Consider the following 53,816-nt stretch of genomic DNA (forward strand, 5'->3'; position numbering starts at 1 on the left):
GTGGGCTCCACTTGAACATGGTTTGGATAAAATACATGTCTCATGGTGGGGTCCATTCAAGTGGGCCACACAACCTTATTATCATCACACATAAAAAAAAACAAATAAAGAGGGGGAGAGAGAGATAGAGAGTGAGACCCGCGTGATGGAGGGACCCCGACACTATGGGCCCTCCTCGCAACCAAACATACATCAAGTGGGTCCGTTACACGTGGGCCCATTAAATCGAAATCAACGGTGGAGATCCTTTCTCCACCAAAATAGACGGTCTAGATGACCCTATGCATGCAAGGAAGGTAAACATCATGATGGGGTCCATGGAGAATGGCCCCATCATGGAATGATCATGATGATCCAAGTGGGCCATCGGCCACATCTTAGGGTCCAAGTGAGATCCAAACCATTGATCAGTTGGCCTCACTTGGCCCATCTTAAAAACATCAAAAACTACCCTATCAAAGCACCCACTTGATCTTCTTGCTCCCTTGGCTCCCTTAGCTCATTGTGCTTCCTCTTGATGGAGGAAGATGAGAAATGGATGGTTGAGATGAGAGATCTAAGGATGAAAAGGTGGGCCACACTTGCATTTTCTTACCATGGGAGGGCTTGAAGAGGTCTAACGTATGAGATTTTTGTTGCTTGGGAAAGTTAAAAATGAGAGAGAGACTTGTAAGGGAGAGAGAGAGAGGGAGTGATGGGTGATGGATAAAAGTTGTAAGAGAAGGTATGGGCTTGTGTAAGAAATTTTTGACTTTGGGGCTTACCTGGGAAATGGGTAAAAGGTGATGTGTACTTGACATGATGGGATTGATGGGATTGATTGATTGATGTGACACCTTGTAGAGATTCCCTCGGAATTTGCACGCGCGGCGTTTTCCTCGGATCGAACGCTGACCCCCATCTCCCGACCAGGGCATCGCATTAGCGCGCGAGTCGTGGCATCGGAACCGCGGCGACGGCGCGGTCGCTAAGGTATAAGTCTTGGGTTGAGTTGACTCGGGTTGACGGCATGAGAATCCAGGTCGCGTGCAAATACCGGTTAAGGGTCGAAGGTTACCGAAATTCGACCGGGAAGACCACGGAAGCCTATGAAATGGTACGGTCAGGATACGGGGCTTACATGGACGGTTTGGATATAACACAGACCTCATGATGGGACCCATAAAAGCACAAAAAAAAACATATAGGCAGCCACCGCAGTGCCGTAGAAGTCTGGCAAATTTTATATTTTTTTTGGGGGAGAACTTTTTCTCCTTTACATTTTTCTCTAATACGTATTCATATAAATATGTATATATAAGCACATAAAATTTTTTTTTCTCTTTTAATTCATTTCTTTGTCTATTTATTCAACAAGCATATCTCCTAAACTAGAATGATTTACTTAATGTACCACATATGATTTTGGGGTAGGAGAAGCTAATTTAGCTAACAAACCTAGTTATTTTCCAAGATTCCATCGGGTTGATGGTTGAAAATCCATTTCATTCACTTTGTGCTCAATTTCAATCACTTCGCGGTCAAACAAGAAGTTCAGCAGGGTAAAAATGAAATTGAGTGAGGCAAACATGAAATTGAGTGAGGCAAATTAGAAATTGAGTGGGGAAAACATGATATTGAGCGGGGCAAGCTAGAAATTCAGCGGGGCAAGCATGAGGTCAAACTAGAAATTGAGCGGGGCAAACTGAAAATTAAGCGGGGCAAACATGAAATTCAGCGGGGCAAATATAAAATTGAGCAGGGCAAACTGAAAATTAAGCGGGGCAAACTAGAAATTGAGCGAGGCAAACCGAAAATTGAGCGGGGCAAACTAAAAATTGAGCGGAGCAAACTAAAAATTGAAGAATAAGACACATACCAGAACATAAATTCCTGTCCCTGAAAATCCTAACATTTTGATTAAAATGACTCAATATATGATGTATCAAAAAAGACAAGTATCAAAATGTAGTTGATATTTATCCGTACCTCCTAACCTCCTCAAGCATCTTGCAGCATTTTGTTGTGCATTGTGTCCACATTAAGCATCAATAATTATTTTAAGTAATTTAGTTTTTCATTGAGAGGAGCTATCTAAAGTACATAATACTCACCATTAGAGTCTAGGGTTCCTAAATACACAATGTGTCATCAGAAAACAATATTTTAACAACGGATTTTCCAAATGTCATCAGACCTTCAAATGCATAGGACTCATTATATCAATGCACAGATAAATTGAATTGTAAACATTCGCAAGATAATGACGTTTCCTAGAAGTAATGTTGAGGAACCAACATTCAAACCACAGTTATATTTCTTTCAAGTCATATTGAAAAACTGCGGCATTACAATTGGATCCCATACACTCAATTTATAGTTTGCCCCACTCAATTTTCAATTTGCCCCGCTGAATGCAAACGATTGCACAAGTAGAGAGAATGCAAATGATTTGCTACGTCTTGTCTTATAAGTGAAAAGCCACCCAATTTTTAAGAGAATATTAGGTGCACCCCAGCCTCACTCAGAGTGATGCAGCCCTTACCATGAGACATTTTCACAAAGACCTGAACTGCAACTTCAAAAACTCATTGTTTTACAAACAAAGACAATGATTTTACAGGTGTTTTATCAAACACCTTCTAAGTAACATAACCCCCCCCTGAAATTTAAGCTTCCACCGCTGAATTTCTAGTTTGCCCCGCTCAATTTCATGTTTGCCTCGCTCAATTTCATTTTTGCCTCGTTGAATTTCTAGTTTGACCGCAAAGCGATTGAAATTGACCACGAAGTGAATGAAATGGATTTTCAACCATTGACCCGATGGAATCTTGGAAAATAAATAGGTTGGTTGGCTAAATTAGCTTCTCCTACCCCAAAATCATATGTAGTACGTTAAGTAAATCATTATAGTTTAAGAGATAAACTTGCTAAATAAATAAACAAAGAAATGAATTACAAGATAGAAAAATATTTTTATATACTTATATATACATATTTACATAATTATGCATTATAGAAAAATGTAAGAGGTAAAAAGTTCTCCTTGTAAAAAAAAAAAATACAAAAATCTGCCAAACTGCTACCGCGGTAAATTTTTTTTTTGCTGTGTTGCTTTTATGGGTCCCATCATGAGGTCTATGTTATATCCAAATCGTCCATCTATTTGGCGAGCTCATATTAAGGCTTGAGACGAAAAATAAGATAGATCTAACTATCAAGTGGACCACACTGTAAAAGGCAGTGGGGAATTGAACGTCTACCATTGAAACCCTTTTAGGGGTTACAAAAGTTTTGGATCATTATGAAATTTGTTTTCCTCTTCATCCAAGTCTTTGTGACCCTATGAATGAACTTAGATGGGGAGGATTTCTCATAAACATCATAGTGGGCCCCCAAAATTTTTTTAATGGTTGACGGTCATTCAACACTGTTTCCCGTAATGTGGTACACTTGAGATTTGGATATACCTCATTTTTGGTCTCATACCATAAAATGACCTGAAAAAATATATGAACCGCATGGATGAAAAGCATACATCATGGTGGGGTCCACAGATCACCGGCCATCCACCATTGGCAGGTGGCAGGGGGAGTACCCAATACGTTTCCGTGAAAGGAGGGGTATTTTCGTCCCGATTCTCGCTGTCAGTGCGTGTAGGTCTAAGTTTGGAAATTAAGTTTGTATTGCCCCGAAAAACCATTGGATAAGAGCTGGGGTCCACTGTCGCAAATTTCTCTTATGTCATCCAATTGTGCCCCCACTGTAACGTGTGGACCGGGCATGTGAATTTGGATGTCTGCTCTCACGATTAGCCACGTAGCATCTGCACGGCTCTGTTTTAAAGCGATCGGTACGATCACCAAAGGGGTGGGCCAGTTCGTGGTGGACCCTGGCGGCTCTTGGTCAGAGAGGAGTAGAGTGAATTCACTATTATGAATCATGAAAATTGAAGAAAAAGAAACATAGAAAAAAGAGAGGCTATTATTCCCATACGCCCTTTCGGCCATGGCGATTGCCTGCGGCCGCCGGCGTTCTTCGCCAGCTTTTCCAAGCGCCCTCTCTGCGGGCTTATTCACGCGCATCACAGGCATCACACCAGCCACGTGTATGAAGCATCCAGTCGTCCGAGGTGCAGCCTAGCAGGAAGCTGACCGGGTGCAATAATCAGACCCGTCGGCATAGAAAGGCCACACATGCTGACGAATCTGCTAGATGTCTACATTCAAAGTACCTGCGGTGTGGCCCTCCTGATGTGGACTCATACTCAGTGTGAGGCCAACCTTATGTACGGCTAAGATGTCTTGCACATGTCTTAGGTGAGCAGTAACCACGCGTTATAAAGTCGCAAATGGAGAGTGTCCGTGTGAGGAGCTACCAAGCAAACGCCGCAAACCAAAAGAGAAGGGAATCCTCGCAGCGCGTACAATAAGAACGCTCACGCGCTTACCATCTTGTCCGTGTGAATCTATTTCGTCCATCAGGTGAGGTCCTCGGTTCTAGATCCTGAAGCCAAAATGGATCTAAATTCAGGAATCAGGTCAGGGAGCGATGGGGATTGGATGCCGCGTATGGTGTCAATGTGGCGGCTATTTTTTATCAAAACCGTTCATCAAGTTTGGATAACTTGGAAGAAGGGAGTATACAAAAAAATAATCCTGATACAAAAGTAAGGTGGGCCATACTGCTTGAACTTAAGAGGTATTAGTCGTATCAGTCTTTTATCGGGCTGATATTTTGCATCTACGGTGAAAACAAGGGTTTTCACCTGACGAGCAGAGTTGATTTTACACATGCAACTTGGTGAGCCCACAGAGCCTGGATTTCACATGTACAACTTGGTGGGGCCCACAGAGCTTGGTGTTTTACGCGCTGCGCAAAACAGGTGTTGAGGACGATTCCAGCTCAGTTGGCTCCGGGAATTAGAGGAAATAACAAGGGTATTTTGGTAATCTTACCCACAAATGGGATGAGCATTTTTTACATTATTACTTTTTCGACGCGTTTGTCGGGGGCAGCGCGAAGCAACAAAAGCAAGGAAAAGAGGGAGAGAGGGCGAGAGAGAGAGAGAAGAGCTCAGGATCGAGAAAAAAAAAGATAAAAAACCCTAAAACTCTCTCTCCCAGATCACTCCTCAAAAACCTCTCTTCCAAGAATTCAAGATGGTCAGTATCGCTGACAACTCTCAAACTTCAAATCTTCATTTCAGAACTGTTTTATCTGATTTCTTGAAATCACGCAATTTCGATTTTCTTTGATAAAAATTTTGAGTGTTTTTTTTTAGGGTTTTGATGATTTCTAGAGTAATATTGATGTTCTTATTTTATAATTTCGGAGTCGAATTATCAGTTTCGATCCGATTATCTTAACTCCGAAATTCCGCTTCGGATTGCATGTAAGGGTATCGTTTTTCGTGGTATGGCTGTATTTTCCTGTTCTAGAGGTTAGATAATCGCAAACGTGCATTGTAGGCAAGCGTGTCTACTTGCCAACACACATGCTAAAATGACATGCAGGTTGTGGAACACCCAAGCCATCTATCTGGTAGGGACTACCATGTGGATGAACTGGCCAGTTTTGGATGAAGATCGAATCTGATCAACTCGTCTAAGGATCCGTTGCTGATATAAACTTTCAATGAATACGGGCATCACCCGAATCCATCATTTCAGTCATTTCCTTTATTCTTATTTTTTTTCTTCTTCTTACTTATGGGAGTATCAATTAGTTTACACATTTCTATTCCAAACCTCTTCAACACAGTTCCATATACGACTCTTGCAACAGTGTTGATAAAGAGCCAACCTTGAGCTTTTATAGGTGGAAGTGAGGTCCCTCACTTGACAGGTAGTTCGAGGGATCGAGGTGGGTTAAAAGGAAAATTAAAAAAAAACAGAGTTAATAAAGAGTTTGGTTGATTGTGTGTGACTTTTTTTTATCGCAGTAAATATTTGGCTTCACCCAAATCCTTCAATTCAAAATGACCACTTAACCAATTCCTAACCCCGGATATTGCATCAATATCATTTTCAGCAATTAAAATGTCGTCTACATATAATGATAAAAACACAAAACTGCTTCCACAGTTGTTAACATATAAATTTTTATATCTTTCATTTGAGACAAAACCAATCATTATAGTACCCTTGTGGAGTTTCGTATGCTACTTACGGTCTAGAAGATTGCTTTACCCATACAGGGATTTCATGAGCCTATAAACCTTGTGATCACAATCTTTACTAAGAAATCCCCATCTAATTTACCATTCAAGAATCATGTCTTGACATCCATCTTGTGCAATCCAAGGTCAAAGAAAGCAACCACAGATGCCAAAATCGTAACAAATTGGAGTTTCACTATAGGAGTCTCTTCGAAGTCTACACCATCCCTTTTTTTGAAAGGTAGTCTACACCATCCCTTTAGGTATATAACCTTTTGTCACTGGGTGGGCTTTTTATGCTTGTCCATGGTTCCCTCCTGCCTTAACCTTTTTTTTTTTTTGGAACTCATTTAAATCCCATAGCTTTAAGATCTTTTAGAAAATTGACCAATAATAGATCTTTCAGAAAATTGACCAATAATCATGCTTTATCTTTGCTATAAAATCAATTTATTCTTTTGTAACTTTTAACCATTTCTTAAAACTCGTTTGACTGGATTGCTTTTGAATATGATGAAGGGTCGAACTTGTCATTAGTTTTTGATACAAACCCATGGTCATCTTGGTATTTGGATATGAATGAGTTCTTAAACTCTTCCTATGTTCATCATCTATAGGTTGAGAATGTTCTGGAGCGATATCATGCTCATTTTTAGTGTGATAATAGCTACTAGTAGCCTTTTTTTTCTTCTCCTTAAGAGCTTTAGAAGAATTCTACCATACATGGCTTGTCCCTAGGGTTTCCTAGGGATCCTTTGAAAAATACGCTAGGTCAAGTGCTTTCGTAGGATGATAGTTCAGAGGCATGTTACGTAAATGGCTTGAAAATTTGTAGTCGCGATCAGTGTTTTCAATGTCTATAAAATTAGTTGGTATTATCTCTGTCTCACGAGGCCAATGCTATGGGGGAACTTAAAAAATTCCCTTCTATAGGAATGTGTTTGCTACTGCATTTGGGCAACTCCTTTTGAGTTGTTATGGAAGAAATCACTTTTGATAAAAAAGTGGGAGTGGGCTGAAACCCATTTGGTAAGATTTTTGTGATTACAGTAGTTTTTAATTGTTTCTTTTGCTTAGTTTCGATAAAAGTAAGTCATTAATCCACGTTTATGCACTTTTTGCATATGAATCTTGGTTTTTTTTAATGATGATATTTGAATTTAGTGAAAATTTGAAAATTCGGTGATTGTAAACTAATAGACTATTAGATAGTGCTTCATTGTAATCAATTTATGTGATAGTCTATTACATCATGCCTGTAGGAATTTTATGCTCATTGCAGATCCCTAGCTTGGATAAAAGGAGGGCTGTGTCATGTTGCAGCTGACATTAAACTTATGCCATAACTTCCAATGTGAATCTGAACAATAAGGGAACATGGAATAATTTGGGGAAGATCCGAAAATCTTCTATTTTCACCTATTTAAATTGCAAGTATGGTGTAAAAAATTCACATGACACTACTTGTAAGACGAGTTACGTAAAATTTCTTGATTTTTTAAATAATGTTTTTAATTAAAATAATGAAAGAAATAAAAATTCATTTTGAAAAATTTTGATCACCCAAAATTTGGTGATGTATGTGTTTATTGATGAGTGTAAGTTGATCTACATATCAGCTACACTCTCTATCCAACCGTAGGCCCGCATCATCCGCATATAATCTCCATTATGCAACACCCATGGATGGGCGTACTCATCTAGTTTGGGAGGATGGGTGCTGGCAAACTTGAGAGTACCTGAGTTGGTATTATTCTATCATGACCTGGACATGGTACTGTCAGTTAGGGCTGTTAACGGACGGGCTGAGTTCTGTCCAACCTAGGCTAAAGCCCGGTCCTGGCCCATGATAGGCCGAAAGATGCAGGCTCGAGCTCGGCTCGTGATGACTGTACACAGCCGAGCCCAAGTGCAGCCTGAGCCCAACCACTCACATTTGTGCAAAATCTGGGCTGTTCATTAAGCGCGCCCCATCATGCATGATTCAACAAAAATACCCTTGATGAGTGGACCACTCTGATTTATGAGGCCAGGGATCTATACAGTCGGTCTCAACTGTTGGACAGTTTGGACATGTGTGCTGGCATGCTGTGAGCGGAGCTGTCTGCCTGACATCCTTTTTTATTATATTTTTGAGAAGCTGATTGTATAATTTGGAAGTCAGAGTTCTTTGTTGAAACCACAATCTAATATAATTTTGGATCAATTTTTATTCATCTATTGGGGAATTGCTTTACTTTTTTGGTTACCTGTCTGCAGAAAATGATGCCTATGAGTACACAAACTCCTATGCACACATTTTGTTCTCGGGAAATTTAGACTTCCTGTGTTCAGCGCATAAGTTTCCTTATCCGGTGTGCTGCACTCGAACCATACACATGGAAAAATGGTCCATGAACCCCAGGTCATCCATCTGGTAGGTCCCACCATCACTCAGCTCCAATTGAAAAATCTCACCAATCAGATGTCTTAACTGTACAGGACTCCAGGCGGTGACCTCCAAATGGATGGCAGAAAGAATATTGGTATTTGTCAGCATTGAACTGGAAAAGTCCCCTGTTGGATGTGTAATGTCGTCCAATCTGTGTGATTTGTGAAAAGTGGTCCATCCTGGGTGCACCCAACCAATGAATGGTCTGGATCATGGACTGTTGTGCCACGTTCAATTTGACCCTGGTGCACCAGAAAAGGAAAATCGTGTGCTGTCTGATTGGATTGCCCAGTTTTTGTAGAAGAAACTACCTGTTTCAGCGTTGACCACGAAAAGCAAGTGCTGCTTTTAAGGTTTTCTTTTATATAATATGGTGTGACATGTGCTTGAATCTGCTGTACCTTGATCTCTAATATGATGCAAAATGCATTAACTGACTGTTATTTGATTGGCAGCATAAATTGGGTAGAGGGCACCGAGAGAAAGTTCAGCAGTTCATGGCAATAACGGGAACAAGGTGAACTCCCTATTTGGACTTGGATTTATTTCTTGATAACTTTTATATCTTAAAACTGCATCATTTGCTTATCGCTCAATGATCTGGTTGAACTCATCGCACAATTTGATATGGGTATAGACTTATACGGATATAGAAACCTAGTGGCATGCTTGTTAACAAATCCTATTGTTGATTTTTTTTTTTCCCTTTATTTTTTCTTGCCATTTTGCAGTTTTTTTTTGAATCTTTGCAGCTCCTCTTTTCATCATCACCATCACCATTGTCATCTTAGCTTCTCTTGGCAATTTGGGTTGGCTTTTAGATTGGCAAGAGTTTTATGATGGGTACCCACCTGACATCCACTAACCTCTTCTTGCTGGGCTCATAGCATTGGTTTTGGCAGATGTTCACATTGACCCCACTGATCCACTCACACGCCCATAAGGTCCCAACAATTATACACTCTCCAAAGGGCAAGAAAGCTGAGTAGGGTCATGGAGGGGCAGTTGCCTGGCAAAGTGCTAAGCTTGAAGCACCAAACACATTATGCTTGGGTAGTTGGCTGCACAAAATAGCGCAATGCTTTTTCACTGCCAGTTGATCCGTTAGATTAGTTGCTACATCCTCCTTCCTTGGTGGATACTCAACTTCCATGACCACCCTCTTGCTGTCTTAATCAACCAACAGCCTTTTGTGGGTTCTAGGTTGGCAGAATTGGGCAATGTAATCCCTCTTTAGGTTTATCCCTCATAACCTAATTCTTTGCAATCCCTTTTTTGTTGCTTATGTAAAAATATTTCTATAACATCGAACTTTAAATGTTTGCATGTATACCTTTGGTCTACACTTCATATGCTTGAAGTCAAGTGTTGCAATTGCTCATTTGGATCACACCAGATCCGCTGTATCAATCTCCAAGCAATTCAATCACCAACCACAAGAAATGCTACTCTCATTGTGCATGTAATTCAAGTATCAAACACTTGCTGTATCTACGAAACAAATCATCCAATTCCTATTAGTAATATTGTTGTCTCAAGTAAATGAATAATTCTTGGTTGCTCCTTCTTATGTAGGGTGTTTGGGAATCTGAAGGATTTAAAATTAGTTGGACTAAATAAAATATGGACTGCAATTATCTTATGGAGTGCAATTTTAGTAACATCAGGGGTGGAAACGAGAATCAGTTAAGAATTAAGATTGCTGACCAAGAAGTTTACCAAGATGATCACTTCTGATATCGTGGGTTGATGATTCATGAGAGTGGAGAGATTGAGAAGGATGTTGCCCAAAGAATTGAGTGGGGTGGTGGAAATGGAGATGTGCCCTTGTAGTTTATGTGATCATGTACCACTCAAATTGAAAGAGAAATTTTATAGGATAACTATAAGACTAGTCATGCATTATGGCACGGAATGTTGAGCAGTTAAGGAACAACACGTTCATAGGATTAGTGTAGTGATTGTTCGGGATATTCCCAATATTATTATCGATAGTATCCCCAATATTATTTGTATCTCTAGCTCGGCGATATATTGCTGAGTATAGCCAATATATTGATATCGCCAATGTATCGTCAATATTCTTGACTATGTAAATTCCAGGTGTTGCTTGTATCACGATTATATCAGCAATATTTCGATTATATTGGCAATGTATCGATATCGCCAAAAAATTGTTTAGTAAAAAAAATTTCATTTCAAATTTTTTTATGGGCGCATGGTTGTATGATGAAATGCATATTTGTATGTGTATATGGATGGATGGATAGATGGATCATGGATGGTTAGATGGATGGATGCATGCATGCATGGATGGTTAGATAGATGGATGTGTGTGTGTGTGTGCACGTATGCATGGATGGATGGATCATGCATGTGTGTTTTTATGTATGTATGTGCATGCATGGATGGATGGATAGATGGATCCATCATTTCCCCCATGCTTCTCCAATGTTTCCTGAGTTAACGCTACATGCTTTTAGGCCCCATTAAAGGGAAACTTATTATTTGATTCGTAAATATACAAATATGTATATTTTCGCTATTATTTGATTCTTAAATATGCAAAGATGTGTATTTTAGCATCTCCTGAAATATCATTGAAAAATTCCACCATTTTCCCCATGTTTCTCTAATGCTTTCCCGAGTCAACATCACATGCTTTTAGACCCCCATTAAAGAGAAACTTATTATGTATGCGGTTTTTTTTTTTTTTTTTTTGCAATTATTTGATTCCTTAATGTGCAAATATGTGTATTTTAGCATATCTTGAAGTTTCATTGAGAAATTCCACCATTTCCTCGTGTTTCCCTAATGTTTCCCTCAGTTGGCGATACATTTTCAGGTATCAACGATATTGCTGGCAATGTCGATACATGTTTCTGTATCCTCAACCAGCGATTCATGTAACGATACTAATACTACGAACACTGAGTGTAGCTGAAATGAGGATGTTGAGATGGATGAGTGGCAAGATAAGGGTAGAATTAGAAATGAATGCATTCAAGGGAACTTAGGAGTAGCATCATAAGATGAGGAAAGTGGAGTTGAGATGGTTTGGTCATGTGCAGTGATGACCAAGAACTGTGCCTGTTAGGAGGGAGTTGGTGCAAGTTGAAGGCTCTAAAAAGGCAAGGAGAAGGCCAAGAAGGATGTGGGTGGAGGTAGTAAGAAAATACTTGATGGCCTGGTCTAACTGAAGTTATGGTCTTTGATCCAATGGAATGACGGAACATGATCCATGTAGCCAACCCCAATCAATTGAGATGAGGCTTAGATGATGATTTGTCTTAATGGTGTTAAACATGCTTGCATAAATATACTAACTAACAGATCATGGTATGCATTTCTCTAGATGTTATGTGTATATGAACACATATTTGTGCATTTATGTTACTTATCATTTTAGTCATTCCCCTTATATGCATTGGGTACCTGGATGCTTGCTTATGTGCAATTTTAGCATTTGATGCCCTTACATATTACATACTGTTATATGTGCAGTGAGAAGGTTGCTCTTCAGGCATTGAAGGCCAGTGATTGGCATCTGGAAGGGGCTTTTGATATATTCTACAGCCAGCCACAGATTAGAGCAGTGACTGATTCTCGGCATCTTGAGGAGCTTTATCGTAGATATAAAGGTGAGCCTACTCACTCAGTTACTAATAAAGAAAAGCTACTTCACCTTTAATTTCTGATTTCTCGATGTTACTAGAACCAAAATCATAACACAATCATTGGTGGTCACTACTAAGTCGCTGCCTTCGTTGTTTTGTTCTTGACTTGAAGTGCATATGTGTACTACTCAAAGAGCCAGAACAAACTGAAATCTAGATCATAGAGATCAATTATGCCCAAAAGCTAACTTTTTTCCAATAGTGTTCTTAAAAACTTTGACATGTGTACTCAAAGCCCAAATTCATTACTTTGAGGAAGAAATGTTAAAAAGGGTACGATTCAAGAGGCATGCATTTTGAGGAATATCCTTTGGAAATTTTGTAAATCAGGATACTTGATATTTTGGGACTATTTACATTTCTGTTGTGGTAAGTTGGCTCCTTCTGTAAAGTTACTTAATCTAAACAGGAAGGTAAATGAGAAAAGTCATGTAGGGAAGATGGGTGACTTTGCAGTTCTAACATAGACAGGATTCAGGTTTCTTGACAAAATAGAGTACAATTGCACACTTTATGTTTTTTCTATTACTTTCGATTTGCATTATTATTGATTGGAACATGTTCTTAAGGATGATTTGCAATATCTTCTATGTACCATTTTTCATTCCTTACATTTCAGATTCTAATAGAACTGTTGAATTTGTGCAGACCCTTACGTCGATATGATCATGGCCGATGGCATCACCCTTCTTTGCAATGATCTGCAGGTATCTTCTATTCTCCGATCAAGTGTTTGTAACTGCTCTTTTTCTTAAGAGTTCTCTCATAAAGATTTGGGATTTTTACCTGAAAATTCCTCAGAGTTCATGATATTCCAAAAATGTCCTTTCGACATTTCATATTTACCAAACATTCTTGGAACTGTACAGACAGTGGATGAAAAATCTAGTATACCTTACAATGATTTACACATAACTGAAAACCTTACCGTTGCGGAAGGGAATTAGGACTACAAAAACGGGACGCCGTAGGGATCCTTGCTTGATGTGTTTCCTAAATCCAATCCAATCACCACTTGCTAACCCAATTTTAAGCGCAGGGTTCAAAAACCGGTCCCATTCCAATCAATGTTGTTAAATAGCATATGTGATCGTGTGCGATTGCATATGCCTGTGCGCATATGTGATGGCACAATCGCATATGCGGTCGCCCATTTTTTATAATTTTTTAAAAAACATTTTTCAAAAAATTAACAAAAAAATCAGAAAAATAGGGATAAATTAAGAAAAAAGTGAATAAATTATCCTGTCATTGGCCCTTGAAATACATTTAATTTAAGTAAAATAAAATCAATTACATAATGAATTAAATATTAAGTCATCATTCATCAACAATTCTGCATTATACAATATGGTTAACTTAACATTTAAGTAACAAATATGAAATATCAACATTCAACGTTCAACACTACATATACATCAACAATCAACATCAATACACTTAGTAAACAAAATGAAGAAGTTATTTATTTATTATTCATCTAATCATATACTATATACATTGATGTAGTTGCCATTGTGACATATCACTACCAGGTCCACCACCACTACCACCACCATCATCATCATTATTCGAGTTATCTCCTTCTTCCACATACACTTCTTCTTCCATTTCTTCATCATCTATACGTACTAATACTTCATCAACATCCAATGGTAGATGATTTTCAGCTTGATCATCATTATCATCATCTCCTCAATCTCTTTAACGAGTTGACGGCTACTACTCGCCCCCCGGCTCTCCCCATCCTTCACCTTCGAGTGGTACTACCTTCACCAGGTGTCGATCTGTATGCGACATCTTTAACTTGTGCCCATGTCAGGTCCTCTCTAGCAAATATCGGGTCCTTGGTCTCTACAAGCCACTTGTTATCTGTATCCAACTCATCTAAGCAGATAGGGTCAAAGAAACCGAGCTTTTCTTTCCTAGTTTGGAATCGTTCTCGCAATTTTTGATTGTATTGAACGAAAAACAAGTTGTTGAGCTTTTTTTACTTAAGGCGATTCCTTTTCTTGGTATGAATCTGCAAGAAACAAAGCGCATTTGACATTAGCTATTTAGGTAATTAATTTAACTTAGGCCTTGTATTAAAAAATTGAAGTTTACAATTACTAAACAGTCTAAACTTACTGCCTCGAACGTGCTCCAATTGCGCTCGCAACCATTGGCAGAACACGTGAGTCCAAGAATCCTCATAGCCAGCTTCTTTAGAGCTGGATCCTTCCTGTTCGGGTCTACTCCATAGGCAGCCTACCAGTCAACTGAGAAAAATAGTTTAAGTAGGTTAAAGACGCTTTGTAGAAAAACTATTTGTAAGATACTAAGACTGACATTCATAGTAGTACTTACTGGGTAATTTCATTGTCCGATGCCTTATTATGATATCTCTTGAGAATATCCCCTCACTTTTTGCATAGAAGTCCAGCAAAATTGAGATCTTGTCCTGTTCTCCTCTATCTGGAATCATTCTTTTCAAGACATAAATAAATCCAACCATATGCATAGTTAGTGCTTTTGCTGGATCAACAAAAGCGAATAAACAGGCTGGGTTAAGGATGTAAGCAGCTGAATACAATGGAGATGACATTTGGCTGCCCCATATTCTATCTATAATATTTAAAATTGGCTTGTAATCAGGGTCTCTATAGTTAAAATGGTCCATGATCTTATTTTTTGCCCTCTCCATAGCATCATATATGTAGCCCATTGTAGGCTTCTCATCCTCGTCCACCAATCGCAACATAGTGACTAAGGGCTTGGATGCTTTTAGCGCCTTTACCACTTGTGTCCAAAAACTTTGAGAAATGATTGTTTGTTGAACCTGTTTCCCTTCAGCTTTCTTTGACCAATGCCCACTTGTAAAATCGGCCGACACTACAAAGCTTGTAAGTTTTGATTTTTTTGCATGTAATATTTGTAGTATTAAAAAGGTTTTAGCGAAACGGGTGATTGCTGGATGTAGCAAGTTACCCCCAATGTGTTTTCTCATTCGACTAAGAAGAAGGACGTGTTTGTACATAAAGACCGTGATTCTTTTAGCCCTTGCAATCACGTTTATAAATAACCTACCTATATCTTCTAACATAAGATCAACACAATGGGCCGCACAGGGGGTCCAAAATAAACATCGCTTCTTCTCCATAAAAAGACGACCGACCATTACATACGAGATTGAGTTGTCTGTAATTACTTGTATAATATATTCCTCACGTATTTCTTCAACTACATTATTTAGTAAGTTAAACAAATATTCTCCTGTGTGTGAATGATCCGATGCATTCACGGACTTTAAGAACATGGTCTCAGCTAGACAATTTACCAAAAAGTTAATGAAAGACCGACTGGATTTATCGGTCCATCCATCGGCCATTAGTGAACACCCATATGTTTTCCACGATTCCTTATATTTAGTTATAAAGGATCGCGTATATTCAACTTAAGTTTTCATGCATGTCTCCCTCATTTCATGATATGAAGGAGGTTTAAACCCGGGTTCAAATTGACCTATAGCCTCAACCATTACTTTGAAGCTTTTCGATTTAACGACGTTGAAAGCAATGCCGGTTTGGTAAAACAACTTAGCAATATATTGAATAGTGGTTTTTCTATCTTTTTATTTATACTGTTTTTCTAAAGTTGTTTGAGCCGACCCTTTGCCTCTATCTCGTTAGTTGATCATATCCTCGGGGTGTGGTCTACACCATCTATCCATGGGCTCATGCCTTCGGGCTCTTTTCGAGACCGTTGGTTGTACTTGTGGTCTAGACCGGCCTGTCGAAGTCGGGGGAGTTAGACTAGCTTCATCTACATTAACTACGTTTATATCTTCATGTGCATATTGTTCCAAATATTCCTCCTAACGTAGGGCACTATCGCATCTCTTTTTCGATTGTTTTTCCATATACTCCATGATCTTCCTTTGGATTTCTGGAGTAATTTTGTCGCATGCTTTTGCATTTGACCCCAGTAAATGTGCAAGATGTTGCTTATGTCTTGTAATGCTACTGGAATTCACATACCCACATAACTCACATATTATGTGAGTCTTTTCCGTAACACTACGGTGGTGCCCATACTTCCAACACAGGTCATTCAACTTGGGTTTCAAAGAGGAAGATTGGGAAGAAGACATTATGTCGGTGGTGTGTGTATTAATTGCTAGTAGCCTAGTACTAAAAAGTAACTAGAAAGTAAACTAAAAAGTAAAAACTAAAGTAAAGTAAAAGACTAAGAGTAAAGAGACTAAAGAGATGAGATTTGGGAGAGGGAGAGGGAAAGAGAGTTACACACACACACACACTTACACACTTACACTAGTAGTAGACTAGTAGTAGTCTAGTAGAAACTAGAAAGGGAGAGGGAAAAGAAAAGGAGATAGAGAGAGAGAGAGAGAGAGAGAGAGTTGAGTTACACTTGTAGAAAGGGAGAATAAGAGGGAAAAAAAAAGGAGAAAGAGAAAGAGAGTTGAGTTACACTTGTAGACTTGTAGAAAAGAGAGGGGAGAGAGAGATTTACACATAAACAAAATTACAATTACAAATTTAAAAAGAGGTTCCAAATTCTTCAATCTTCACTTCTTGTCTAAGTTGTCTTCTCTTCACCTTTGCTTTGAGTCCTTGACCCTTGACTTGAGTCTTGATCTTGATTCTAGAATTATATAGAATGTAGACTTGTAAAGTTGTGTTTTTGTAAGTTGTAAGTTGTAACACTAAGTCACTAGCACAACACTAACTTGTAACAAAGTAACAAACAAATTAAAAAAAATGTTAGAAGTTGTTAGAAAACTTAAAACTTGGATATTATGAAACTTTAAGAGAGAATGAGATAGAAAGAGAGAGAGATAATAGATTAGAAACTAGAAAGAGAGAGTAGTGGGTGTGTTGTGTGAATATTTATAACTTGGAAAAATTAGAAACTAGAAAGAGAGTTCAATTCAATGGATGAAGAGCTTGGTTGTCTTGTAATGTCTTTTGAATCTTGATTCTTGAACCCTTGTGGATGTATGTACTTGTCCCTTAATTGAAACTTCAATCTCAATCTTGATTCTTGAAAGAAATATGGATGGAGGAGTGCAGCTTGAGGCTTGGAATTGTGTAAGAGAGAGTGTAAGAGAGCAAAATAGAGATAGAGAGAGTTTGAGCTTTGAGTGCATGTAGGAGTGTTTAGAATCCCTTTTTATAGAGAAAAAAATTAGAATTAATTTTTTTTTCTTTTCTTTCCAACGGTCAGATTTATGACCGTTGGCAACTATGTGATCGCATATGCTCATTCATCGCATATGCGATCGCATATCATGGCACATGTGGCATATGCGATTGCATATGTGCAGTGATCGCATATGCCACTGTCGCATATGCGATCAGTGCACATATGTGCGCATATGGGATCGCATATGCGAATGTGCGATCGCACATGACAACACTGATTCCAATTGAAAACATTCTACAGGGTAGTGCCCACCCTCCAAACTGTTTCCCTGGCTGTGTGGCCCATCTGAACCACAGGTCACCCTGATTTTTTGGATGTGGGCCTAAAGTAGTAGCACACATCTAATAGTCGGAGTGAATTTCACATACACACCAGAGTGGGCCTCTCAAAAAAAAAATCTGTAGGCGTCCCTCTGGACGAGATTTGTGGAAGCAGATTGCAGCACCTGCCATGGGGATATCATGTGGCATGACGGGGCACAACATGATGTGTGTTTTATCCATGCCGTCCTTCCATTTTGCCAACTCATTTTAGCGCGTGAGCCCGCAAATGATGTAGATCCAAAACACAAGTGGACCACACCAAAGAAAACGGTGGGATTACACTCACTGTTGAAACCTTCCTAGGGCCCATCGTGGTGTTTTATTTGCCATCCGACCTGTTCATAATATCACACAGACCTGGATGAAGAGAAAACACAAATATAAGCTTGATCTGAAACTTCTGTGGCCCCTAAGAAGTTTTCAACAGTGAGCGTTCAATCCCCACTGTTTTCTTTGGTGTCGTTCACTAGAGATTTGGATCTGCATTATGTTTGGTCTCATGCACTAAAATGAGTTGGCAAAGTAGATGAATGGTGTGGATAAAACACATACATCACTGTGGGCCCCACAGAACTTGGGCCATGTCGTGACACATAAATATCCTTGTGGCGGGCGCGAGATGTCCTTTGCATGTTAAAAAAAAATTATGGGATGCACACCCTAGCCTGCTCACGATGTGTGTACATGGAATCCACTCCAACCATTAAATGTGTAATCTCATGTTAGGCCCATGTCCAAAAAATCAGGCTGACCCGTGATTTAGATGGGCCACACCAAAGGAAATGGTTGGAAGAGAGATGTCTGCTGTTGATTTTTTACCCAGCCTACCATGGTGATCATGTGAAATCCACTCCTTGCCACTTTATGGGCAATTTGGGGTGATCGCAATGGGCGGTGTTTCCAATGAATCTTCTAGGGTAGAAAAGGTCTCCTCTAAGGTGGTCATCCTTGTTATAGAGTGGGCCTCTTGTATTCCTTCGATTAAGGATTGTAATTTTTCTTTTTTGCTTCATTTGTAGGCTTCTTGGTTGGTAGTCTTTGTGCCATCTCAGTGCTTCTTAATAAAATTAGTGTTGCCCTTCAAAATAAAAAAAAGATCAAGAAACAAGGCTTAATGAAACTAAAAGTTAATGGAATTGCTCTTGTATTTCATCATAAAACTAAAAATACGAATTGTGTTACAAATGTTATACCCATATCCGTGTCCTATATTTTGAGAAATGGAGAGACTAAGCCACCCTCCCATCTTTCTTTCCATACTAAGTATATTGATTTGGGGACCATATCCTCTTTTGGTCAAGTATCATCTAGAGACTCTAGACAGCTCTACATGATTTTGGTTGTCCTTGTTTTAAATGGAATTGGATCAAATATGGCTCTTTATCCTAATTATTCCTTATGTTTTATTCTTTCTTTAGTTTCATCACAATTTGAGTGCCATATTTACTGTTTGACTTGGTCCTTGGCAGGTGGATCCTCGAGACATTGTTATGGTATGGGCTTATTGTCTTAACTCGGTGACACTTTCTCATTGAATATTTGCATGGTTTGTAGTGGCATCTGGGCATAGTGCGGAATTATTCTTAGTGAAATTATTGTTGAAGTTACAATCTCTTAGAGGTAGATACACAATATACAGAATAATTGTTTTTAAATGAAGGTATAACCTTTTGCAGATATGTTGTGATGTACTATGAGAAGTCTGATTTGTCTACAATCATCTATCTGAAGGCAGTGAGCATATGCAACCATGCTTAATATCACATGGAACTTGGTTATGTTCTTGTATTATTGTAGTACATATATTGTGGCCTCATAAGATAACTACTACAATATCCAGTAACAAGAATTGCATTTCAGAGAACTGAAATTGACACTTTTGACTTTTGACTTTGGACTTTGGAATAATTGTTCCACTGCATTGGGTTTTGATTGTGCAACTCATTAGAGTGTTAGACGCTTGCACATGGGTAGCAAATATTTTGAATGAAATGTAAGATGATTCACACATGAGCATGTGCTATCTTTTTGATAGTCCTTTCTAGTTGCAGCATTGATGTTAAACTTATTTTCTAAAGATAAATGAGGATTCTGTATCTATCGCAGTTAGTTGTGTCCTGGCATATGAAGGCTGCTACCATGTGCGAATTCTCTCGTCAGGAGTTTATTACTGGATTGCAGTCATTGGGGTAAGAATTAGTTGATTAATGTTGCTGCTCGTTGATGTTGTTAAACGTGATGACGAAGGCTACTCTGAAAAAGGGATTGCACTGATAGCTGGTTATATGCATTGCAGGATAGATTCCCTTGAGAAGTTCCGCGAGAGAATACAGTTCATGCGCTCAGAGCTAAAAGATGAACGTAAGTCTGTATATCTATTAATAAGAACAGATGGTGTTCATTATATGGTTAAATTGTAGTTTAGTATTTTATGTCACTATTTAGAGTTCTAGTTTATGTTACCACTGAAATGTTTGAAAAGCTTCTTATTTCCAAAGGAAATGGAGAACTATTATGTTTAAGGTATCAGTTGGGGACCGACAAAAGGATAAATTATGAAGTTAAACCTTTTTCTCTTTGCACCACAAAAGGTGCTATTTGGGATGGCTAGCTTTTCTGCCTTTGGAGTCCTGAAGAGTAGTGAGAACAACACACTTTTGTTATTGTTTCAGAATGTCTACTCATAGTAGAAATTCCCCACATTCAGAAATGTTCTGGAAGTAGCTTATACTACCTTTTTGTTCCCAAAAGCATGAAATTACATATGCACCCTAAACATGCTTTATGCATGATTTGTTGATTTCAATTATGGTAAATGTCTCCTTTGTTGCAAGCTTGGTGGTATTTTGGTTTCTGTTGCGATTGACACTTTGTGCTCTCTGTTTATACAGAAAAATTCCGTGAGATATACAACTTTGCCTTTGGTTGGGCTAAGGAAAAGGTATGAGTGGTTTCTGAACTGTTATTTATTTTCTGTTTTTGTTAATTGAGCTAGTTAGTCCTTCCCCGCGCTTTACTCGATTCACGTGGTTTGTAGTTTATTGCGTGCATCTGCAGGGAATAGTCTTGCCTTCAAAAGGGGCAGGGACACCCTATTGTCATAAAAAAAATCAAGCTAGTTAAGTCCTACCAGAGGGGAGAGTCAGTATTGAGCTGTGATCCTACTGTTTCTGGTCTTGGCCGAACCAACTATTTTTTTTTTTTTTTTTTTTTTTGAAAGATGAATTTATTGGGCCAAAGCCAAAAAATGGAAAAAGAACAAAAGAGAGAAGAAAAAGAAAACCTAGGAAAAACTAAATATACAGAGGGCTGGAAACCCAGAAAAAGAATGAAAAAAAATTAGAAAGATGAGAAACCTACAGAAACGAGAAGCTCACAAAAGCTAGAAATACAACAGTCAGCTGCCCTGCAGCTGGAAAACCCGAAGACAGATCAAAACTGAGAGCCCAAACAGTCAAGGAGCCCAATCACAGAAAAAGGAGAAGGGTCTTGTTGAAGACCCCTGAAGAGGAGAGGCTTCTATTGCGGAAGCACCTATTGTTTCTGTCAGCCCAGACGGCCCAGAGAACCGCGAGAAGCGAGATTCTCCATTTCTTCCTACCTAGCCTCCCGCTATCAGCTGCATGCCTGGAGAAAAGGAGGCTTTTGATAGAGGAATGCATCACCCAAAGAACCCCCGCAAGCTGGGGAGCTCCTGACCACACTTCCAAGGATAGGATACATTGCAAGAATAGATGGTTGATAGATTCTGCACCATTCAGGCAAAGCAGACAAACATTGGGGAAAATGAGACCCCTCTCATTGCCAACCCCTAGCCAGAATAAAGGAGGGTTGCATCAAGTTGGTAGCTGGCGCTAAACTTATGCCAAACTTCCAACATGAATCTGAAAAATATGACATTCCAAACTCATGCTAGTTCATTCCCCATAAGTGACACGCTTCATCGGAACCTGGGTGTGGTGAGAAATGGGCAAAGGTTGGCTAGGGAATCCTCTGGAACTGATGTGCCGTAACAGCGCCTAGTTGCTATGAGAAGTAGGCAATGGTTTCCACGCCATTCTGGATGCATGTGGGTAAAGAAGCTGGTATAGGAGAATATGATTTGTCTTGTCACATGGAATATAGGAACATTGACCGATAAGAGTATGGAGTTGGTAGATACGATGAAACAAAGGAGATTAACATAGCTTGTGTTTAGGAGACCGAGTGGACAGGGGGCATAATTAGAAAAATTTATGGACATAAGATGTAATACATAGGAAATGACAATATTGGAAATGGGTTAGGGATGATGGTAGATAAAATTTAATGGATAAAGTTGATGTTAAGAGAGTAAATTATATGATTTTATTAATAAAACTTGTGTTAAGAGAGGAGATAATCAATGTCATTAGTACATATGCGTCGCAGGTAGGGGTTAGAGGATATAATCAGGAGACAATTCTAGGAAGATATGGATGGACTAATCCAATAAGTTCTGAATAGAGAGAGGATATTTGTAGGAGGAGACTTAATTGGTCATGTAGGAAAAGTAGAAGATATGGGAGGGTATATAAAGGATATTGGTTTGGGAGAAGAAATGAGATGGGGGAAGCTTCATTGATTTCTATATGGCATACAATCTAGTTCTAGCAAACACTTAATTTAAGAAGAGAAATGGACAATAACTTTCAAAAGTGGATCGTATACAAGCCAAAAATAGATTTCTTTTTACTTGAAAGACAACAATCAATATGTAAGGATCGATTCCCCTCGCCGGGATTACTTGATGCACGTGGTTTGCAGGTGATTGCGTGCATCCATAGGGATTAGTCTGGCCTTAAAAAGGGGTGGGCACACCCCGTCGTCATAAAAAAGATCAATATGTAAGTTCTACAACAAGGTGAGTCCTAGAGAGAGCTTGACCGCGCAATATATGTTAATGAATATGAATATTATTTTAATAGATGGAAGAAAGTGGATGAAATTAATAGGTATAAAAAACTAGGTAGTGAAATTTAAAAGGAGAGAACAATGCTATTTAGAAATAAATTGATGGAAGAAGGAAAGTGAAATGTCGATGAAGTAAATGTTATGTGGAATGAGAGGAATGAGTGCATTAGGAAAGTGGTAAAAGAGTTTTAGGAGTATCTAGAGGGAAAAACCAATCATACAAGGAAACCCAGTGGTGGAATGATATGTACAAAAAGCTATTAACGAGAAACGCATATGTTTCAAAGCTTGGCAAGAGACTAGAAATAATGAAAATCTTGAACAATAGTGAAATGCCAAAAAGATTTTTAAGTAGTGAGGCTAAACTTAAGGCTTGAAAGTGGTAACGATGTTTTAGGAGTATCTAGAGGGAAAAGCCAATTATACAAGGAAACTTGGTGGGGAATGATATGTACAAAAAGATTAATGAGAAACGTGCATGTTTCAAAGCCTGGCAGGAGACTAGAAATAATGAAATCTTGAACAATAATGAAATGCCAAAAAGATTGCTAAGGAAGTACTGAGGCTAAACTTAAGGCTTAGGATGATCTCAACAATAGATTGGGAACAAGAGAAGGTGAGAAAGATGTCTTCAAACTTGAAAAAATGAGAGTGAGGAAGAGTAGCGGCCTAGATAATTTTAAATGCATTAAGAGCGACGACTGGAGGGTACTAGTCTAGGACCATGAGATTAATGAAAGGTGGAGAAGCTATTTTCAAAAAACTTGTTAAATGACAATCACTTTAAGAGCATAGAGATGGAACAATAAATTCAAATAACATCGGAGGCCATAGATACTTTTGTAAGATAAGGATATAAGCTTTTAAAAAGATGAAAATAGGAAAAGTTCTTGGACAAGATGGTATACCAATCGATGTTTGGAGTATGGGAGGTGCTGGGTTATTTTGGTTGATAAAGTTGTTCAACGAGATTGTAAAATTGAAGAAAATGCCAGACAAATGGAGGAAAAGTACTGTGGTACCTATTTATAAGAATAAAGGAGACATGGAGCTTCACTAACTAGCATATGATTAACTTATGAGCCATATTCTGGAACTTTGGGAAGAGTGATTTAGCAAAATTAAGGCATGAGACAAATGTATCATAAAATCAGTTTAGTTTCATGCTAGTGGGCTTACTACTAAAGCTATTTTCCTACTTAGACAATTGATGGGGAAATATAGGGAGAGGAGGAAGGATATTCAAATGGTCTTTATCAACTCAGAAAAAAGCTTATGATAGGGTACCTAGAGGGCTAATTTTGGGGTGTTGGGAGAGAAAGGAGCTTCAAAAAGTTATATTGACATGATCAAGGATATGCATGGGGGAAGAATAACAAATGTGAGGACCACTAGTGGAGAGATAAATGAGTTCCCATATACTATAGGCTTGCATAAGGGTTTGATGTCGAGCTCATACCTTTTCGCATTGTTTATGGACGAGTTAAAGAGGCATTTGCAAGAAGAGATCCCATTGTGTATGTTGTTTGTAGATGATATAATTTGATTGACAAAGTGAGGGAGGGCATAAACAAAAAGCTAGATTTATGGAGAGTTGCTTTAGAATCTAAAGGATTTAAAATTAGTCGGACTAAAATAGAGTATATGGAGTGCAATTTTAGTAACTATAGGAGTGGGAAGGAGGAATTAGTAAAGATTGCTGACCAAGAACTTTCCCAAAATGACCACTTTCAATATCTTGGGTCGATAATACATTAGAGTGGAGAGATTGAGAAAGATGTTGCTCATAGAATTCAAGCGGGGTGGAAGAAATGGAGATGTGCTTATGGAGTTTTGTGTGATCATCGTGTACCACTCAAATTGAAAGGGAAATTTTATAGGATGGATGTAAGACCGGCCATGCTTTATGAAAAAAGAATATTGGGTAGTTAAAGAACAATATGCCTGTAGGATGTGTACTTGAAATGAGGATGTTGAGATGGATGAGTGGCAAGACGATAAAATTAGAAATGAATGCATTTTAGGGAGTTTAGGAGTAGCATCAACAGGTAACGAGATGAGCGTAAGTAGACTTGGAAGGTTTGGTCATGCGCAACAGAGACGAAGGGCTGTGTGTCGGTTAGGAATGAGTTTGTATGAGTTGGAGGCTCTAAAAGTTCTAGGGAAAGGCCAGAAGGATGTGGATGGAGATAGTAAGACAAGACTTGATGGCCTATGGTCTAATTGAAGTTATGGCCTTTTATAGAGTGGAATGGTATAAAAGGATTCATGTAGCCATCCCCAATTAGTTAGGATAAGGCTTAGATGGCGATGATGATGATGATTAGAAAAAGGCGCATGGAGCTTTTGGTGGAATACTTGAAGATGCAGTCATGGAAGTAAGTGTTGTACTAGTACTTTGCCCAAGGAGGCCATTGAACCCAATGATGTGGGTGATGACTAGCAAAGCATCGGAAGTATTATTCGGATCTATTGACAATGTTGAAAACAAAAGCGACGCCAATCAATTGGATTGGTTCCTTTCCCTAGTGAAATTGCATCGTTAGATCCCCAAAATTCCAATCAATAATTCCAAGTGACTTTAGCCATTCCACCCCCAAAACTACATAATTTGAAATGGATAAGAGGAAAAAGTTGCTGGCGAATTTCTAGCTGTGCATGGACAATGTGATGTTGTGACAATGTCTAGAACTGTGCACGACACTGCCGTTAATGACAATAACCTTGATGGGATTAACACGGCTTACCAGAAATATGCATTGCTTGATTATGTCGGATGTTCAAAATTATCATTGGCGCCCGATTCAACTAGTATCCTTATTGGTTGTTTCTTAATATGTTTGAAAAGCCGCATTGTGTCAGAATTTTGAGTACCAAGAAGGGTGTTCAAAGAAATTTCTATCGTGGGAGCATCATGGTCTTTTAAGCTAGGCTTAGATTCCAAACTGTCATCGACTTTTAGTAACAATAGCTGATGATGTTTGTAGCAGTGCCCTGGTCGGAACTGCTCATCGTAGTTGAAACACAATCCGTTCTCCTTGCATTCCTATTGCTTAGCCAGGCTCAATCAGGGGACATTAGGGGATATATTAAGAGGTTTAGAAGTCAATTGGGGTGCTGGAAGGGGGAGGTTGAATGATGGAATCGGTGGGGTGTGATTAGTGGACGATGGAGGAGGTAGAGGTTGGAAAGAACATAGAAGTGATGGCACTTGTAGCTGTGTAGCTAGGGTCCCCTGGATTTTCAAAATAGCTTTCGTTAGCTCGGTGACTCGGGCATGTAAATTGGTGACACTGTCACGGGTAGAGCCAAGATCATTCCGAATGTGATCAAGCTCATTATTGACAATAACGTTCTATCCTTCCGATTATATGGTCGCAGGATGAAGAGGCTCTGCTACCAAAATGATAGAGCTTGGCAAGAAGTTAATTTCCATCTACAACTACCCAACTACGTACAAAAAATTACATGCTAAGAAAAGTGATTTCATTCATACTTCCCAATCAAACAAAAACAATTATAAATAGAATTCTCCTCTTACAACTTTTGTAACTTAGACTCTATCTAAAGCAATACCAATCTATATAAGACTTTTATATAAAGCAATACTGATGTATATAAAACTCTTATCTAACAACTCTCTTAATACAACTAGGACTCTTATCTAAGGGATCTTTCCGTAGTGATCATTATTGACACGTAGCATTGGGCATCATAGCACAATATCAGCCTTGAGAGTCAAATTCTGATAAGGCATCTCTCTCTCTTGGGAATGGTGTGCGAGTTGGATTTTGGAAGGATTCTTGGTGTGGTGGCTACCCCTTGGATCTAGTTTTTCCTTGCCTGGCTAATCTTGCGACTTTTGAAGAGCTAAAAGTGGCCGATTGCTTCTCTTAGGTTGGGCCCTCGGTGTGTTGGATGGAAGAGCTGCCTTCCCTATTAGCCCTTCGTATTGAGTTGCCGTTAGAAGAGGCCGATTCTACGGCGTGGACCAACTATAGTTCAGGTCAATTCATAGTTACTTCTTTTTATAAGATAATGTGTTTGGAATCGTTAAGTGAAGATGGGACCCATGCCTTTCATTTTCGGTCCTATGGAGCTCCCCCTAAGATGGCAGTCTCTCTTCTCATGGTTGGTGGGTAGAAAGAGAGTGTTGACGATTGATAATCTTCAGAAGCATGGAATGCTATTCCGAATGTGTTGCTTGTGTAATCGAGATGCTGAAATTGTCGACCACCTCTTTATCTTCTTTCCATTCACCTTCAACGTATGGCTGCACTTCCTAGCCTTATTCAGTTTGTATTGGGTTATGCCATGATTAGATGGAGATCTCCTTTTAAGTATGGCACGAGGGAGGCATGGACATGAAGGTTAGGGTTATATGGCAATTAGTTTTGCCAGTTGTTGGGTGGGCCTTCTATGGCGAGCAGAATAGGCGCTCCTTTCGGAATACACAAGGATCGAGCGAAGCTGTGATAATATTTGTCAATTTTCTGTTTCTGAGTGGGCTGCGATCCTGAATGTGGAGCATGATCTTATTGTGTCAGTTTTAGGGATGTAGTCCCTTTGGGGCTTTCTCTTGTATTCTTTTCCCGTCTTTCTTGCAAATCGGCCTTTAATAAAATTTCCATTACCCTTCAATTTTTTTATTTTTTATTTTTCCCTGAGTCAATTTTGTGGACAATGAATTTTACTTGCCATGATACAACTAAATTCTTATTTACCATTTTTGGGTTTTGAATACTTGTTAATAATACCATTTTGTAACATTAGGTTGCAAAGATAATGTGGGGGCATTTTCACACCGAGCTCGAGTGAGGCAGCCTGTGTGAATCAGGGGCACACTCGGGGTGGACGGCCCGTGTGAGGCGGGTTGCTCGTGTTAGGCGAGACCCATGTGAAGTGGGGCTCACGAGGAAGGTTCGACTGAGGGCCTGACCTGGGCTATGAGATAAAGGGGTTGATTTGCCACAGTCTATTAGTTCGAGTTTTTAGAGCAAGTAATTAGTTGTCCTGCATCAAAAGTGGTATCAGAGCGGGAGGTCTCGTGCTTGAGACTCATATCCGGGGGTGATTAATGCAGGGGCATTTTCACACCCGACTCGAGTGGAGTGGCCTGTGTGAATGGGGGGGGGGGGGGGGGGCACTGAGGCGAGACCTATGTGAAGTGGGGCCCAAGAAAAGCTTATGAGACCCTATTATATTTATTTATTTATTTAAAAGGTGGAATTTTATTGATAAAAAAGAAAGGAGAACAAGAAAACTGAGAAAATAGGGAGAAAACAAAAAAAATGGAAAAAACCTCGTAAAAAACTAGAGACTTAAAACTAAAATACAACAAGAACCAACACCAACATTGGGAAAACAAACCCACCCCCGAATTTCGCTTATTGCGGAAGCAACGATCATTCCTTTTCGGCCCAGATGGGCCAAAGCACTGCCATCAACGCTATACACCACTTCCTCCCCCAAGCTTTTCCCCATCCTTGTCGTGCCAAGCCAGAAGAAGGTCCTTAATCGAACGTGGCATAAGCCACACAATCGAGGCTAGAGCTAGGATCTCGATTCAAATAATCGAAGAGAAAATGCAATGAAGGAATACATGATCCACGGTCTCTGCCTGCTTGTAGCACAAAAGGCACACATTCAGAAGGACCATTTCTTGCTTCTGAAGATTATTAATAGTGAGGACTCTTTTCCTCCCTGCTAACCACCCAAAAGCCGCCACTTTTGGAGGAGTTCCATACTTGAAAGATTCGAACAGAAATTATCAGGATGGAAAAGCAACTTATTATCTTTGGGAGGCCGTATTGTGTTAGTTGTAGTGGTGCTCTCTAATCTCCCCATTTATTTCATGTTGATCCTCAAATGTCCCACGGGGGTGCTCAATAAGCTTGAAAAGATCAGAATGGTTTTCTTTTGGCAAAGTGGGGGAGCTAAGAAGAAGTTTCACCTTATGAAGTGGTTGGATGTGTGTGGGGGAAGGGGGGCATCCGGCCATTGGTATCTAGGGCATCCGGCCATTGGTATCTATGATTGAAGCGTTGTTGGGAAAATGTGTTTGGAAGTTCGGGTCGGAGGATAGGGGGATGTGGAAGGAAGTCATTATCAGAAAGTATGGAATGGATGGAGTGGGTTGGTGGCCTAATAGTGCGGGTCTGTATAGGGCATCCTGGATTTGGAAGCACATTATGAAGCTCAAAGAAATTGTTCTTCATGGAGTGGTTTACATAATGGGGGATGGGGAGGGTCAGATTTTGAAAGGATATATGGGTTGGTGATAAAGCACTGCAAGACATCTTCTCGAATCTTGCTCTCGTGGCCTTATACCCATACATTTATGTTAGTTGGTGCTTTTCTCTCCTCGATTCCCATAAGGTTTGGAATATGTTATGTAGAATAGCCCTCCGGGAGGTGGAGGTTCAAGATTATATAGCACTTCTCAGTTTGTTGGAAGGGGTCTTAGTTTCGGTTGTGTTTGATTCAGTGCGATGGAGTAAGGAAAATCCGGGAAATTTTCGGAGAGATCTCTCCATTCCTCCATCGTTAGTCCCCAAAGCAGAGGGGCCGCTAAGGTGCACACTTTTCACCTATGGTCCTATGGCGTGCCGTTTAAAGTAGCGGCTTTTGCATGGTTAGTAGGGTGGAATAGGGTGTTGACTATTGACAACCTTCGCAAGAGGGGCCTCTTCCTTGCCAATGTGTGCCTTCTCTACCTATATGATGAGAAGACAGTTCCTCATTTGTTCATGCACTGCCGTTTCTCCAGGTAGGTGTGGATATTTATTTTTCGGTTCTTTGGTATGTCCTAGGTTTTCCCAGCCTGCATTGATGACTTCTTTTGGCAATGGCATGGGGGGAGTGTAGCAGGGAAGCCGCTAAAGAGTGGAGATAATTCTTCTTACTTGGGTTGTGGGCCATTTGGAAGGAAAGAAATCGGAGGTGCTTTAGGGATGTTTCTAGCAACCCATTGGGGGTATTTTGTTATGCTTGATCTCTTGTATTTGAGTGGAAGGCGTGTTCTTCTTAGCGTGTAATACACAGGTGGGGGTGGGCTTCTAATGCTTGTTTTGGGGTGGCTTTTTTTTGTTGTTTTCTTTCTTTTTGTATTCTTTTGGCTTTTCCTGCTTTTTTAATAAATTGTCATCCTTCGGAAAACAATAAAAATAAATTAGGTTGCTTTTCTTCGCTGGTAGAATGTTTAGGACTAAATGGCTTTGTGGCAAAGAAATGCAACTCAATGTATCTTTTGGTTTCCTCAGTTTGTAACTGACAAGTGTTCATGTCTATTCATTTCAGGGACAAAAATCTTTGGCACTTGATACAGCTATTGGCATGTGGCAGTTACTGTTTGCTGAAAAGCAGTGGCCTTTGGTTGACCATTGGTGTCAGTTCTTACAGGTATTACAATCAGTACTAATCAAGTGAAATTTATAATACCAGCAAACTCTATTAAAGCTAGAAAGAAAGAGTGCTCATCAAACTAGGGGTGGAGATTTCCCAGTGCAAATAGAATCTAGAAACTTCTTCCTTTGCATGGTTATCCATTTAACTTGGTAGCCTTCCTGAGCAATGTGAAATAGAGATGCAACTATATCTTTGGCAAGAAACCTTCTCTCGTCAGGGAAACCCACTCTTTCCAGACAATTTGCAATTCATTCACAAAAAAGAAGAAGATGAAGAATAAAAAAAGAAAAGAAAGAATACAAAAGAAAAGAAAGAAGAAGAAAAGAAAACCTCTCTTTCTAGACACCCTGCATCATATACTAGAAGAGATGATAAACCTTGCATTGATGAAGAAACATTCCTAAGGCCTTTGAGGGGAGCTGTTGCATCTGCTTCTCGTTGGAGTCTTTCTCACCAATGGGCCTTGACACTAGCTGGGCCTGGCTGCATAGGAACTAGAAATGAAAGTAAGCTTTGCAAGCATGAAAGGCATTGCTTTCTATCTATGAAATGATAGAAGAGCAACTTTCTGTTACTAACCTCCAACTTGTGAAAACCGATCTCCCGAAATATTACCTTTCCATTTTCAAAATTCTGGCCAATCTCCCTTGCCTTGGGTAATGCTTTAGTCAAAGATCTCTATGAGCTTGTATAGATGACAAGATTGTGTGGTCGTTTCTCCTCTCCATTGAAATTTATGGGATTGCAAAATTACCTCAGTAGTTGAGCTTACGGATCTATTGCATAGGTCAGCACCTTCTCCCTTTGATGAAGATGAGCGTGTACAGGTTCCGTCTCCCAAAGGCTCGTTTTTAATCAAAACAAAACAATGTCATTGAGGTCATTATATATAATTGGCCCACTATTGTCAATAGCAAAGGTAAGAGGACGATAACAAGTATTAGCTGTGAGCTCGTTGTTGGTTTTTGAAGTTCAATTCGATCACAAAAGGACCTGGCTGGGTCATGTGGTATCAGTGGTATAATTAGAGATGATAAGGGCTGCATGTATATGCCCTTTTAGGAGGTCTCGCCCTTAGATAAGGGATGAGGATTTTCATCAAAGAAATTTCTAGCCACTGATTGTGGAGGAGGACTCAAATTTTGTTGGATGTACTTGAATTGATTGCTTCACTATCAAATTATCCTGTATTTTTAATGAAATTTGGGACATTGTATATATGATAAGCCAAGTTGGTAGGGGGCCAAATGATGTGGCATGTATCTTAGAGTGTTAGCTGTTCGGAATTTCAGATCCTGGAATAGGGAACATGTTTCCTGTCTCTTAATGTTTTTCGTTAAAGAAAAAGTTAAGGGCATTGCACAGATTCTAGCAGGAAATATTCAAGCATGATCTATTGAATGAACTCCGGAATCTTTTCTCTTTAGTAACAATTCCATATGGACTTTGGACATGTCAATATTTTCTAGCAGGCAACATTGTATGTACTGAAGGATTGCTTTGTGACAGGTTTCTTGAGGAGCATTTCATTTTTTCGGTGCCCTTGAAGAACTGACAATTAATCATTGAGTAGCAGACCCGTGCCCTTTCTCTCTGGCTAATTACTCGTATTTATCACTCGTGTAATTTTAGTAAAATGTCAAAAATGTTGCAGATCTGCAATAACTGTTTGTGGACCATTCTTTTTAATTTTTTAATTTTAATGTGGGTTCATGCAATTGGATGACCACTGTGAAGTTTGAACTTGGTAAATTGTTTGTAACATGGTGAAAGGGGAAAGCTCTTTATACCACACGCCTTCATCTGTTATGTCATTGTCTTTTCCCACTGAACTTTGAAATTTAATTCTATGACTTGTTCGGTTTGATTTATTGTTCTCTATCTAAACTATCATTTTATGGTTTCGATCTCTCTGTTACTTAGGCCAGGCATAACAAAGCAATCTCGAGGGACACCTGGTCTCAACTTCTGGAATTCGCCAAGGTAAAATTGATTGTTAGTTTGTACATGTCACATTTTCATGCCTGCACATCACACGCTGTATGTGATGTAGAGTTCCTTGCACATCAATTTTGCAAGGTAGTTGGACCATGTACATGTGCGTGGAGTGATGCCTGTGTGTCCATAGGCAAGTAGCACATACCAGTTTTTGTGGTCTCGTATGCCACATTCATTTTTGCGTGTTTTCATCTGCACATGTACAGTTGCGTGTTCTCATGTTAATGCATGCATGAACCATCATGATAAGCACGCGATCATGGTTTTATATGACGGTATCGGTCGCCATATCGGTCTGACAGAAAAATGATACGATACTGCGTTGTGTATTGGTATCGGGGCCATATCGGCCTGTATTGGTCAGAAATTTATTAAAGCAAGAAAAATGCAGAATTATATTAGAAAAAAAAAGAAAAAAAAAGAGATATTCAAGAATCTATCATCATCATCATCATTATTATTATTATTTATTATTTATTATTTATTTTTGTGTTTCAACCATGTATTCAATGGTGTATCGGATCATCCTATTGATAAGAATGTTGTCTTGACGGGTTGACCTACTGTAAGGTGTAGTGTTATTATTAATAATTTGATATGTGTCAGAAATTGATATCATATATTGCTAATATGATTATTTATCAACTACTATAATTTTTGTAAAATTATTTTAAAAAACAGAAAATGCTCAAAAATTAACTTGAAAATATAAAATATGTAGAATATATATATATATATATATATATATATATATATATATATATATATATATATATATATATATATATATATATTAAATCGATGCATGTGTGAAATCATTAGATCCATAGTCTTCTAATGCTGAAGCATCACAAAAAGAATTAAAAAACAAATTTATAAATTTTTTAGAAAATACACGTGTAAATTAATTTTTTTTTGTAAAAATCCAAATCTTCAACATATCAGTAGATCCACATTCTCATAATACTCATGAATCATAACAAGAACTAGAAAAAAACTAATTAATTTTTCTTTCTGAAAATTTTAGAAAATACATGCGTAAAAAAAAGAGAAGAAAAAGCCCCAAATCTTAAATAAATCTGTAGATCCATAGTCCTCTGATACTTCTCAAGCATCATTGCAGGAATCAGAAAAAAAACTAATTTAATTTTTTTCTGAAAATTTAAAAAAATACCTAAATAAATAAAAAAAGAAAAGAAAAAAGAAAAATCCACAAATCTTCAACAAATCAGTAGATCCACCGTCTTCTAATACTCAAGCATCATAACAAAAATCAATAAAAAAAAAGTAATTAAAATTTTTTTTTTTCCTAAAATTTTCAGAAAATACCCGTGTAAATAAAAAGATTTTAAAAAAAGGAAACACCCAAAATCCAAATCAATCGAAATAGTTTATATTGTTGTTCTGATGGAATCCTAGATTGAAATAGCAAAAACAAAAAAAAAAAACTTTTTATTTTTATTTTTGCAAAACCGGACCCTGGAGCTTCGATTCTTCGATTTGATGCAAAAAACAGGTTTCGATATTCAAATCTTGATCTAAGCCTGGTTGGAAATGCCCTTTGAAACAATCCCCCCCCCTGCAAAGAATTACAGGAGAAAAATGAAAGAAAAAAAAATGCAAAAGAAGTCTTTTTTAGCTGTATCAGTTGAAACCGATATGGCTAATACAATATCAGTGCTGATATGGCTAATACGGGCTGATACGGTGCCCTTTTTTCATAAAGGGCCGATATGGACCTGTATCGCATATCGTATCTGGCCGATACAGATACGGTACGGCCGTATCGGCCGATACGATACATATATTTTGATCTATGCATGCGATGAAGATGTTGGGCCCCAAAAGCCCTATTCACTGCTACTATGGCCCATTCAGTGGGCTCACATGTTGAGCTATGCTTTTAGTTCCCATGGTACGTCTTCAATTTCTAAGTGTAAGCATCTTTTATGAATGCTTGAAAAATTCACACGTCCAAGCAAACATTGAACAAGTGTATGCATACTCAAGACATATATGCAACCACATGAATGTGCATGCATGACACATGCCGAAAATAATGTCTGGTGAATTGCTTGTGACATATTTGACATGTACCATTGGTGCTTGCTGTTTCTTGGTGCGTGCAGACGGTTGACCCTGCATTATCCAACTATGATGCGGAGGGCGCTTGGCCTTATCTGATCGATGAATTCGTGGAGTACTTGGTAGAGAACAGCATCGTCCAAAGGAGCAGCTGAATGGGGAGCATAAGGAGTGGTGAACTGTGGGATGTGATGTATACTAGTGAACTGTCTTCTTTAGGATTCTATTTAAACGTGATTTGGAAATTCTCCCAAACTGGTTGCATGAAATCAAGTTGTCCAAGAACAATCAAACGCAGAACATCATAAGCTTCCATTCTTGTAGCGAATACTCCTATTTTAGTCGTCTCAATTGTGAGCGATGTGTACTTAAAACGTTCAAATAAGATTTTGCAAGCACAACTATAGGGAGGTTTTTGTTTCCAATTCTTATGTCCTGTAAAATGCATTCTATATATGTTACAACATTAATTAAAGGAATCAGGCATTTGAAAAACCACCTTTTGAAGCTTTGGGGTCAGATAGATGTTGGTCAGTACACTACTGTTCCAGTGAATTTCTCTAGAGGGCTTTTGCGGGCATGCATGAGCTTTTGATATTCCTCTGGTTCGCCCATGAATATTAGTCAATCCCATTGAACGAAGCAGTTGTGGGGGGGGGGCGGGTGGGTGGGTGGGGGCGCGATGCAGGTTGTGGAGGTAACATTGCTTCAGAGGTGCTCTATCCTGGTTTCTGCTTTATGAAACCCGGACAATGGCCTCCAACCCATTTTATACAGACTCACTACGCCAGTGTCCTTGTAGAAAAAGTTTCACTGGAATTCATGAAAAACAGAGAAATAATGGGTGATCTGCTATTAGGCTGCTTGATTCTCAAATTGTGGGTTGGTTAGTATTTGGTTTTCAAGTAGAAGTGGTGGATTCAAGCTTTAATGGATGTGGCTGCCTCTTTTATTTCCATAATGAGTTATGACGTCGGATTTAAGGTGGTACATACTGTATCGGTGGAGTGGTTATGGTCCAAACTCTTTGACTGCCGTGCTCTGCCTGGGTTTTAAAGGATTGACTAGATTGCCCAGCAAGTTAGGGTTGCAGCTGGGGCAGGTTGAGGGGAAGCATGTCCATATTCAAGTCAGGTCCAGAAGACCCAAGTTTGAAGCCTAACCAAACCATGAATTAAGGAACTGGGCTCAAGCCCGGCAGTCTTTTTAGGCAAATACTGTCTTAAGGCCGACTCAAGTGCCGGCAGGTGGCCATGGATCTGTAGGCTGAGAAGTCTAAAATAGGATCCAGTGTGCTTTTAGCAAGCCTTCTAGTGCCTAATTCCTCACCACTTTTCATAAAACGTATCTGACATTAAAGTAAAAATATTAAACTTGAACTGATTCATTGGATAAGTATATATAAAATTCTAAATTTATTTATAATTTTTATTTTGATTTTTAAAAATTTAGCAAGATTTTCCTGAGAAAAAAATTAAAAAAATTAAAACTCTCCCTAGAAATTCCATAGCAAAGAAATTCCCGATGTTTGTCATTATGATCGGGCTGCATGAATAGTGATTGGCTCAAAATCCCCGAGGCATCATTAAGTTATACGGGCAATCGCTAGGAGTTCCACTTAGGTCTGTCTCAGTGTGAATTTGAATATCCCAACTAGAGGTGTACACGAACCGAGTGTTGGAAACTGGATTTTGGAAAACTATTTAAATTATATAAAATTAAAATAAGAAAGTTAAAAAACTTATCAATTTGTATAAGTCGAGGCGTGACGTGAGTCACTCGGCTTGAAATCGAATTTGCTCCCCTTGGACAGTGTCCCAAGTGCAATAGGTTTCCAGAGCAATCGACCTCCAGGATACAACGACTATGACCCGGTCCCAGTGGTGCACTCACTATACACGGGCTTGAACCACTTGTAGTCTTAACCTGAACTAGAAAATACTTGAACACATTTTTAAGAGGAAATCTGATTTTGCTAATCCATTTAAAAACTTAAAATCAGAAGTCTATTTATAGATTTTGTGAAGACACCCTTTCACAAAGGGTTGTGACTATTGTGTTTAAACCAAAGTGGTGTGACCCATAGGCTTCAAAAGACACAACTTTTCAAAACAAAAATTGAAAGGATATAACCTTTCAATGAAAAGACACATCCGTAGGATATTTTGAAACATTAACTTATTTTAAAATAATTTAAAATACAACAATCCTCCATATGTTTCAAAATTTTTGGCATTTCGGGTTAAGATGGAAGAGTTGTGCAATGGTGCCGGTGTCACCATAGACTTGAACTGACATTAGAGTAAACATGACAGGTCTATAGGAATCAGGTGACACCATAGTCTTGAACCTGATTCCTTTTGATGTAGATCGCAAATACATGCCACTCACACAACTTTTTCGCTACAAGTGATTCTGCGATTCAGTGCATTTCGGCCATGCACCATTACCTGGATTCATGAGTACTCTAGAGAATTCGCCTAGATTCTCATAGGAAGCGGCCTCCACCTCCACACCCATATAGGTGAATTCCATCAAATGTATGCAGCAACTGTATACACCACCAAATATATGGCTATGGATTCATTAAGAGTTCTAAAAACTCATCCTTCTGCGTTGCTACTCGCACTGTACACCATAGAAGGGGCTCATTTACATCAGTGCAATCGTCTACCTCGTGTCTTGTTGTTTACCCATTAAACCTATCTAATAGGATCTCTACTCATATAGGTTGGGTTGCCAACACTGGTAGCTCATATATTAGGTTCAGCCCCATTCCCTTCGATGTATCATTGACTAATCTTTTAGATAGTCACTTGGTCAGAGGATTTATGACCCGTAGGTCTTTTACCTCCACCCGTCATTGTTCCATCAGACTTCTTTCTCATACGAGTTTGGCCATGTCTTAGTCCCATTGTAGCTAATCATCCTTTCAGAGATCAGTTAGGGATCATCGTATTGGCAAGCTATTGCCTCACCAACTAGCTACTCATAAATGAACATCTGCCTAGGTTGATTCTTCCTTTTGCTCCTCAATCAAGTCTTTGACAGTCAGTTGCAGCCTCTTTAATTATTCATATCTTAAGTCAAAGCATACTGAACTCATTTCCAACCTCATAGAGTCAACAATTATGACTCCATCAAGTAATAGATACTGAACATCAATTTTATTATGATAGTTGTTGTATCACTGGCTCTGAATACAACCAACTTTCTTATCTTTGAATATACTCTTACAATTCAAACAACTTCACTAGCCCATCATTCAACTAACTGGTGATAAAGTCAATCGACCTTATTGTACTTGCAATATAAAGACTGGAGTAATCTATCATGCATAGACATATAATAACTAAAATAGAGTATAACTTTCATGTAATCATATCGCAATATTATCATATTATCATATGTTCCCTAACACGTGAAAGGTTGACCAATTTATCAATTGGTGATTAGAATTCATTATAATCAATGGATATTTGGCAACTGAATATGCAAGAGAAATGTCCAAGTTCATTATCAAGTATCTTGATCGATGAATTGAACAATGGGCTTCATAGGTGCATAAATTTGGCCAATAGATACATTTGTTGATGGTAAGACAACACAGTTTATTACATAAACTTATAGTGTAATATGAATACCAATCTCAAATGTCCAAATCTATCCTCCGATGAGAATAGAATATATTCTAAAAATCTCATTGATCCAACAATCATCTTATGAATTCAGACTACTACCAATATTCTTTCTACTATTCATTTGATAGCTACCAATTTGATCATTAAAATATGCAATATGTTTAATTTCAGACACTTTGTCTCAAAGATCTACACATCAACGTAAAACATGTGCATATTGATCCATAACATTCAACATATAGTTTCCTTAATGCAAATCTTCAATTTTATGTCAACCTATTTATCAAATATATATTGACTAAACTTGGATTCCATGCGTTAAATGGTTTATGCATTCGAGTGTACCCCCACAATTTCAGATTTAGCCTTGATAGATATATCTATGGCCCACCTGATAAATCTATTAAGAAAAATCTTTTGTAGGAACCATCATATGAATTGACTAACACATGTCGTAGATTGGCATATGATTGGATGGAATTAACATTGAATTAATGCACATTTACTACTAGTCCACTTGAGAAACTCAAGTCACTATTTGCTTCATGGTAAGTGAAACTCCAGAAAGACAATCATTCATTTAATGTGAGTTTCAAGTACTTAATATTTATAAAAGTAATACACATGCAAGATCTAAACCTTTTATCTATTGGGCATACAAAAGATAATATTTTAAAAATACACCAGCCTAATCATCCCACATGGGCCAATATAATATTTGTATGGATCTATAACTTTGGAACATTGTAGTGCATATAAGTACATAACCCCCATAATTTCAAATCTTTATAAATGAGATGTTTTCCACATATGTACAATTTCTAAGTGTCTATGTATCAAGTGTCATACATTGTTTAATGTTTCATGTTATAATAGGAAGACTATATTTTGTACATGTGATACATGGAAACAAGATTCAAACATATCAATCATAAATCCACATATGATGGATCAAAGATCATAAGATATATGCAATGATACAAAAGGAATAATGTGCGTTATCTATAGATACACAGTGATAAGTGAGCCCATGAGTTGATATTTTGAATCATGGATTCTATGCATGTAGTAGGCACCATAGATGACATAAAGATGATCTAAAGTTATAATTCCAAATAAGCGTGAAATCATGTGACAGATAACTATTCAGGAATGAGAAGTGTTATGCCTACTTCACATGACTTGCAACACATGTGTGAGGGATTCGATCTAAGCAATATATGCATTTGATTATAGATAATGCTCTATCCCATTTGGCCAATCCACTTATCATATATACTTGTAAGAGAATACCTTTCTTATTAGCGTTCATGTTTGGCTTTTAAACAAAGCCTGTTTATCTATAGCCCTACTTGGTAGATGGTCGGGATCTCTCACACGTGCACTGTACTAACATGAGAACTTTTAGAATTTTTTTCTATTTGAGAGTGTTGCATTTCTCAATTAATTAACAAAGAAAATTATTGAGTTATGAGTAACATCACCCAACTACATGCTAACATCAACATAACTTAAATTATGCTAAATTAAACAGGATGTGCACTACTCATGCACTACTCATGTAGCAGTTTATAACAACAATACTGGAGATATTGCTTTTAAAGGATTAGCTCCTTCTGCCCACCAAGAGATGATCGTGACCGCTTATTTGGAAAATCTTAGCTAGTATAAAAGTTTAATAAACTTTGTGCCTAATATACAGTGTCGGCGAGAATCAACACCGTTTCCTGATCATGACAGCATTACATTATAAAGATAGAGCATCACCCCAGTGATCCAGATGGTTCATCTAGTGGACTCTTATGGGTTGACAGTAGAGAATAATTTCAGCCATCGATTGATAAACCTTTATTATTATTATTATTATTTTTATTACATGAACCGTTTCTTATTATATAGTAACCAGAGATCCAAACATGATATTTTGACCCCATAACATGACATCAAAGGACACACTTGATGTAAGTAACGAATATTAAGCATCAAGAATTTTGGTGCATGCAAAAGTTCAACAATAGACACAACTAGAGGATAGACATTAGAATAATCCTAACCATACAGAACCTTGGACATGAAAACAGAAATGAGGAAATCTTTTATTTTCTCTTTAAAATCTTAGGGCCTTGAAGCCATTAGATCCCCCCCACATTCACAACTGTCATCCATTCTCACAACATTTCAAATCCGGAATCCAGGTCAGGATTTATACATACAAACAACAACAACAACAACGAGCCCAAGATGAACAATTTGGATCATCATGTGTGTTTGGCATAAGCAAGCAACGACTTGAGGGAGGATGACTAGCAAGGTTTATAACATGAAATATTCATGATGTTCTTTACTTCTGGTTTGCATATGTATAATAATGTTCGTGTGTATAGTACCATCATTGGTTCACGTGGTTCTCATCATTTATATTTTAAAGATTCTATGTGAAAGTAGCTCTCCTTTGTTTATGCATGCATGGTGGTTGAAAAGGTTCCTAATACTTGTGTCCCACCTTGATATCCTAGTTTTATATACATCGCAGATCAATCCTCATTGTACACAAATGGTGAATATTAGTGGATACCTACTTGGTGTGGCACCACATATGACTTGATCTTGTTGTTTGTGATAGACTAGCATTGTCAATGACATAAACATAAAAACAATCAATAGGCTATAGCATCAGTGCATAACTTTAAGCCTTTTAGATGATTTGCACAGGTGGTCCAAAATATATATATACCAAATATGTATAAGATCGTAACTATTAGATGGTATATGATGGTTCCAGATTATATGGGTTGATCTTTATTATACAGGGATGTTAAGATCAGTGTATATCCTACTTAGTCGGTGCATACGTTCACTTTTGTACATATGGTCTAAAGAACTTACATAATAAGTATCTACAAGATCTTAACCATTATGTGAGATATGACAACTCTAGATTATACGAGTCATGGCCTACAAATCGGGTTGGTGTGGTTTCATTTTGGGCTATTCCAACCAAATAAATGCAACTATAATTCTTAAATAGTTTTTCAAATCAAAATTCGATTTCAAGATTGTTGGAAACTGGATTTTGGAAAACTATTTAAATTATATAAAATTAAAATAAGAAAGTTAAAAAACTTATCAATTTGTATAAGTCGAGGCGTGACGTGAGTCACTCGGCTTGAAATCAAATTTGCTCCCCTTGGACAGTGTCCCAAGTGCAACAGATTTCCAGAGCAATCGACCTCCAGGATACAACGACTATGACCCGGTCCCAGTGGTGCACTCACTGTACACGAGCTCGAACCACTTGTAGTCTTAACCTGAACTAGAAAATACTTGAACACATTTCTAAGAGGAAATCTGATTTTGCTAATCCATTTAAAAACTTAAAATCAGAAGTCTATTTATAGACTTTGTGAAGACACCCTTTCACAAAGGGTTGTGACTATTGTGTTTAAACCCAAGTGGTGTGACCCATAGGCTTCAAAAGACATAACTTTTCAAAACAAAAATTGAAAGGATATAACCTTTCAATGAAAAGACACATCCGTAGGATATTTTGAAACATTAACTTATTTTAAAATAATTTAAAATACAACACCGAGCTAGCTCGATTAGCTCGCTCGACTCGACTCGAAAAAGCTCGATTCAACTCGGTTCGAAGCTAAGTTCGAGCCGAGTCGAGCTGATTTTTTTTTTGCTCAAAAATGAGTTTGAGTCAAGTTCGAGCTGGCCCCAGCTCGACTCGTCTCGGATCGAACCCAGCGCAAATCGAACTAGTTTGGTGACTCGGTTACTTTGATATTGATGTTGCTCACCAAGTGTTTGATGAAATGACTCAAAGAAGTGTGGCTGGTGGCAAGGAAGGTATGTATATGAAATCAACTCCCTTTTTTTCTTGATTTTTATGTTGCTTAGAAGGTCCCTTATTATTTATTTTTTTTTTCTTTCCTTGATTTTTATATTGTTCAGAAGGTGTTTGTGAAAATGCTGTAATGGCGAACTCGGCTCGATCTTGGCTCGAACTGGCCTGAGCTGCTGACCGTCTCGAGCCGAACTGGCCAGTCAAGCTCGAGGACCGAGCCGAGCCGAGAGGTCAGCTAGTGGCCGAGCTGAGTCGAGCTGAGGCCAACTCGACTCGGTTCGACTCGATGAACACCCCTAGTCCCAACTCTAAATTTTGGTCATGTTGGTTTCGTTTGAGTTGAGGTTGAGTTCAGCTTGGGCTAGATATCCTCAACACCTTCTGGGGAAGTTCCCCTGGACATTGTCTTTAATTCCGTTCATTGCTTACATTGAAGCTTTAATTGGTGCCAACCTCTGACAACCTCCTCCTTTATTCGGGCTTGGACCAGCAATGAGTGCACAAAACTCCTCATCTGCAGTGTAATAAACAATTATATTGGTTGATTGCAACCAAGCTTTGTCTAATTGTCTATCATATTGGTTGATTGCAATCAAGTGTTGCCTGATTGTCTATCATATGGATTGAATAGAATTACTGACTTATAGGGAAATGTTCCACAATTTCATAGCACTGTAAGTTAAGTCTAGATCACTTTGATATGTATCATACAAAAATCTTGCTGATTGGATGTGTTTACACCCATTTTCGGTGCCCCAACATAGACCAATGAAAAGGTGCTATATATTGACACTACGGGATTAATATTAGTAGAAATCCTATACACTTCCGTGAGTATCTTCGTTTGATTTTCCTTCGGCGTTACACATTCAGTTATTAATGCGGAGGCATAGATCCTTACGCTCGCCTTTAGGAGAATAAATCGATGGATGTCACGTGGCCACGTTTATTGTGCCAATTAATGAGGCAACTTACACACCATGTTTATAAGAGATCCGTTGAGAGAACGGATCTTTTCACATATCTGGATGTGATACACTTAGTGAAACTATCTCACATAGTCCTTTCAAAATGGGAAATCTGTCCAAAGATGTTTGGAGAGTTTATAGCATTTGAAAAGGTTTTGAATATCAGGAGATTATACCAATATCCAAGAGATTCTTACTATGATTTGGACCCAAATAAGAAGAGAAACATATTAGTTAGATAAGGTCCCAAGCTGCTCATTGATTGGAATAAAAAGAATGGGAGAGCTTGAGGACCCGATCTTGTGGCTGTGGTTCAATTATACTAAGAGAATAAGAGAATTAGATGGAGGGTTTGATTTGATCCGTCTCCGATAAGAGATCAGTATTAGGAGGATCTTGTCCATCAATCTTCTCCAACATTCCAAACCATTACACTCTGGATGGTTAAAAGCAGGAGGTGGTTCGATTGGGTCCTGCAATGCATGAACAACTTCAGGTTCGAGATCAACCCTTAAGGTTCCATGATCTTAAATCCATTTAGCGGGTCATGAAGATCTCCATAGCGGGATCAACTATGAGAAAAAGACCCAAGAAGCCAGTGGTTCTAGATTCGTCCAGGTGATTCCCCTATCCAAAATTCGCGCCGTAAACATGAAGGATCGAAGATCAACAAGGAAATCCAACGAGGGTTTTCCCACATCGACAAGCTATAAAAGGAACACACGAAAAAGAACTGGGGGCCTTATGCCAAACACATTTATCTACTTTTGAATTTATCTTAGCATAGCTTATTTTTAGCATAGATCGTTACTACCTAGCGGCTTCTGCTTCAGTATGTTAGGAGCATATTAAAATTTCACAATATTTAATTATAAGATCACGATTAATTGAGTTCTGATTTAGCTGATCATACCCATTTGGTCACATCCTGCTAACCACTTACCTCGATCGTCTATTTTGATAGATGAATCAAGTATTTATTTAGCTTTTTATTTGTTTATTTAATTGTCTGAAACTCTATCAATTGTACAGGTCATCTATTTAAATATTAATAAAATTGGCATTATTTAGCCTTCTTTTATTTATCTATATATCATTATTCATTTGAAAAATATTTAAGCTAAAATACTAGTGAAAGAATAAGTCGTTAAGTTCATATACTCAAGCCTATTATCACATGGTGTGTGTGTGTGTGTGTGTGTGTGTGTGTATCCTACCATTTCACAAATCGCCTGAACGCCAAGTGCAATTGATGGTTAAGAGGATAACTGGATCTTTTGTCCATCCCAACACGGGGGACACTAGCAGTTCAATCAAACCTTGAGTCAAGTAGACTCTAGCACACCCGTGCATTATACCCACACATGAAAACTGAATATAGGCACATGTTCACACATGTGGCCTTGTGTTTGATTGAATTGACAATAATACTCTTTTAGCACATTCGGTGGGACCTAGTAAGTTTCTGTATTTCTCAATAAAATAAGATGCTTCCTAAATTAAGGCTACTTCTGTGGCTGATGATGTATAAGAGCAACAAGACTTGGGCCAACATTATGAGCTTGTTGTCGATGTTGAAGTATGATCATCTTCCCAGTAAATTTTTAGTGGCTTTGTTACATTCTTCGACCAGTTCATCAATTGTATGTAACATGCTATTAGACTATCTAGGTCACAACTTGATATAAGTGAAAAATAAGCCTAAAGTCTTATTATGAGAATTGAAGCTACTAAGAAACACTCTCACCTACTTCACCCTGATGGACATGAGGAAGAGCGACTCGCTGAGCTCCCAACTAGAGCCAGTCAGATTGAATTGTACGGTCGCCCTTCACCGCCTCCACCGGTGATAAGGAGCTACTAAGATGATGGGTTTTATAACCAGTCGGATTACCTTGACCAACATAGTTATTACCCTTGAAAGAGTTTAAATTTTTTCGGTACGTCTTATTTACAACCGATGTATAAATTCATCCTACTGTTGAGATTGCCGTCGATTGACCCAGCCAGCAAGAATGGGTACGTCACCCTATATACCTTCCAAATCGTACAAATCATAGCACTCTTGACCTACCTTCGATCTAAACCATTGAAAATACATCCTATTGACCTATTAACCCTATCCAAACATTCAATTTCAATCTAGATCAATGTGGTTCATTTCGATTTTCATTTAACAATCCATATTTGCATTGGGCTCTTTCGCCAACTCAAATCTTCCATTGTTTCCCGTCGTGTGGTCCAAATAAGCTTTAGATTTACCTCACTTTTGAGGTCAGACCCTAAAATGATCCGATAAGGCGAGCGGACGGAGAGGATCTCCCGAATGGGACCCACAGAACGGTGTTTTAAAAAAAGAGGAAAAAGAACAAATATATATCAGTCAGCGCGTGCTGACAGCGCTGACTAGAAGACCGAAGTGAACCCGAGACCCCTGCACCTCTCTCATCTTCTTCACTTCGGACCCAACAGGCCGGAACCGCCCGATTCGATCTTCACCCGTTCATCACGGTGGGGCCCGAAATCCGATCCGAACCGTCTATCTGATCCGGACCACTGATAAAGCCGTCGTTATCTTCTCTAACCGAACCCACCACCATCCGATTATGGTAAAACTAGCTTTTAAGGTTAAAATCGCCACGAGAGGCCCACCCGGATCCTGTGTGATCAACGGTTATCGACGGAAAACCTCATTAGCGTATAAGACTTAGAACCCGAAAAACAGCCGGTCCCTTATCTCGTTCGACGCTACCTGCCTTGTGTAAACCGGAGAGAGAGAGAGAGAGAGAGAGAGAGAGAGAGAGTCGGGTTGCTCTTGCACCATTACATATACGCTATTCCTCTGTTGCACACGACTCAGTGAGTCAAATTACTGATAACTCGCTGTTCGGTTAGTGATTTGATAACCTTTTCCAAATAATGCATAAATTTCATATCCTGACCTGCAGGAAGATCCAACCTTTTTATTTGTTAGAAACCATAGCCGTAGCATTAATTTTCGTTACTCATTGAGTCGAGTCACTGAATTAACTCACTGAGTCATTTTGCAGAATTGTGTATTTGTTCCTAAAATCTGAAAACTCTCGAACATTAGATTTATAAGCAGAGTATGTGCCTCCATGCAGAGACATCTTCACCTATTCACATAGAATGCCTGTCGAGGTTCATGTTGTATTGCACATGTTAGGAATTCATGTTGCTTAAATCCTTACATGTGATTGTGAAATTCGTTGCATGATACATCCATTCCGATTACTTGTTTGTGTGGGAGGTAGTTCAGGACAAGTAATATATAATCATAGGCGCTCTGCCTGGGGTCATTCTCCAAATGATGTTCATGGGTGCTTTACCCTTAGTTTTTCCTAAAATGGTCGCACATACCTTCTGCTCAGGGTTATACTGAAAAGGATGGATCACATGGGTGCTCTGCTTGAATTTTCTAAAATTTTGGATGCATGGTGTCCTGTTTTGAGAGATCTAAAATGGTTCTGATGCTTCGCCTTGGGTACGGGTGCTTTGTCTTAAGTTATTCCCTAAAACGATCAACATGAGTGCTCGGCCCTAGGTCATCCCTTAAAAGGAATGAAATCATAGATTTGTTTACATCCATCCTAATGTTGTTACTCATTGATTATAAGGCACGTGCTTATCAGATGTTGAAGTGGCATACGATATTTCATATTCATATTAGTTGTTTTGTTCCTGATATGTTAGAACTCGTGATTATTTGTTGGACTGTCTCATAAAATTGAAACTTTTCAACTCGATCGTGGGTGCGAAATGACTTTATGAGCTGTTGAGCTAACGGTTACTAACCATTTCAGGTATAAGATTGGAATATTACAATGATGCCAATTATTATATATTGTTAGTGCTTGGAGCATTGGAGGCGATTTGACTTCATATAGTTAGTTACTTTTATTAGGAGTAATTTGATTTCCTTAATGATATTTCATGTAATGGGATTTTCCCAAAACTTTAATTTTAGTTCTTTTACGTTTAAAACTTGATTAGTGGTTGGAATTGATGTAATAGAAAACTTGGTATCATTTATAATAGTATATCGATTTGGTCTTATTTTGATTGTATGCCTGATGGAATGTGAGTGTGTGGACTAAAATGATAATATTTTTTTGCATTAAAATTGAAATTTAGTCACGGTTCTAGGATTTGGGTCCTAGATAAGAGACCTAAAAATTAAGTCAAAGTGCTCATCAAGATAGGAGGCTCTGCCATCTAGGAATCCTAAAAATATCATGCTTATGCCCAGATCCTGCTTGACAGGAAGCCAGTTGTAGGAAAGCCAACTTATCAGAGAAAGCCAGCTAGTTCAAGAGTAGGGTTAAAATCAGGGATGTCGGACCATGCATTTTGACAAAAAGGGTGTCTAATTTTCTTTTTTCCTTTCTTACATCTTAATCAAGCTCAAAACACAATACATTCCACACATTCCAACATACAAAAACCATTTCACTTTTACTATAGTTACTCCTAGTTATTTATCTATTTATTTTGTTTGCCTGTTTAGGATTGCTTGATTCCACGTAACAAGGCCATGAATTATTTTATTCTTGCCTGCCCAATCCTCTTACAGGGCTACGTGAAGCATTGCTAGACATACATCATCATTGCATATTTAAAATTCCTTCCAAAGTCACATATCCCTTAAGGTAGAGATTGTACAAAGTACAAGCAGAAGAGGATGTCTAATTCTTTCATCTTTGGTAACCCAGACCCTTACCCAGATCTTTGCGAGCACAAGCTAATCACGGGAGTCATTCGGGTCAGGAGATTTCACTATCTCCTAACCATGAGGTAGACCCATAGACTCTAGTTAATCGTGGATAAAAGTAAGTTTGATAAGCTAATGGTGACTCTAAGTTTTCAAATGTAATCTTTTTTCAGCCACCTAAGAAGGTTATTGCACCAAGAAAATACAAGACAGTCAGGTCAAGTTAAAAATATTTCATATCGCAGTAAAAAGTGACAAGCGCGAATCTCCTCCCCTTGTTCCTTGAGAGGGACAAGGTCGGGACGACAGGAGGGAGCAACCCTGCGGGCGACATTCATGGATCTATAATACCGACCGTTCGTTGACATTAAGACACGTCAAAATACTCTATGGATCATTCATTATCTGTTTATAAAATCTCTCAACCATTCGTTCCAAAACCATCTCTTACAACCATCCGTTTAAACATAGACAAACAACTACCTTTTTGCGGATCCAAACCATTCGTTGGAACCACCCATATGTATACCTCGGAACGGTGTACATCATCACTAACCATCAACCCCTACGTGTAAATTCCCCCTATAGGCAGCATTAAAAAGGGGTTTCGATTCCTTTTTAGCCCAAGACGTTGCAAGGTCTCTAAACAGATTATTTGGATGGACAGTTGAGATTTCCTAACTGAAAGGATATTTGAGATGTTTGGAGGGATGGATGATTAAGGCATTTCATATCTATGGGCAGGATGTAAAATTGATGGTCGGGAGATCTTTGAATTTCAGGAAAAGTGGTCCAAGGTTTCTTTGAAGTATAAAGGAGTAGAGGAACAATCCAGATTTACGGATGGATATACATACAAGTGGATGGGAAGATTTTCAAGATTGGTTTATCATGATCAGGCGGCTCAAAAGTCCTAAAGTATAAAGGAGTAGAGGAACAATCTAGTGACGAGTGCTTATTTCAATGATTGATTTGCTAATTATGAGTATGTAGAAGGGTATTAGGAGTAAGTTCAAGTGTCAATCATTGAAAAAATACGCGTTCAAGATGATCGTCAAAACAAAATCTAAATTTTAATAATAAAATTAAATAAATATATAATTTTAATTATTTGATTATTTAGGGTTTGGTCACCTACGATGTATATCAAAGGTGGGCCCCATCGTGTAATATAACCAGATGAATAATAATATTGTTAATATAATTGATAGGACCTCTGAATTCAAACTAACATCAAAGGTTTGGTTACCTTATAGATTGTATACTACCAAACTCAGGTGAGTAATTTAATATGTCTCGTGATTCATTTGAATTAAAATAAATTATTTGTAATTATTTGATTGATTGATATACTGATTTGAGTGTTTTGTTGTAATATTGTATGCTATGGTAAATCACTTATTAATTTGTGTACATATTTTAAACACCCATATACATTCAAGAGCTCAGAAATTTTTGGGGTATTATATATTGTATGTGGTCCATATGATAACCACAACAACTTATATCCCGGGTGATGGAATACACACGAATCAATCAAAAAGCTTATTAATTTGATTCATTCCATTTCATTTGGGCGAGAGGGAGGCAGTGAGTTACCTAGGCTACGGATTTGTCGGTTGGTTGATTTTCGAAATCACCTCTTAAAAAAAAAAAGGCCCTCAGGTCCCGACCCACAAATGAAAAGGAAGCGGGGCGTAGGTCTCACACATACAATCCATTTGGTGATTAGATAGGATGCATGGACCTGCTTTGGTGCACAACACTATCAAGCTCATGTACGGATCAGTGTTTCTTGGGACGACTACATGAAAGGTCTCAGCTCAATGATAATAATTATTTGTGCAAGCCTTTTTACTGATGATATAGCTGTTGTCCATCTTTATAGGACCATATTATGATATATTTGCTCCCATAAATATGGAGACATCATGTACACGCTGACTTGGTTAATGGTAGAGATTAAATCATGCTAGTTATGAATAATTGTATGGTCTTGATTAGCCCAAACATCAAGGCTGATACTAACGATTGGTATTGTAAAAGAAGGAATGGTCTACAGAGACTATATTGAATTTGGTCATTTAGATTAAGTTGGGTCTATCATTCATTATTATTTTTTTTTTAAAATAAATAAAAAATCAAGCGGGCTAGAATGATCTCTTCAAACGAATGATCTGTTGAGGGTAAGATTATGTTGCAATCCTTAATTTAAAACTTGAAGGTTGGAGCCAATTGTGCACGTAAGTAACATCAATTGATAGAAAAATTTCAATTTTAAACCTAAGTGTATGAGATTTGATAAATTTTATATGCGTTTAATATTATATGAGGTTGTATTTGAATTCTTTGCAAGTAATAACCAATTCAAAGAAGGTCATTGTTCAATAGAATACAAGTGTGAATTGATTAGTGCCAATAACATAGGTTTATGAGATCCATCTTACCTAAAAATGTTGAGTGTTTTAGATTATGAAATCTAGAATGATTAGTTTTATGTACAAGAGAGCCATGTATTGTAATCTTGACTCAAAGAAGGAATCACGATAATGCACCAGGCTCTTATCAGAATTGATGAAATAGGCTAATCATCATTCTAGATAATTTGATTGAGGGCTCCAATCAATTGAATAAGAGTATAATGTGTAAGTTATCTACTTAGTAGACAATGACTTATCTTCTAACTAGTTGGACGTAATGCTCGTGTTTGTATTAAAAACAATAAAAGGAATATATGAAAATTACCTCCCAAAAAAATTGCCTACCTTATTAAGGATATTACCTTATAAAAAAATGACTTTCTGGCCAATCCTTAATTCAAGTGCACCCCATAAGGTTAATGTTGAAACATTAGTATGGCCACAAAAGTTTTGTATCAGCCCAAATATTTTATCTTTTCACTTCATCCCAATGTTCATGATCTTATAAACGGTTTGGATGGCATATAAACATCAAGGTGGAGTCAAGGAAAGTTTCAACGGTAGGCATTTCTTTCTCCAATTTTCCCTCTCATGTGGCCCACTTGAGTTTTGGATCCACCTCTTTTTTCGTCATGTGTCCTAAAATGAGCTCGCAAAATGGATAGACGGGTGGATTTCTTACTAACATCATGGTGGGCCCCACCTAGCATATCAACAGGTTAGACGACAAATAAACATTTCGGTGGAATCCATGAAGTGTTTAATGGTAGGGATTCAATGACTGTTTCATATTGGTAAATGTGTCAAATTAACATATTTCAAATATTTCAGTCGTTATTTAACAGTATATTTGTTCTAGATTCACTATTAGTTTTCAAACTTTATATTCAAACTTTAGATTCAGACTTTGGATTTCAGATTTAACAAACAAGCCCTGAAAATTCAAATATTGATCATCAATGACACAGAGTGAGAGAACGAAACAATTTGTGGTAGAAAATAGATCGCGTATAGAGTGAGACAAGCTATATGTGTGGTAGACATTTTCTCAAAATTCTAGGCGAATCTTTAGCAAGAAGAGAAATGGTCTAGTGGTCTCTGAGCACTTGTAGAGTTCTTAGTTGCGTAAGTTTAGATATACAGTTTAATTAATCGATTTAAACTGTCCATTAAGTTGGGAACATATTTCTCAGCCTATTATATGAAAAACATACTAACTAGATGATCAAATCCATCCTTAACATGGACTTGTTTTCTATATGTCATTTGCCTAGGCAAAGTGCCAATTTATGTGGGTCATCCATCATGTGGACCCACCATCTATATTAATTGTCCATCATGTACTGAAGTTTACTTTCATGTCTACTATCCATCATGTGGAGCCTACCTTTGATGTGCACCATAGCCATACCTTCTGTGGGCCATCCTTCGTGCGAGGACACCAACGGCTCGGAAGTTCCAATGTTCTCACCCATCTAACTTTAAAAAGCGACTTTTTGCTGCCACAGAAAAGTTACAAATGAAGCAGGGGTAGTTTGGGTGGATCCGGCCGGGGTTAGTGGATCCCTAACTGTGGAGCCCACTGTGATGTATTTTACTTACATCCACACCGTCCATACATTTTGAAAGATTATTTTAGGACATTACCTGAAAAATGAAGCAGATCCAAATCTTAGGTGGACCAATGGAATGCTTATTTTCCATCCAATCTGTTGATAAGGTCACAAAGACTTGGATGAAGAGACCAAACAAATATCAAATTGATTCAAAACTTTTGTGGCCCACTGTAATTTTTTAATGGTAGATTACCACTGTTTCGGTATTATGGTCCACCTGATATTCGGATCTGCTTTAAAAAATAAAAATAAAAATCATGCGATTAAATGAGCTCTCAAAAGGATGGGAGGCGTGGATATAAGACACATACATGGCAGTGGGCCCACGGCCAGGGATCCCACACACCTCCACCGAAGCTGCACACTTCAACGGTCAGAGTTTAATCCCTATTGTGTGGTCCATATGTGTCTTCGATCTGCTTAAATTTTGGGCATATCTCCTGAAATGATACGGAAATTATGGATGAACGGTGGCTACTGAGTCCCTGCCTCTTCCCAGCCGGAGAGGGCGGGGTAAGACGCAATCGCCGGGTGCCCAGGTGATGTGTGGGTCCTATCCACCCCTTTCATTAGCTTTCTCTTTGGCATTAGGCTGTCAAACCAAAAATTCATCCCCATCGGAGAATCAGGTGGGCCACACCACTGGAACAATTGGAGCTGACGCTGAACTAATAAAATCTTCTAAAATTTTTGTGGGACACTTTTTATATGCACATGTAGACTATATAATCTCATTGGGGAAGGGCATGAAAAATCAGGTCATTGTGGACTGAGCTGGGTGAGCAAACCAAGTGAATTTAAAATTTTTATGTATGATATGACATTGTTCCTACCTAAAATACTATGCAAGGGTCACACGCATGCAATTACACCCAGTTGGTAGTTTATATATTGTATGGTCTCATCAATGTGATAAGAGATGACATGAGCTTGGTTTTTTTCTTTTTTAAGTAATTGAAAGATGACAGAAGATATTTAATATCATATGGTCCCAAAGCTTTAAGGGGACCATACCATGTTAAAGGCCTGTTTGGCCGGGCAGATTGGATGGTATTAGAGTGGATTGCACAGATTTCAAGGTAATGATAACTGCCTCAGTGGATTGGTGCAGATTGCTGTCTCCCTGGATAGTTATATCCGGGCGTACGCGCTGGATTGCTATATCCAGTCCGTTTGGCACGCCCGGCCAATCCCGGGATTAAACCTTCCAATCCCTTTCAATCCCTCGAACCAAACACATCCCAGGCAATTTTGAAGGGATTAGGGTGGATTGGATGGGATTTAAAGGTAATGATGGTGATGTCAGTGGATTGTCTTAAGATCCATGGGATTGCTATATCCTGGGATCAGGATCCCGTGTCTGTTTGGCACGCTTGGCCAATCCCGGGATCTATCTTCCAATCCCATCCAAGCTGCCCGGTCAAACAGGCCCTAAGTAGTGGGGATTGAATGCTTACCATTGAAGACTTCCCAGGGGCTATGAAAGTTTTGGGAGTTTGTATTTGTGTTTTTCCTTCATCTGGGCTCGTGGCTCCCACTGTTTTATGTGGTGTGGTCCACTTGAGCTTTGGATATGTATCAGTTTTGGGCCAATGCCTTATGTTGAGCTGGTGAAACAGATGAATATATGGATAAAACACATACCTCAGTGTGGGCCTCAACCTTAGCCATGTCAGGCCAAAATGATATTCCTTTTCTGTTAACCCTTTTTTTTGGTTTTAATTTCAGTCATGTGATTTGCATGTTCATGCAAAAATATATTATTAGCCCTTTTTTTTCGGTTTTAATTTAAGTCATGTGATTTAGGATGAATGGATGGATAAAACACATACATCAAATAGCTGGATTGGGGCGTGTTAGCTTGGCGTGCAAAAATATATTGTTGACCCTTTTTTTTTATTTTAATTTCAGTCATGTGATTTGTACAAACATTCTAGAATTGAATGTACTGTTTAATTTAGACCGAACAACTATGGCCCCAAGCACCAAGATGGGCAAATACATCAAAAATTGACCATATATGAACAAGATCAAATAAGAACGGTCGGCTATTTAGCTACTTGCAAAGTGTTTGTTTACGATGACCAGACAATTATCAAAGGGTGGGGTACATCCTTTGAAGATGGGTTACACATTTGCCTTTTGTACGAATGGACTTTTTCAATACATATAAAATAAAAAGGAAATTCTTACAGTTAGTTGTAAAGAACAATTGCAGAGCATTTTTCTAAATGGAGAACTTGCTTGATTTTCAACTGAATCTAGCGTATGAGTATAGGTTCAAATTACAACTAAAGCTAACAGTTGCTTAATTACTCCTACTAATTACACTATGGAATGTAAATGATTGATAATGCTAGTGAGTAAACGAAATGAAAACGACGAA

General features: G+C 38.4%; 1 protein-coding gene and 1 long non-coding RNA gene across 3 annotated transcripts; one reads left to right on the forward strand and one right to left on the reverse strand.

Annotated features, from left to right (window-relative positions):
• The first annotated feature begins 4,982 nt into the window (after positions 1-4,982).
• Positions 4,983-34,707, forward strand: LOC131222516 (uncharacterized). 2 transcript variants are annotated; one of them, XM_058217620.1, is made up of 11 exons: positions 4,983-5,144; positions 9,026-9,087; positions 12,075-12,211; positions 12,896-12,954; positions 19,248-19,271; positions 19,885-19,967; positions 20,075-20,139; positions 20,670-20,719; positions 30,010-30,111; positions 32,041-32,100; positions 34,245-34,707. In XM_058217620.1, the coding sequence occupies exons 1-11, from the start codon at positions 5,142-5,144 to the stop codon at positions 34,353-34,355; spliced, it is 756 nt and encodes a 251-aa protein (XP_058073603.1). In that variant the 5' UTR covers positions 4,983-5,141; the 3' UTR covers positions 34,356-34,707. The 2 variants fall into 2 exon arrangements, with proteins under 2 accessions (XP_058073603.1, XP_058073604.1); XM_058217621.1 differs by lacking the exon at positions 19,248-19,271.
• On the reverse strand, positions 13,406-14,915 carry LOC131222517 (uncharacterized). Its single transcript, XR_009160081.1, has 3 exons — positions 14,597-14,915; positions 14,378-14,508; positions 13,406-14,270 (listed from the first exon to the last, which is right to left on the reverse strand). It is a non-coding gene; the product is annotated as an uncharacterized LOC131222517 (long non-coding RNA).
• Positions 34,708-53,816: the final 19,109 nt, after the last annotated feature.

The sequence above is a fragment of the Magnolia sinica genome, chromosome 13 (genome assembly GCF_029962835.1).
Source record: "Magnolia sinica isolate HGM2019 chromosome 13, MsV1, whole genome shotgun sequence".
NCBI lineage: Eukaryota > Viridiplantae > Streptophyta > Magnoliopsida > Magnoliales > Magnoliaceae > Magnolia > Magnolia sinica.

What these genes read in the sequence shown, in the direction of transcription:
- LOC131222516 (XM_058217620.1), top strand. An exon ending in TTGGTTGGGCTAAGGAAAAG is followed by an intron (nt 20,720 to 30,009) that starts GTATGAGTGGTT and finishes TATTCATTTCAG; the next exon opens with GGACAAAAATCTTTGGCACT. An exon ending in ATTGGTGTCAGTTCTTACAG is followed by an intron (nt 30,112 to 32,040) that starts GTATTACAATCA and finishes TCTGTTACTTAG; the next exon opens with GCCAGGCATAACAAAGCAAT.